Below are 72,089 nucleotides of genomic sequence, written 5' to 3'. Positions count from 1 at the left end.
GAATGGCATGTCATTTGATTTTTAATTGACTGATTTGACATTCGGTGTGCCATATGCTTCCCTTAAAATATGAAACTAATACCATCTGCCTGCTGCCATTTCATCAGAACATGCCACGAAGGTTTTAAAAGGATCTTAAGTCAGTTTAATATCTGGAAATGTTCGTCCACATCATATTAAATTTAATAAAGTCATGTGATGTTGCCGAGATAGCCGATATACCAACTGCACTCTATATGACTATTTCTTTGATAAACTTGAGCCCATTTGTGCGCTTGTGGACATTACACGAGTCATTTATATTGGAGATTGAATTTGCCCTGCTCTTTTGTTTCTTTAATTGCTGGAACGTGATTATAGGCCTGAATTTATCTTCTTCTAACTGTTTTGTTGATGTTGGGCCTTACTGCCCATTTTAATTAAGTTCTATATGTCATCAGTTCCGGCAGTGAGCTTTGTTTTGGGCTACCATTATTTATGTAATGATTTCCTTGTTCTTTCTTGTTCGGCTGCTGCCCTTTCTTTGTTCTTATGTCTGAAGTATAGGTATTACAAATCCTCATTGTACTAATCCTTTTTTTTTCTTTTGTTTTTATGCATGACCATCGCATACGAGTTCGAGGACTCGTCACCTCCCGCATTCGGTGTTGGGCTAAAGGCCCAACGTAACATTCCTCGAGTTAGCCCCCATATAGTAGCAGCCAATTCGCAGCCAAACAAGGGAAATAAAATCTGGGCCGAAGCCCAATAGGCGTGACAACAGCAGCAACAAATAAAAACTGTTACTGGGCCGAAGCCCAGCTGCAAATGGATCACAGCAATCCAAATGGGCCGATCCCATTTATATTATATCTATCCCTCTATTTTTCATTTTCTGTGTGCATTTAACATGTATTGTATGACTAACATTTATGCTTGTTAATTAAAATAAACTTTAGTAACATTAAGGGTTCTAGTTTAGTTATGGGTAGTTAATTCCACAAAATTACATTCACTTCTATTTATGTTCTAAACTATATATAGTATCTATAACATTTATTTGAGTAATTGATTTTCAAAATAGCATGATTACATCTTTTGGCTTAGGGAATAATAATCCATGCGTACTATTTTAGAAACTTAAAACATCGCAAATCTTACACTAATGTTAGCTTACTCTAAGGAACAAAAGGCAAACTAATTCAACGAACAACCCTTTCGCTTTTAGTTCTTTTTCAACACTTAGAAATACACACTGAAATACATATTTATCTAGAATAACTTTTAAAACTTTATTAAATAACTCTTTTAAATTTTAGTCATTTCCTCCACATATAAACATTACATGTCCCGCTTTCTTTTAGTTTATTTTTAACTAAACTCTTTTATGCAATTGCTATTTTCTACAAGTATTATTTTAAACAAAGCTATTATTACTTTCGTCTCAAAACCTTAACAACATTTATAAGTATTTCAAAATAGCATTAAAAGTACCCTTTTATACAAATTATTATTTTCTACAAGTTCTATTTTAAGTAGCATTCTTACATATCTATCTATAACTTTAAGCATACTTACAAAGCTACTTTCTTTTTTCTATAATACAATATTTGCACTTAGCCTAATTAATTATAAGTACGGTCGGTTAACCATTGTTAATGGGTCTTAAAGGATGCCTAATACCTTCCCTTTAGACTAATTGAACCCTTACCTAGAATCTTAAGTTTCGCAGATCTTAAACAGAGTTAACTTTAAACATAACTTTAATGAACTTTAGGTGTCCTAATTCACCATAAATAATTAGGTGGTGACTCCTTAAAACATAAACAAAAACAGGAATCTCCAATATGTTGTACTCTACTTTAGCCCGGTTAAAATGGGGTATAACAACATGAAGCTAACCAATCCATACCCATGATCACATCGAAGTCTACCATTTCTAATTCCGCTAAATCAGCTATGGTTCTGCGGTGGTAGACTAAAACTGGGCAACCCCTATACATATGTCTAACTGTGAGTGATTCCCCAACGGGGGTGGACACCTCAAAGGGTTCATACAATTTTTCAGGTTCAATACCAAATTTCTTAGCAACAAAAGGGGTTACATAAGATAGGGTGGATCCTGGGTCAATAAGGGCATATACGTCGAAAGTGAAAACTGTTAGAGTACCTGTAACAACATCTGCACGAGCTTCTGTATCCTGACGGCCTGTCAATGCATACAAACGGTTTCGCCCCCCGCTTGCGTTTCCAGATCTAGCTGCATTGTTCCCCTGCTGGGCCTGATTATTGCGAGGGACTGCTGAATTTATGGATTGCGTCACATTACCTCTAGTACCCTGTCTGGTGGATGGACAGTCTTTCTGAAAATGGCCCTTCTGACCACATCTAAAACAGGCATCAGTACCCACACGACAATCACCTAAGTGCCTCTTATTACACTTGCCGCACATCGGATAAGTATAAGTCGACTGACCCCCACTAGCCTGAGAGTACGAACTTGATGGTCTGAAATTCTGCTTCTTATCATTGCGGAACTTAGGATGTGGGGCACTTGCTGTGGACGAAGCAGGTACTGCTGACCTGTTCTTAAAGAATTTCCTGTTTCGGTTCCCGCTGAACTGTCCAGTAGACTTGACCCTCTTGTTGAACTCCTTGTCTTTCTCTTTCTGTAAGGCTTCTTCCTCCTTCAGCCTTGTCTCATTGCCCTGTACAAAAGCAACCATCTTGGAAATAGTCATTGTCCCATTCTGTGCAATAATATTGGCTCCATCATACAAATGGGAATCAAGACCTCCAACGAATCTTCTTACTCTTGCCCTCATATCGGGTAACATGTGTGGGGCATGCTTAGCCAGGCTAACGAACTCCAAATAGTAATCTTGAACTGGCCTGCCATTTTGTTTGAGCTTCAGGAATTGTTCAGCCTTAGCCTCTCTGACCTCTACTGGCATAAAGTGGTCTAGGAATGCACTAGCAAATTCATCCCATGTAGCATCAGGCGCATTCTCACCTCGGGACAATTCCCAAGATTCATACCACGTGTTAGCAATGCTCTGCAGCTGATGAGCTCCAAAAGTAGCTGCTTCGATTTCTGTAACTGTCATAATCCTGAAGATCTTTTGGAGATCATCAATGTAGTCCTGAGGGTCTTCATCTTTCTTTGTCCCTATAAAAACAAGGGGATTCATTCTGAGAAAATCCTTCGTCTTAGAAGACTCTTCATTACCTCCTGAACTTGACCCAGATTCCTGACGTTGGGCCTGAGCTGCTACCAGCTGGGTGAGCATGTTGATAGCACTCCTAACATCCCCGTCTGAAGCACTAGGAGGTGTAACTGTAGAGGCGGTTGGAGCTGTTGCCTGAATCGGAACAGTATCTTCGTGAGCTACTTCAGCGGCAGCCCTTTGGCTGGTGACTGTGTTTTTCTTCTTGTACGTTCTTTTGTAAGGCATTTTCTGAAAACTCGTACACGCACGAATTAGGAAGCCATCCTAAAAATATTGCTCTAACTGCACGATCTAGAATATGAAAGAAATGAGACAATCCTGAATGTCTTGGTGGTCAACTGTTTATATGTGTGGGGCCCTCACACGTATAAAAGAGACCCCACTGGACACGGTTTCATAGACTCCCTAAAGATCCTTGAACCTAGGCTTTGATACCAAGCTTTGTCACGCCCCGAACCATGGCCTGGACGTAACACGGCACTCGGTGCCTGACTGCATGTGACCGAGCGAACCACATGACTTGCTGAATCATCATGATGCATACATGAGCGGAAATATAACGTGAATGCATGATGAGCCTTTATAAAACATGGTAGGTCATAATACTTAATAAAATACTTGTTTAAACATGAGTGAACCAAAATGGCTATACAACTCCGAATGTCTGATATGACATAACTGACTTGTCTAGTCAATGAAACCTCTATCATGAGTCTGACTAGAAAACATACTTGCTGGGACAAGGCCCCCAGCATACCTTTAGATGCATAATTAATTAAAGAAATACAATGTCTAAACCCCGAATGAGATGGGGCTCACTAATACGCTGGTACGTACAAATCCTAATGATCAGAAGCGTCGTACTGTAAATCCGTACCTGCATCGTGAAATACAGGCCCCCGGGAAATAATAGGGGACGTCAGCACATTGAATGTACTGGTATGTAAAGCAACCGGAAGAACAACATGGAACATGAGATAACATGATAAGAACTGAAACTGAAAACTTGGACAGGAACATGAGCATGAGCATGAGTACATATATATATATATGACATGAGTAAAACATGATAAGTAGGGAGAGCATTTCATAAACCGACACATAATATCACCACGTGGATACGTGGAGTCTTAGCAGAATTATTTAATCAACATTGACGGGCAATAAGGAGTTACATATTGTAATGATTCCTCTATTAGAGGAATGTAGTTGGGTGATATTATGGCCACTCATTAACAACCTTGATTCTCTTCCTGTCATTTTTGTTAAAAAAGTTATCTTCACACCAACAATTGTGTTCCTAGTTTCTTTCCATATAAGTAATTTGATTTTGCCGTATATTATATTTATTATATTATACTATGTATAAAATACATCAGTATACATCTAAAAATGAATTATACCATGCATATTATATTTAATAGTATACGTTAATATCATAGTATATGTTAAATTATACTATGTATAAAATACATCAGTATACCTATAAAGACTAATTATACCATGTATATTATATCATACCTCAATAAAATTATCTTATAATTGAATCATACCATGTATATAAAGGGAGTGTATAAGTTAAATAGAGAGAGAGAAAAAAAAATGACAAACATGAAGAAAATATAACTGGATCTTGGAATACAATTTTTACATGTTCCAATTATCCGGTAGTTTTTTTTCTAATATTTTTAAAAAGGTAATAAAAACTGATATCTTTGACAAACTTTAACAGTTGTGCTAATTATGTTCAAACTCTTAAAAGGATAAAAAGTCACGTAATTTTCCCCTGTTTTTAAGCCAAAGCATGAGTTCTCAAAAACCATAAGCCCATCCAAACGGGCTCCTACTAGTGAGCCCAACCCCACCTCTTTGTTAAGAGTGATGTCATATTTCTTTTTATGTTATTTATTTGAAACTATCACGTATCTAAACGTTGAAAAGTCTGTGAACCAAATTTGTTTTGTTCCCATCTCAACGAAAAAGTTATGATTTGAGGTTGAAAAGGTCTTGAAAGGAAAATAAAAGACAAGAAGAATGTCCGGTTTAGCAGATATTTACGAGTGTGCCAAGTTACGCAATAAGGCTAAAGTTGTAGCTGCTGAACCCATTTTCTCAAATGGCTCAAATCAAGAACTATTTAGATAACAATTGCACATGATTTTGAAAGAAGTTGGAAATATCTGTCCAACTATTGCTGAATGAACTTTTTTTCAAAAATAGAAAGGTATGTGACATTAATTCAATCGTTAGCGGATGACAAATTATAGATGCAACAGGAGTATTAACTTGAGCATAAGGAATATACTAAATTTTCATTTGCTGGAACTAAGCCCGTCAACCGGTTCTGGTTAACTGGTTCAAACCGGTAACCGGATCGGTAAAACTGGAACCGGAACCGGAACAGGTGTAACCGGTCAACCGTTTAATATATACCGGTTCGGTTTCAATTTTTTTGGGGTCGGAACCGGACCCGTTAAACCGGTTAGAATTAAAAAAAAAATGTAGCCGTTGGACTGTGGGCTGGACCGTTGGCCAACGGTCCATTTGCAAAAATGGCCGTTGCCAAACGGTTCCAAACCCCCATTTTGGCCCCCCCAACCCCCTAAACTTTTTTTTAACACTTTAACTCATCCCCCACCCCTATATAAACCCCTCTCCATTTCCATTTTAATCCACACCAATTCACTCTTCTCTTTCTCTCAATCTGTCACGCCCCGAACCATGGCCTGGACGTAACACGGCACTCGGTGCCTGACTGCATGTGACCGAGCGAACCACATGACTTGCTGAATCATCATGATGCATACATGAGCGGAAATATAACGTGAATGCATGATGAGCCTTTATAAAACATGGTAGGTCATAATACTTAATAAAATACTTGTTTAAACATGAGTGAACCAAACTGGCTATACAACTCTGAATGTCTGACATGACATAACTGACTTGTCTAGTCTATGAAACCTCTATCATGAGTCTGACTGGAAAACATACTTGCTGGGACAAGGCCCCCAGCATACCTTTAGATGCATAATTAATTAAAGAAATACAATGTCTAAACCCCGAATGAGATGGGGCTCACCAATACGCTGGTACGTACAAATCCTAATGATCAGAAGCGTCGTCCTGTAAATCCGTACCTGCATCGTGAAATACAGGCCCCCGGGAAATAATAGGGGACTTCAGCACATTGAATGTACTGGTATGTAAAGCAACCGGAAGAACAACATGGAACATGAGATAACATGATAAGAACTGAAACTGAAAACTTGGACAGGAACATGAGCATGAGCATGAGTACATATATATATATATGACATGAGTAAAACATGATAAGTAGGGAGAGCATTTCATAAACCGACACATAATATCACCACGTGGATACGTGGAGTCTGGTACCTCGCCGGACCAGCAGAGCCCCTATACCTTGCCAGGGTATAAGGTAGTAACGTACCTGATGGAACCATTCAGTGTGAAATTAAGGTATCGTCCTAACTAGGCGGAGCGATCCTTGTCCTATGGTGGCTACATAGTTTCAGGCTATCTGAGCCTTCTCGGTAATTTGTGCAACTCCCAAAAACATTTAACATAATATAGTTGGCTAAGAAGCCCATGATTTTCTTGAATTAACTTGTACTTGTCTTGAAATCATGATTTCACGAAATAACTTGTAAACATGTTTTCATGGAATAACTTGTAAACATGTACTTGATCATCAGGAATACAATAGTTCATAATCATATATTTGTATTTGACTTGAAAACATGCTGGTGATTTGTAAAATAAAATCATACAATTTCATATGAACATAATGAGAACACATGAGGAAGAATTCATGATTCATGGATTAGGCTAGGATCCCTAATATCCGTAATGGAAGATTAGGAAATACAATAACGAACATAGATACGGAATTCATGTACATACATCCATAATTACGGGCTACCAATATGTTGGGTTTAAATCCCTAGGATTTGAACTTCATAGATTTTACGAAACGGATCATGGGGAAGAACGTAAAGATTCCCACATGTTGATGGAAGTTCTACATACCTTAACTTCCCGCTTTTGAGCGTATCACAATGTTCTTCAATCCCTTCAACTTCAATCTATAGCAATACAAGTCATAGGGATTCTATATTAGCAACAATATCCATGTTTCGTTCATCTAAGCATTTTATCAAACACTTAGTGGGCATGAAGCTCTATAACCCTCATTAATGGGGTTTTCTTCACCCAATCCCCATTCTGTTACTTCTAGCAAATTCTACAATCTTAATTAGATGTAATTAACATCATTCTTCATCCCCCATATGAATACAACAATCCCAAGTCAACAATCCAACAACTCTAGCATAGTTCATATAATTCTCTTCATCAAACCCAATTATTATTCTCCCAAGAATTCATCAATTCACAACTATAATGATTAGGGAGTAGAAACATTACCTTTTTGGGTAGTCACCACGAAATCAACACCCCCAAGTCCGATCTTTAGCTTAAAATGACGGCAACAGCTTGTACTACACTTTATCCTTCACGAGCTTCGGGATTCGGGGCCTTAAATTTGGTTGATTCTCTACTTTCTCTCTCTAGTTCTCCTCTCTCTCACTTTCTCTCTCTAAAAATCTGAAATTTGTGGGAATTGAGGGCTGCTAGGGTTAACATTTCCCTTATATACCAAGGGGAAATGGGTTTGACCCAACTTGAAAACGGGTTGGACTTTTCTGTCTTAAAACGTCCATATCTCCTTATCCTGATGTCACCTGTGAACCCACGACCTATGGTTGGAAAGGTATTTCAATTATCTACAACTTTCGTTCTTTGAGTTTTCCCAAATTCCCAAGTTATGATAGGGTTATGGCCTCCCGAAATCAGGTGACCCGAAACGTAATTGCGGACCAAGATACGCCCCATGTTACGGTCCCGTAACACAAAGGACGGACCGTAACTTGGTGTCGTACCTTGGTGAAAATTTCCAATAAGGTTCTGGAAATTTTCCCCGTGTTACGGTCCACTGTTACGGTCCGTAACACGAAGGACGGACCGTATCTTGGAGGAAATTTCCAGTGAGGTTCTGGAAATTTTCTCTGTGTTACGGCTCACTGTTACGGCCCGTAACACGAGTTACGGTCCGTAACGTCACCGTAACGCAGACGAATTTTCCAGCGAACAGGCTCCAGTCAAATGGGCATAACTCTTTGCACTGATGTCCGTTAATCCCCATAATATACCGTTGGAAAGCTATTTAATAGGGCTACAACTTTCATCAAGGAAGTTCTTCCAGATTCTAAACGGATCAAGGAGTTATCGCTGCCCGAAATAGGCCTATCAACCATTTTCGCAAACGCTCAAACCTTCAGTGTTTCCACTAGAACTCTAATGATATGAGCATAAACTGAGTTCCAGATGCGGGGTGTTACACAATCTCTCAAGTATAGTTACTTTGCAACAATTAGCCACTTTAAATTTCTCTCAATTAAATATTATAAAGTCTTATTATAGTTTCAATTATTAATTTTGCAATTATAATATTGTTGGTGGAGTTGGTGATTTTGCAACAATCCAAAGTAGCTTTGGTGGATTTGCAATTCTAGCCGCCTTCACTTTGTTGGAAATTAGTCCGGCAATGTGGTACCTTCGTTCCAACTCTATCTTTATTTTTCGCAACTTAATTTACGCAATTTAATTTGTTGTGATTTATTTGAGTGTGATTTAAATTAATTCTATTTAATAATGGCGAAGAGATTTAGACGTGGTGCCGGTAGTAGTGGTATTGTTAGGGGTGGCTTTAATGAGGAAACATTTGTGGAAGAAACACCTAATTTAGGTATTGATGTTGGTGGAAATAATCCACTTTTAGATCATGAGGCAATGCAACAACATTATACCGACACTTTTAATGAAATTGATGATGATGAAAAACAAGCCCCCCAAAATCCCATAGGAGATACAGGTCCTACACAATCACATACACAAGACAAACCGCCTAGAACTCGTAAGCCAACCGCTAAAATTTGGAAATTTATGACTAAGGATAAGGAAAACCAAACAACTAAATGTAACATATATGGACAAGTATTTGCTTTTAGGCAAGGAACTAGTAAGGATGGTGGAACGGGTACACTAAATAATCATATAAGAAATAAACATATGGATGTTTGGGGAGAGCAAACGGGTTCAAATGTGAGGGATATTCAAATGACGATAGACCCACGAACCGGTAAAAATTTTAAGTATGACAAGAAAAAAGAGTGTGTAGAAATAACTAAAATGGTAGCTTATGATTGTTTACCATTTTCCTATCCTTCGGGTTTGGGGTTTGTTGCTTACATTCAACGTTGTTATAATCTGGTATTTGAGGGTATTCCTAGAAGTACTTGTAGAGCAGATGTTATAGATTTGTATAAAAAATATAGATTTTATTTGCGGCATGTATTTAATTCTTTAAATTGTAATGTTTCTCTTACCGCCGATTTGGGTCTTAGTCTTAACAAGTTAGATTTTTTTGCTATTACATGTCATTGGGTTGATGATAATTGGGTTATGCAAAAAAGAATTATAGCTTTTTTATATGATGAAGGGAAAGGTCGTCACGATAGAAAATTTATAGCGGATTCAATGTCTACTATTATGAGATTTTTTAACATTTATAGAAAAACACTTTGTATTGCTTTAGATAATGTTTCTAATAATACAAAGGCGGTTGGCCTTTTAAAAAGGGAATTAAACCCTCCGCTAAAAAATATTTTTCATGTGAGATATAGTTGTCACATTTTAAACTTAATTGTTAAAGATGATCTTGAGTGTTTTGAAGATTCTATTCAAAAAGTTAGAAATGCGGTTGCCTTTCTTTTTTGTAATGCTAATATATATATATATATATATATATATTAACTGTTAGTCAGTAAATATATAAACTTTACTTATAAACTTATATAACATATGTAATTAAAAAAAATATATATGTAATTATACCTACAATATACTAGTAAATACTATAATATATATATATACTATATAAAAAAAAGTTTTGGACAGTTTCGAACCGGACCGGTCCAGTTTCCATTTTAAAACCGGTAAACTGGAAACCAGCCGGTTTATTAACCGGTTACCGGTCCGGTCCGGTTCAAACCGGTTGACGGGCTTAGCGGGAACTACAGTGCTAGAGCAATAATACATAAAACTTAGGGTGGGGGGGGGGGGGGGGGGGGGGCTGAGTGAAGAGAGAAATATATATAATGGAACTTGATGTATAACAAATGTTAATGATGTATAAATTATCATTCAAGCATAGAATTTTAAAAAATAGCAAACAATTTTTTGCGGAAAATTTTACAACACCAGATTTGCTATTCGTCATCGAGGAAAACGAATTTTTTTGGACAGCAAACACTACATTGAAGGCTACTTGAACATACCATGTATATATGATGTGAATTTACTATTTACTCTGTGTATATACATGATAAATTAAAGATACACAAAGTAGAACTGAGTTTACACTACTTATATACATTATACAGTTAGCCTACAGTGTATAATCTATATCTACATATCAACATAATGGCAGGACATGTGACGTGCCTCATTGATCATTTCAAACCCCTTGACCTTAATAACCCCGTTTCACTTCCTCACCCCCTGGGCTGACCACATCCAGTTCGATGCATCAACATGAAGAGCGATTCTCGTCTTGCAGGCCTTATCAAAATGGCAGCTCTGGTACTTTGCTCCTCCTTATTCTTCTTCCCTGGGCATTCTCCTCCGAGTGAGATCAGTTTGGTTTTGAAATTTGGATATGCCGTAGCGTTCGAAGTCTACTTTCTATAAATTCAAGCCGCTCGTCATTTGGACTGCTGTGTGCGTGTGCCGTCCGTCTATATATTTGTGGCCTTCAAAGTGAGCTGTTTTCCTTATGCAGTTGCTATCTAAGTCCGGGTAAGGGTCTATCTCACAGGAACATAAGTTTTTTTTTTTTTTTTTTTTTTTGGATGAGGCTTAATAATAAAATAACAAATGTGAAAGTTTGCTCTGGAAGTCAAACACATATACTAACTCTTACACTTGGTTCCAACTTACTTTGTTCTTTTTTGTTCTGGAAACCATTCAACTGGTAAAGGAAAAGAAAAGGAACTATGGCTCATTTTGTTGGAAAATGTAAACACTAGCTACTTCAAATGTCATATTTTCCAAGCTATTAACTTCATTTACATAGCTGACTAACAAACAATGTTTAGTTGAAATTTTGAGTTGAAAATTTATATGAACTATGAAGAATTAGTTGATGAGAATGCACATACACCTAAGTAACATTTACTTATATATTGCTTTACGCCTGTATAACAAACCTGTGTTCTCTGTATAGAACATCAAAAGCATTTTCTTGGAATGGCTAGTGAAGATTTAAAATTTCCCAGAAAAATGCTGAAATTTTTTTATTTTTTTTATTTTTTGGAATGGCTGAGTTGCATATCATTACCTGGAAACAGCAAGGTGATTCACCAATGAGATTATTATTGAAGGCTGAGCCAATTTTGACAGTGTGAAAAGACATTGATCAAAGCCAAAATGAATACTGTAATTAATTGATCTTTGGAATACACATGTTGACACCTGACATGTCAATTTAGCTCAAATTGTTACAAGAAATATTTCACACTAGCTATATTGCACGATTCTCACATATCACACTCAAATTGACTACGCATGGCTTTTATGTTGTTTCTAAATTTGTAGGAACCTTGAGATGACAAGTGCTACAGAATTGTCCACAATAACACTCCCCACTTGCTTACTATATTGATGATTTTATGCACTTGCTTTCCTAATTAGTTGTATATACATTCAATATATGTGGTTTGTGCTCAATTTTCATTTGTGTTCTATTCTGACTTTGAGATGTCTTTCACGGACTCATAGATTTTGAGATTAGTGTTTTAAAAGGCGGGGCGTGAGGCGGGGCGTTTTACTTAATACGGGGCGAGGCGTAAGCCTCATGGATCTTTAAAATTTTAATTTATAATGTAATAAAATAGTATAATAACACAAAAAATATAAAGAATATATTAATAATTTAAAAAAATTTAAAACACAATTAAAGAAACTCATAGAAAACAAAACTTCTAATATGATTGTACAAGTACAAATGATTTAAAAGTTATTACGAGATGCAAACCAACTCTAATCTCTTAACTTTCAAACAATAAATGAATCACAATTTCTTAAAGCATACTACTATCAGATATACTATGCATTTTACCTCCCTAAAAGAAAATAATCAATAAAATTTGTAATATTATAATTAAAACATCACTCCTTCATGAATAAAAATAAAATTACTTTCAAATAGAAAAATAATAAACAATGATAATTTTGAGACGTAGGACAAAAACGTGAAGACTAATGACAACTGAAGATGTAAAATCCGGCTATGTATTTTTAAAAGAAATGTTAAGCGATATCACCCTCACAGCATTCTCAAATAGTAAATTTGCAATATTACGGTTTGTTATTTGAGCTACTTTCAATTGTCTAATTTCTATAGATGAAGAAAACTACTGAGCATCATTCATTTAATAAAGAATTATGAGAGTCAATAATGTTAAGTAAGGAATTTGGTACATAATTTGCGTAACAACTCTTATGCGAGCCCCGAGTGTTGGGCGTTAGGCGTAATTAGGTCGTACAGTCAGACGCTTAGGGCATAAGCCTCACAGAACTAAACCCCACACGTAAGCCCCGAGGCGTTTTGCCAGTGCCCCGCCCGGGGTGAGCCCCGAGGCGAGTTTCAAAACTGTCTTTTAAAACCCTATTTGAGATTCATAGCTTCTCAAGTTACAATTTTCTACTAGCAAGAACAATGCCTTTGTTCTTCAAGATTTTCCTTTTCTACTTTTTCTTCTTTGTTAGTACATCATCATCCCTTGATTACAACCACCCGTTGGATTCTCTCACTCTAGCTGAACTCAATCAAGTAAAAATCATAGTAAAAAAGTCCTTTTTTTTTCCTCAATGTAACCTTTCATTATGTTGGCCTAAATGAACCAGAGAAACCAATGGTCCTTTCATGGCTATCAACAATAGTCCTTTCATGGCTATCAACCAATCAATATCCCACCAAGAATCCACCTCGTCAAGCTATTGTTATCGCACGAATTGATCAAAAAATATATGAAATCGTCGCAGATTTATCGATCGAGTGATTTGATTATATCAGATAAAATCTATAATGGACATGGCTATCCCATGCTTACCTTCCAAGAACAGAATGCCGAAGGCCCGAAGCGTTAATTACCATTTGCATATCCACCATTTATATCCTCCATTAAAAAGAGAGGCCTAAAGCTAAAAGAATTGGTGTGCCAAAGCTACGCTGCTGGATGGTTTGGAGAGAAAAAGAAGAATGATAGAATGGTTAAAGTCATGTGCTATTACTTAGATGGCACAGTTAATCTTTATATGAGACCTATTGAGGGAATTACAATGACTGTTGTTCTTGATCAAATGACAATCGTGAGTTACCTTGATCATTTGATGGTTCCGGTCCCCAAAGCTAATGGGACAGATTACATGGAACCAAAGCAGAGGCCTCACTCCAATTTGCAACTAGATGGAATTAAAATAGTGTAGCCTAATGGACCAACTTTTACTCTAGATGGAAACACACTGGTAAAGATTAGACTCATTAGAAGAAACGCCTTAATATCTTCCGTTTTTAAAGAAAAAAAAATGCTCAAAAACTTTTGATGATAAACCAAAGTATAGCTCATTGTTGAAGAAAGACATGTTTTTTCCTGAATTTAGGTGGGCTGACTGGAAGTTCCATGTAGATTATGATATGAGAGCAGGAATAGTTATATCACTAGAATCAATCTTTGATGCTGACAAGGAAGAATTTAGGAGTGTCTTGTACAGAGGATTTGTGTCAGAAGTATTTGTGCCATACATGGATTTTACTGAAGATTGGTACTATAGGACCTATATTGATGCAGGTGAATATGGATTTGGTCTTTGTGCTGTAGAGCTTCAACCATCGAAGGATTGTCCAGAAAATGCAAAGTATATTGATGGCTACTTCATCTATCAAGACGGTACTCCAGGAAAAATGCCTAATGTAATTTGTATATTCGAACGTTATGCTGGAGATATCATGTGGCGCCACACAGAGTTTGCGATTCCTGGAAAATTGGTAAGTTAGTATAGTATATAATGTCCTTTGCTTAAAATGCTTTGGGATTACTTCTTTATCATTCAAAATTTTGACCTGCAGATAAGAAAGCTTAAGCCAGAGGTGAGCGTGGTGGTGCGAATGGTGTCAACTGTGGCGAACTATGATTACATTACTGACGATGAATTCAAGCAAAGTGGCAGCATCAAAGTCAATGTAAGTGAACCAAGATCATGAGTAGGAGTAACTGTGATTTGTGAAGCAGCAAATTGTTACAATAGCTTACATTAAGTATCAACTTTTCGTGTACAAATAATGTTAAAGTACATTCAAATTTATTGTTACAGGTTGGCTTAACTGGTCTACTTGAAGTAAGGGGATCGAAATATACTCACAACGACTAGATAAAGGAAGTAGCCTATGGTACACTGATAGCAGAAAACACTTTAGGTGCACATCATGATCATTTCCTTACCTTTCACCTTGATTTAGACGTGGACTGTCATGAAAATTCCTTTGTCAAAAATAACTTAAAAAACTAAGCACGTCATCAACAAAAGTTCACCAAGAAAGAGTTATTGGACAGTTGTTAGTGAAACAGCTAAAACGGAGTAGGATGCAAGGATTCAGCTAGGTTCAGGAGCCCTTGAAATGGCAGTAGTGAACCCCAACAAGAAGACTAAGGTCTGTTCCCAGGATCTGCAACGGGTCCCTTGTTAAGTGACGATGATTACCCACAAATCCGTGCAGGTTTTACAGAGTACAATGCGTGGGTGACACCTTATAACAAGTCTGAGAAATGGGAAGGAGAATTATATACTAATCAAAGCCAAGGGGATGATACATTCAGAGGCGAATTTGTGTGTAAATTTTGGGTCACGTGAACACATGGTCACTCGACTAATCTCGATATATTATGTGTATAATTCTGAAAATATATCTAATATTAACTAAGTGAACGCATGGTCAAAATAGGCTGAGTGGAGCACTCGTCAAAGGTTCATGGGATCAATCCCTAAATCAGGCATCTTTTTAATTTTTGCTATTATTTTCTAAAGCTACCTTTTTACCTTCCTTTTTATATTATTACTCAAGTAAAAAAGTGTTTTTACTTTATATTGCATCATATACTTTTCTTTCCTTTAGTTCTAATTATACCAAGTCCCAAAAAGTTTTTTTTTTTTTTTTTTAAAAAAAACTCCATGGCTGCACTGCAACGATGAACTCGTGAGTCATGACAATCAAAAAACTTAGAAATCCATAGTTGATAGCTAAGCTGCAAGCCAGCAATGAATAATACCTTGTACTATGTATATATATGTTTTTTGCCCAAATAGAATAATTAACCCAATTAACAACCCATTATAGCAATAAACTTAAAATAACCCTATTCTTTTTGGGCAATTCGCATGAATGCCCTTATTTTGGGGTAGTCTTTAATTTTTTTTCCTATTTTTGCCCTTCGTTAGAATCCCTTGCTTTCGCAAGGCAAAGTTTTGCCTGCAAAACTCTGGCTCAGGCAAAATCTTGCTACCTTCAGGCAGAGTTTCAAACTCTGCGTTAAGGTAGAGTTTTGAGGCAAACTCTGCGCTAAGGTAGAGTTTTACTTTCAGGCATGCCAAAACTCTGCTTTTGCCTTATACCTGAATGCAAAATTCTACCTAAAGGCAGAGTTTTGCATGTGAGGTAGAATTTTGCAAACTCTGCCTGCAAATTGCATGAGAGTTTTGCATTCAAAATTCTGCCTGAAGTAGAATTTTGCATGCAAAACTCTGCCTTACGAATCTAAACCTTTGCCTTGCTATTTTTTTTTTTTTTACTGAGCTGGGGTTCGAACCCAGAACCTTGAAATATTAAGCGAAGGGCAAAAATTAAAGACCACCAATTTAAGGGGTAAAAATTAAAGACCAGTGCTTTTGAAGGGGGAATCCGCACAAATAAAATGATTCTTTTTTACTTACAAATAATAGCCTGTCGGGCCTCTTTCATTTAATTTATCAGCCCAAACCTAACACCCCCTTTTCTTATCTCCACAAAATCCCCTTTTTGGCTCCCTCTTCACCACCTCCAACGGCTCTATGACAGCCAAAAAAACAAACAAAAGTTGTTTTTCTTCTCCCTCTCCATCGTCGACCCTCTCTCCCTCTCCGCTCTCTCTCTCTCTCTCTTTTCATGGTGTGATGGTGGTTGTATGGTGTTTTGTAAGCCCATCTCAGAGGAAAATGAGACTTTCAAATCTAGAATCGAAATAAAAAAGCTTTCAATATTGTGATTGAGGTGTTGAATTTGAAGTGTAATGGTTGTTGGTATGTAATGGCAGATGTGTATAACAGTTGTATCTGTATTGTATAACAGTGTTATGCATGTTGTTACACACCTTGTATAGTACTGTATAATAAGGCTAGGACTTTAAATGGTGATTTAGAAGAGTTCATAGATGTATAACATCTATATAAACATTCTATAACAGTGTATAAATACCTTTATACGTTGTATAAACAGTGTATAAATATCTTTATACACTGTTTATATAGTGTGTATTTAATTATACACTTAAATGGCGATGTGAATGTAATGGGTGCTAAATGACACTGATGTATTTTCTTTTTCTTTTGGTGAATTTCAAAGAGAAAAATGAAAATAAGATCCAAATGTTGCACCCTATTTTTACCAAGGCTAAACAAAGTACAACTTCGGGGGCTCTAAAAGAATTAATTATGTGGAGAGTCGCCACCTAGCATTTAAGGTATATTGGGGTACCTACAAATTATTAATATATGCAGCTTAAAAATGGCCTACGAAAATAAGTGAGATTCTAGGTAAGGGTTCAAATTATTCCGAAGGAAAGGTGTTAAGCATCCTTCAGAATCCACAAATGTACTTAGGGAAGGTGTTAAGCATCCTTTAAAATCCACAAATGTACTTCCCGCTGACCTAATTTTAACTATATAAGGGATGTACAAAAAGCGTTTGACCATTAATTACAAAGAATGTTAAAGGATATGAATAAAAGAACCACTAACATGAATATTTTTGTGCAATAAAAATGTGAAGATTTGTACATATATATATATATATAAAAATAGACATCATAAAATAAAAAAATATGGAAAATGATATGTTTGTGAACAAGTGTGTAAAGGATACACATTAATTACTAAAATTAAAAGAGACCCAATTCTTAAAGAGACAAAAGAATTTTACTTTATGATTAACAAAGTATGCAGAGAAACAGTTTGTTTAAAATGATCTAAAAAATAATAATTTTGACATATATATAATTTACAAAAGAATGAAGTAAAGGATAATTTTTCTTTTTAAAAAAAAAACAATTATTTTCCAATAAATAGTAACTTTTGTTTAAAAGAATTCTTTTGATGAATATGAAAGTATTTTTGGTGATGGATGAATGAACATAATGGTTTGGTTTTATAGGACAGAACGAGATCAAAGAATGTGTATGGTATCTAATTGATCAAAAATTATCTATAACTTAATTAGCTCAAATGTATAACAGGGAATAAATGTACGAAGAGTATAACCTACACATGAAATTTACTACGTCTGATTATATTCAACTTAAAGTGAGTTAATTTATTTAATTAGCTAACATTTTACACCTAATTAATTAACTAATTATGAGATCACACTCTAAAATTTAAATATCGAGGTAAACTATCCTAATTATTTACTAAAGTGTGCTAAGTAATTAAATCAAAACTCTAGCTAAACATGGTAACTATAAAAATTCACCGACGACAAGTGAATAAATTATATCCACTTACATCCCCAAAAGTAAAGTTTTTTACTATATGTGTTACGATTTATACAATTTTAAGAACGTAAAAGTAAGTATAAACAGAGAATTCGAGAAGATCTTTGAACTTCTTTCAAACGTATTCTTTGGGAAGTAACTCTGAACTTAATAAAATGTTAGTAGTGGATAAATATTTTTCAAAACGAATTATGAAATGATAATAAATATATGTTGCAATTAAAAAAAAATCCGTCTTATGCGCACGGAAGACCTCGAAAATCAACGAAAATTTCTTCATCGGCCACAAAAGTATAATTTATTCAATATTCGTAAACCAGCAAAAAGAAATCAGCTCCTCCCCCCAATCTCCCCTTTTTTTAGAAAAAAAAATTGAAAAACATGTCAAGAATAAAAACACTAGTAAATAAAAATGTCAAATATGCAGTAAAAGAGATCTAAAATGTAGAGCAAAACAGTAGAGAACCCAATTAAAAAAAAAAAGATTTGTTCATAGAGTGTGTGAGTGTAAAGAAAGAGATGAGAATTAGGAATTTTCTCTTTGTAGAAAATGAGAGATGGAATCTTTGTTTTTTGGGAGATGAATATGAGAGAGAGCTTTCAATGGATGAGGAGTTTTTTTTTTTCATTTCTTAGGGGAGAGAGATGTATGAGTGGGGAGAAAAATGAGGGGGAGGTGAGATTAAATGGAAAAGAAGAGTTGAAAAGAAAGAGAGAGAATTGACATAGAAAAATAGTGAGTTTGAAAAAAGTAGAGAGAGAGTTGAAAAAAATAAAGAAAGGGAAGAAGTTGAAAAGAGAGAGAATTGGACGGGTGATTGTAAGAAAAAAATGAGAGATGGAGAGTGAATATAGGAAAAAAGTCAAAAAGGAGATAACAGGTGGGGCCATATTTGAAAAAAGAAGAAAAAGAAGGGAAAAGAAATCTGATGGATGTGCCTCAATAAAAGAAATACCCGTCAAATTAAATTTGGCATGCGCGGATGAAGTTGTGTGGATTTCTTTCATCTGGATTGGTGATTTCACAAGATTGACTACACAGTATTGTTTGGATCATTTGACACAGTCTGATCCGTATTTAAAATAATTATTTTCGATTCCTGTAATAATAGACTGTATTAAAATATAACTAATATACATATAATAACAAAGATGTAAGTATTATTATGCAATTAAAAAAAATGTGATAGATACTTGAAAAATGTACTGTGCTATAAAGAATAAAAAAAAAAACAATTACTTACTGAAATAAAATTGCAGTTTCGTGCTGTGTATGTGCAGATGTCTGTGAAAAGTAATGATTATTGAAATTATTTAAATGACAATAAATTGATAAAAATCCTAATATTTGCAGAAATAAGGATGATTATCAATAAATCATGTTAAAATTGAAAAAACGTGTATTTTGTGTTATCTAACTATCAGGGAGCCTTGAGCCGTTAAATTTCAAGAACGATGAAACAAAATTGGGTGGAAAGAAAGATGTGAGAAGTGGAAGATTTATTCTTCTTTTTTAATGTTATAAAATCAAGGAGGGAGAAAATGATGAAAAGCAGGTATGGTGTTAAGGTCAGAGGAAATGGAGGTAAATTTTGTGAAGACGTGGGTTACTTTGTCCACCTAAATTGAAGATGTGGTTAAGCGGTAGTAAAGAACAAAATAAACGGTGCTTTTATCGGGCTAGAAAAGTGTAAGGTTATTAGAATGAGAGTTGGTGAGAAAGAAACACTAATGGGCGGTTAATTGTGTTTTTTTCCCTAGATTATACTTCTGAAGTGCAGCATTTTTTTATTTTATTTTTTTGTGAATGGATCAGATTGATTAAATAAGTTACAATTTTCTCTTATGATGCAGGGATAGGGAAAATGAGAACAATGATATTGTAATATGGTACACATTGGGTGTTCATCATGTACCTAAGCAGGAAGATTTTCAAGTTATGCCAACATTAGGTACTGGTTTTGAGCTCAAGCCTGCTAATTTCTTTCAGCATAATCACTTCTTTGATAAATCTGCTAAAGTCAAGTGGACAAACTTGTATCACGTGGATAATGTCATCATTTACGAAAAAGCTTCTACTTATTTTTATTAAAGAAAAGAATGTCAGCTCTTGGTTGATTCTCGTAGCAATAGTATTTGCTTAGTAAGGTTTATTAAAAAGCTTTAAGCCATATGTTATAGTGGATCGATCGTACAGATTAATGAAGTTGCAATTTCTTTTATGATGCAGTGGTAGGGAAATCGACAAGAAGGAATTTGTACTATAATTTAACTTCTATACACTAACACTATAAAATGAATTTACACTATCAGGTCACTTAAAAGATAAGTTACAGGTAATTATTAAACTAATAACCTGACAAGTAACCTTTTATAATAGATTAAAGTGCACTGATAATGTAAAAAGTAATATTTTACTGTCAGTGGATATAAGTTAAATCCAGTGTATCACACATTGGGTGGTCATCGTGTACCTAAGGAGAAAGAATTCCCAGTTATGTCAACATGTGTGTGTGGATAATGTCTTGCGTCTAAGAATTTCTAATGATATTATTGGTGGTTGTGGAGAATCCTTTTTCAAGCTTATTTAGTTAAAGAAAGTCAGCCCTTGTTAAAGTTGAATTTTCGCAGCAATAGTATTTGTCTATATGTGTATATTAAAAAAAGATGACTTTAAAGAGTTTACTACTCAATAAAGGAATTGGTACTATAATTTAACTTCTATACACCGACACTATAAAAAGAATTTACACTATCAGGTCACTTAAAAGATAAATTACAGGTAATTATTAAACTAATAACTCGACAAGTAACCTTTTATAATAGATTAAAGTGCACTGTTAATGTAAAAAATAATATTTTACTGTCAGTGGATATAAGTTAAATCCAGTGTATCATGATACACATTGGGCGGTCATCGTGTACCTAAGCAGAATGAATTTCTAGTTATGCCAACATGTGTATGTGGATAATGTCTTGCGTTTAAGAAATTTCTAATGATATTATTGGTGGTTGTGGAGAATCCTTTTCTCCAGCTTATTTAGTTAAAGAAAGTCAGCCCTCGTTAAAGTTGAATTTTGCAGCAATAGTATTTGTTTATATGTGGCTATTAAAAAAAGATGACTTTAAAGACTTTACTACTCAATAAAGGGTCTTTATGTATTTGCTGCATTGTCTCTAGTTTTATGGATGGTAGACGGAACATATGATCTTGATATACAAGTGTGTTCTCTTCTTATGTAACCAATCAACTACTAGTTGGGGTTAATTATATCAATCTTAATATGCTATGTGAGTTTTGAATAGCCGATGTCAAGTCAGGATAAAGGCGAAGGGTTTGTCGTGGACAGTGGTGGAGCCAAGATTTTAACAAAGGGGGTGTAAAAATATAAAGAACCAGACAAAACGAAGAAGTCAAGGGGGTTTAACGTCTACTATATATACATAAAAAATAATTTTCACCTTGTATATGTAGTGTAATTTTTTGCCAAAACAAATCATATTATGATTCTCTTTACGTAATCATTAGAAAGAAGCAGAGTAATCAATCATTTTCAGCTCCTAATGCAAGCAACAAGATGATGAACTGATCCACCACTTGTATTAAATGCAATAGGTTATTTTTGTTGACTTCTCAATAAGATAATATTGCCACGAGGGTGCAAATATAATTTGTTAAAAGCATTTTTCATGATCGCGCAAACCTTATATAACCACTACAAGTCTACAACTTGAAAAGAGAAGAGAAAGAAAAAGATAAAATAGATGTCAAATACTATATAGGTGGAAGCAGTGTCTGAATTGAGAGCACCACTTCATCATAAAAGTATTACACATGTCTGTTTCTCTCCCTGTGCTACTTTTCTTCTTGTTCTTTTCTATCAATTGTCAATGTCATCCTTTAGACCCTCTTAATCCTGATGAAATCAACCAAATTAGAATCATTATCCAAAAGTCCCACCTTGGTTCCCTCTCCAATGTAACATTTCATTTTGTAGACCTTGAAGAACCAGAAAAGAATGATGTCCTTCATTGGTTGTCCTTGCATAAATCAAACAATGCCTCTTTTCCTTATCGCCGAGCTAGGGTAGTAGTTCGCGCTAGTGGCAAGTCACATGAATTCACACTAGACTTGGCTACTAACTCTATCATATCACAAAAACTGTACTCTGGCCATGGCTTTCCTCCTTTTACTCTCAATGAACTTATACAGCCCATCACGCTGACATTGAGTAGTCCTAAATTTCAAGATTCAATATCAAGAAGGGGATTGAATATATCTGAAGTCAGCTGCATACCACTATCAGTTGGATGGTTTGGTCAGAAAAAAACCAGAAGAGTTCTTAGTGTTCCATGTTTTTACCGCGGAGGGACTACTAACTTTTGGGCCAGGCCTATTGAAGGAATAACTACACTAGTAGATGTTGAGTCAATGAAGATTATTAAGTATGTGGATAGACTCCGAGCTCCCTTGCCTGAAGCAAAGGATGCTAATTTCAATTCGTCGAGTCAGGGATCAGTCACTTGCAATGGCACAGAAGTACCCTCCAGGATAAACATTCAAGGCCATGAAGTTAAATGGACTAATTGGATATTTCATGTTGGATTCAACACTAGAGCAGGAATGATCATATCTACAGCTTCCATATTTGATGCTGCAAGAAATGAATATCGACGTGTGCTCTATAGAGGTCATGTCTCTGAGATATTCGTGCCTTACATGGATCCTACATTTGAATGGTACTATAGGACATTCATGGATGTTGGCGAATTTGGTTTTGGGAGATCGGCTAGCACCCTTGTCCCGTCGCTGGACTGTCCAAACAATGCAGTGTATATGGATGGTTACATGGCTGATTCAGAAGGCCAAGTAGTGCAAGTTCCTCGAGCTATTTGCATTTTTGAACGATATGCTGGCGATGCTGCATGGAGGCATACCGAAATAGGAGTACCTGGCAATTTAGTAAGCCTCTAAATTAAAGATTTCTGTACTGAACTGTGCTCACTTATTGACACAATCAACTCTGTGAATTTGTAGAACACCAAGGGACAGCAAGAAGTTAATTTGGTGATCAGAATAGTGACAACAGTTGGAAATTATGACTATATACTTGATTGGGAGTTCAAACAAAGTGGATCCATTAAAGTTGGAGTAAGACTTAAGATACTATTCAATCATTTTCACTTCAATCTTTTAATGTTTGTCTTACTTGTTTCCTTACATTGGTGAAGGCAAGTCTAACAGGGATTATGGAGATGAAGGCTGTGAAATACACGAACGACAATCAAATTACAGAAGATGTTTATGGGACCCTTGTGGCAGAAAACACAATTGCAGTGAACCATGATCATTTCCTCACCTACCGCATTGATCTTGATGTTGATGGTAGTAAAAATTCATTCTTGAAAGCCAAACTGAAAACTGCAAGAGCGAAGGACCCGAAAATATCACCAAGGAAGAGTTATTGGACTGTTGTTAAAGAAACTATGAAAACAGAATCTGAAGCTAGGACTCAATTTGGAATTGAACCAGCTGAACTGTGGTTTGTTAATGCTAAAAAAAAGACTAAGGTTGGAAACGATGTAGCTTATAAGCTAATTCCTGGTAGACCATCAATGTCTTTGCTATCAGATGATGATTACCCTCAAATTAGAGCAGCCTATACCAAGTATCAACTGTGGGTGACTCCTTATAACAAATCAGAAAGATGGGCTGCAGGATTTTATGCTGATAGAAGCCATGGTGATGACAATTTAGCAATCTGGAGTGGGAGGTAAAATCATCTTGTCACTCACTAGATATTACACTCCATATTAGACATTCCTTTGATATGTCACAGAATATGAAATAACTACATGTAACCGTTCATAAAAAAAAAATAGTAACCTGGAAAATAAGATAAGGTACATGCATGCGACACTAAAAAAAAATATACACTATCAATATATACCGATTCAATTCATTTACTAGTTTCAGATTTGATGAATGCTTTTAGTACTTGTGGTTGATCAGTTTAATTATATGAATTGATCTTGTGTTTGTAATTTGCAGGAATAGATCAATTGAAAACAAGGATATTGTGCTTTGGTACACACTTGGATTCCATCATATACCTTGCCAGGAAGATTATCCTATAATGCCAACTATCTATGATGCTTTTGAGCTGCGGCCAACAAATTTCTTTGAAAGAAACCCATTGCTGGAACAATGATATTGTCTTGTATAAGTATTTGATCAGTTTGAATAAATGCAAAACCCAAGATTCTTGTCTTGTTAATTAACAGTGCTTTGACGATTAGTGCTTTCTCTGATTATTTTCTGCTTCTATTACGTACTAATCTTTATTCCCTTTTATGTTTTAGAGATGCTTAATCCTATCAAACAGTTGATAATCAATTTGATTTATTTTAAAATTGTGCTGATCCTCCTACCGGATTCTCTTTACATTGTTATATTTAAAAAGTGGATCACTTTTGTCTAAATCCTAAAATTTCGTTTAAAGAATGCCGTTAAACTTAACTCCAAAATAGAAAAAGGTTCTCCCACCTTAACAAATACTATTGCTACAAGCATTCAACTATGCCAAGAGCTGACATTCTTCAACAATAATAATAGTAGATTTTTTTCCACAAATGATGTCATTATCCACATGATACAAATTCGCCACTTGACTGATTTAGTAGACTTACTAAAGAACTGGATTATGTTGAAAGAAATTAGCAGGCCTGAGCTCAAATCCAGTGCTTAATGTTGGCATAACTGGAAAATCTTCCTGCTTAGGTACATGATGAACACCCAATGTGTACCATAATACAATATCCTTGTTCTCAATTTCCATATCCCTGCATCATAAAAGAAAATTGTAACTTCTTTAATCAATCTGATCCATTTACCCCAAAAAGAAAATGTCGGAAGTATAATCTATTCCATTACCTGAGGCTCCACATGGCTAATGTATCATCCCCTTGGCTTTGATCAGTATATAATACTCCTGCCCATTTCTCAGACTTGTTATAAGGTGTCACCCACACATTGTACTTTGTAAAACCTGCATGGATTTGTGGGTAATCATCGTCACTTAACAAGGGACCCGTTGCAGATCCTGGGATCAGAGAGTAGGCTATTTTATTCCCAACCTTAGTCTTCTTGTTGGGGTTCACGACTACCATTTCAAGGGCTCCTGAGCCTAGCTGAATCCTTGCATCCGACTCCGTTTTAGCTGTTTCACTAACAACTGTCCAATAACTCTTTCTTGGTGAACTTTTGTTGATCATGCGCCTAGTTTTTAAGTTATTTTTTACAAAGGAATTTTCATGACCGTCCACATCTAAATCAAGGTGAAAGGTAAAAAAAAAATGATCATGATATGCGCCTGAAGTGTTTTCTGCTATTAGAGTACCGTAGGCTTCTTCCTTTATCTGGTCGTTGTGAGTGTATATCGATCCCCTTGCTTCAAGTAGACCAGTTAAGCCAACCTGTGACAATGAATTTTGGTGTACTTATTCATTATTTCTACAAAAAAAAGTCAACATTGCTGCTTCGATTACTCCAACTCTTGATCTTGGTCCACTTACATTGACTTTGATGCTTCCACTTTGCTGGAATTCATAGTCAGTAATGTAATCATAGTTCCCTACAGTTGACACCATTCTCACCACCAGGCTCACTTCTGGTCTAACCTTTCTTATCTGCAACTCAAAATTTTGAAATAAAATAAAAGGAATCCCAAAAGCATTTTAAGCAAGAACATTATATACTCTACTTATTAACTTACCACTTTTCCGGGAATAGCAAGCTCTGTATGGCGCCACATGATATCTCCAGCATAATGTTTGAATATACAAATTACAATAGGCATTTTTCCTGGAGTACCATCTTGATAGATGAAGTAGCCATCTATAAACTTTGCATTTTCTGGGCAATCCTTTTATGCTTGAGGCTCTACAGCACAAAGACCAAATCCATATTCACCTGCATCGAAATATGTCCTATAGTACCATTCTTCAGTCAGATCCATGTATGGCACAAATGTTTCTGACATAAATCCTCTATACAAGACACTCCTAAATTCTCCCTTGTCAACATCAAAGATTGATGCTAGTGATATGACCATTCCTGCTCTCATATCATAAGCTACATGGAACTTCCAGTCAGCCCACCTAAATTCAGGAAAAACATGTCATTCTTGAACAATGAACTATATTTTGATATATCAAAAGCTATTGAACTTCTTTTTCTATTACCTCACTGTGTTTCCATCTAGAGTAAAACTGGGTCCATCAGGCTGTACTATTTTTATGCCATCTAGTTGCAATTTGGAATGAGGCTTCTGCTTTGGTTCCATGTAATCTGTCCCATTAGCTTTAGGGACCGAAACCATCAAACGATCAACGTACCTCACGATTTTCATTTGATCAACAACAACAATTATTGTAATCCCCTCAATAGGTCTCATCCAAAGATTAACAGTGCCATCTAAGTAATGGCACATGAGTTTAACCATTCTGTTACTCTTCATTTTCTCTCCATACCATCCAACAGCGAGGCTTTGACACGCCACTTCTTTTAGCTTTAGCCTTCTCTTCTTTATGGAGGATATAAATGGTGGATAAGCAAATGGTAACTTATCGGCAGCTTTCTCTTCTTGAAAGGTAAGCATGGGGCCATGTCCATCATAGATTTTATCTGTTAAAATTGAATCACTCGATAAGTCTACGATGATTTCATGTGTTTTTTGATCAATTCGCGCGATAACAATAGCTTGGCGAGGTCGAGTCTTGGTGGGATGAGTGGCTGATAGCCATGAAAGGACTAATGGTTTCTCTGGTTCATTTAGGCCAACATAATGGAATGTTACATTGACGAAAATATAGGACTTTCTGACTATGGTTTTCACTTGAGTCAGTTCAGATAGGGTGAGAGAGTCCAATGGGTGGTTGTAATCAAGGGATGATGATGTACTAACAAAGAAGAAAAACAAGAAAAGGGAAATCTTGAAGAAAAAAGGCTATTAGAAAAAGGTAACTTGAAAATCTATGAATCTCAGTCACATGATTCCTAAAGTTGACATGGTTTATGAGTGTTCTGATGATTCTTTCTGAGCCCAAAATCAGTAAGGACCACCAAATGAAAATTCAGCTCAACCACATTACTACTATATATTATTACTAGATGGCCCGTGCCCGTGCATAGCACGGGCGTCTGCCCGGTATAGCTGTGTGCATTATTTGTGCAATTACAAGATCACTAAAAACAGCTAGATGATTTCCAAGTGGATCAGCCAAATCAGAGAATCCAGTAAGCAAAAGGTCTCCATCGTCATTATAGACCTGCATAGAGCAACAATTCATCAAATCTAGAGTAATCTTAATATAAAATGAGTCTCTTTTCTAACCAAAAGCATCAATAATAAATTCCTCTGTTCTTTTGAGATTGTATTGTAGAATAGTTTTATGGAGATACAAGAAACAAATCAGAAGTAGAAAGAGTTAGAAAATTATGGAGAAACAACAATAATTCAACGATTGTGGAGAAACAAAATTGACTGTCCTTATATTATAATATTGCGTAAATTTGAAAGCTACTGTTGAAATGTCAGCCTGTTTAGTCAAAAATCATTACTCGCGAAAGGGAACCAGCCCCCCAAAAAAGAGAGAGAAGGCACACATACATTGAGATGTCTCAACAACGCAAAATTGCAGCACCCCTATTTACTTTCTAAAGCAAGAAACAACAAAGACACCGCACTCTTCAGTCAATTTCTAAACTTTAGAATTTCAGTGCACTTTTATCAACTATTGATGCCGAATATGCAAAATCGCTCAAACCAGTAAAAGTAAGAGGTTCTTATTCCCATCTACTCCAAATACTGTCTTCCTTAATATTTTTCAATCCTTCAATTTTTTTATACCAAGAACAAGTATCACTCTAGATTTGTGTGAAACAAAAAATTCCTGAGTATTCACCCTACAAATTAAAGCAGGAAAGTAAGTCTAACTCTTTTCCCAATCAAGTAGTCCAATCAGTCACTCTCCCTTCGGTACCTCATCCTTTTTCTTCAGAAAGTGCAATAGCCAAAACACAGTGACAAATAAGGGAGTAAAATCTCCTCTTCCATTGTAGTAGTAGGCAAATAGAGTAAGAGAATCGATACATATGAGGTTTGAAAATGAAATTTCACACAGATACCCTACACTCTGGAATTCCTTTGACATTCTAAAGATGCCAAGTGAATGTGCAAATTTGAAAGTTCAAAAAGATGCATATCCACTCTTCGTTCCAAGTTTGCTGATCCTCTTGGTGTTCCAGATGTAGTTTCAGCTAAGCACCGCGCACTTTCGTTGCCGCACCCGTGTCGGATACTCCAAAAATGCACTAATTTTGGAGTGTATGACACGCACCCGTCAATATTTCTAAAGAGTCCGGGCAACATAGAGTTTTAGTATGCCTAGACTCAACGCTCCGCTTCCTTAGGGGGCAGGATATATATATAGCTAGATAAAAACTCATAAAACTGCTTGCAACTACAACTATGAATTACTTCAACCTTCAAGAGTAACCATTGATAGCTCTAAATTTACCTCATTGTGTGCCTCCACAACTTTAGAAGACCAAAGCAGGACAAATGTTTATATGAAATATGAGATTTAACATAAATAGAGAAGTCTAAATGGGTATGGAAAGGGGGCTACGAAGCAAAGAACTCATAGATACAGATAGACATAAAAGTGGTGTAGAGTTCTCAGTTAATTTTTTTTCATCAAGTACTCCAAGTCATAACGCCTATGATTCTTTACTCAAGATTAATATCACTTTAGTCTATCATACAAGGTCATAGAAGATATGCAAAAGAATGTTGCCGAACTTGATATTACCGCCTAAAAGCATAACCAATGATTACATTACATAGATACAGAATGGTGAAGGGAGAGGCATATTATAAATGAAGTTGTTCAAGTACCTTATTTAACATAGTCATTGTCCTTGATATTATCCTTCTCCCAATCTTCTTCCTTGCACTCTGAAGCTGATTTTAAACAGGAAGTCTGGATACTGTTGTTAAACAGAATCAGCACATGTGAAATATTAATACGCATGTTGTATTATCCACTTCAGAACCGTCAGAAAACTATTCAGACGGAAAATTCTTCAAACTAATATAGTGGCCACTAAGTTATTAAATTAAATGAACTGTATCTATATCTGTTCTCGAACCTTCATATTCAACTTTTCATCTGTCTTCAGTTTGAACTCCATCGGGAAACATGAAGAATCATTGGAATCCCCAATCTTTTTCATTGGAGAAATTCTTCTTTTTTTGCCTTGATCTCTTGGTTCTGCTGATGGTATTTTTTTCCACATGATACTCCATAAAAGAACCATCCTCGGTTGCTGAACTGTCGGTAATCTGTTATTTGATGAAATGAAGGAAAAGAAGCTGGAATATACCAGCAAAGGAATACATTACATAATGCACTCAACTTCCCCTTGACCATTTCCCATGTATATATAATATATATTTACATCTACAGTCAGCAGTTTTGCATATTTTGATTTGTAAGGTAAAATATGAATATTATTTGTAATGTGATAACCAGATAACCAATTACTGTATATTAGCGATTGTTTGCTTCATCAAATAACATTTTGTTGCAAGTACAACATCATATGATGTATCTGTTGTGCTACTACCTTACTCTCTCACCATCTTCATTTTACTTCTAAAGACTTTAGATAATACCAGTCATAAAATCGGAAGGTGTTAAATAAAGTGTCAATGGAATAATGAGCACCGAAAGAAGAAAAGAGAATATAACAAGCCAGAGAAATTAAACTTGATCTCCACTTGCTTAAACTTGAAGCCCCAGGTGGATCAGAGGGGTGAAAGAAGAGAAGAATTATGCAGGAAAAATAAAAAGAAGAAGAAAAGCTCAAATTTGAAAACACTTTGTAAATAATTTTGTTGGATGCAAGTGCTTAAAGTTTTGCAATGGTTTCTTGTGCAAAGAACCATTAACAAAGGAACAAATGTAAACAACATAGAGAGAAGTAGAAGAAAAAGAGCTCACAGCCACTGTGCAAAAAATTCAAAGCAACCAAGAATAGCAAATTAAAACTGCAGATGAACTTAGAAGAAAAAATTAGGCATAGAATGAGAGAGCAATGAACTGAAGGAGAACAAAATGAATTGGCTGCAATCTGAACAGTAATAGTAAAAAGACAACACGTGTTTAAAATAATCAGTGGGTGGAGAAAGTTGAAGTAAAAAGGCAATACCCAAATGACTTTCAGCAACAATAGTATTATAAGATTGCCCTTCGTCGTACCACCATTCTTTCACTTATTAATAGTTTAAATTAAATTTAAATATATATATCACACATACCTTAGTTCAAACCCCAGGAATAGATGTCTTATATCAAAATTTACATATACCTTATAAAGTGAGGCATACAGTTATACACACCTGGTGGATATCAAAATACAATAATCTAACAGTAAATATAGATTTATATTGTGAAACACTTCCAATCTCAAGAATTAATGGAGAAGAACAAAGGCAAAACATCATCGGCCACACATGGAACAAAATACCTAAAAGTTTATTTATCTCGACTTAAGTCTCAAAAATCAATGATCTTAGGAAATGTGTTCAGTGCTCCAAAATATTATACTTAGCCGATGAAATTGATTTTGTATTGATTGCTTTTTTCACTTACCTCGTAGTACTGTTATACTAATGGTAAACTCTAGCTTATGTCCATCCAAAAACCAAACTTCATATGTTTTATATTATAAAGTAATCCCTTTAACTTATACTTTCATTTGGCTAGTTTATACCATGATATAAGAAAAATAAGACATACAGTAAAGTTGTAAACATAAGCAAGCAGCTGTCGCAAGATATTTATCCCTGTTGTATGAATGTATTGCTTGAGTCAACTAAACGCCATGTCTTCTCCCTGGAAATCCTTCTATTCCTCCCCAATCAACATTCACAATATACATGTCCATTAAACTTTTTCTCTAGATAATCATACTTTATGTTTCAATAGGGAAAGCGGTGAAGGGATCACAATACTACCATATTTAATTTGAGATGATATATTCTTGTACGGTCTAATTAGAAATAATGAAGCAGGTCAGCAGATTGAGAAATCAATTTACTAAGATATAACCAACCAACCGACGTACACTGGGGTCCGGGGAGGGTAAAGTGTACGCAGACCTTACCCCTACAATTTACTAAGATATAGAATGAGTATATATACCTGTCTGCAATTCATCACCATATTGGTCTTTTCTGGAAACCATCTTCAAAATTCGAGGTTGTGAACTCCTAATGCAGCTTTCAGCAACATAATTCTTTAGTCATTGTTGTACTTCCCTATAATTGAATAATTCATTATGGCCGATAGAATTACCAGTTCAATAATTTCATTTCCCATTCTCTATAATTCAAGTTGTCCTCTTCTGCACCATTCAAAGAAACCATAACTTAGTAATGTAGCACAAAACAATCATTTAGGTTGATTGGTAAAGAAATTTTTTCTCTTACTATCAGGACTATGCTCAACATTTGTTACAAACAAGGCCATCACAAAAATTCACCCTCAAAATGTTAGCTTAGCTCACAAAGTCACAAGAATATACTCGGACCAAGCCCCTAGATATATATATATCTGAGCATGCATGTCTATAGCAGGTGCAGATACTAAGATGCATGTAATAAAATCCAGCCAAAAAAAAGGATGTAAAGAATAGAAAAGCTAAGCACTATTGGTGTCTATTCATGGGTTTACAGTTTACTAACCAAAATGAATAAATAAATAAATAAGTAATTTCAATTTCCCCTTGATGCTTTGTATGAGCTGAATTCACAAGAAATGGAAATGGGTGTCCGCCACACATGACGATTTGTAATGTTTAGGCTCATTCGGTGTTCCTCTGTAGTGAAGAAATTGAAATAGCAGAGTAAACACAAAGAAGCTATCCATTTCACTAATTCTTTATAGCGAAAAACTGAAAAGCCATCGATGAAACCCAAAAAGAACACCACAGGTAAATAACACAAATAAAAAGAAACAAGAAGAAAACAGTGAGCAAAAAGGAATAAGAAGAGAAGAACTTACTAGAGCAAGCGAAAGGCGCAAGAAGAAGTAAAGAAAGAGAGTTTCTTTTTTCCACAAAAAAAATAAGCCGGAGTTTAGGTGGGTTTGTCCACAAAGTAACACGTGGAGATGTAGGAAGGTTAGAAAGAAACTTTGCCCTCATTTTTGCTATTATTTACGGAAATAGCATATGGACGACGAAAAGCTTCACTTATTAATAGTAGAAGAAAAAAAAGGGAGAATATCAATTTTTTGTAGCCTTCACATGGATTTTTTTTCTCTTTTTACCTCTAATTAAAGTTTTTATTACTTTGTGAAATTTTACAAAATTTGAGAACCTTAAGGACTTTTTTTATGCCACTAAAGATGATGATGTCATGAAAAAGATTACTGGTTCCCACAACACATGTTTATACATATTTGAGCCTTTTATGAGAAATATATTAAATTTGTTTAAAATTAGATATTTCCTTAAGAATTTATTATAGACATTTAAAGAATATAATTATCATGTCAATCAAATTCTATAATATAGGCTTAATTATTGAATTAAAATATTATTTTTATAATACTAATTATTATTTGTTGATGTTAATTACCAATTATCATTTGCTATTTAAAAATTTCTTCATCCGGTTATAGATAAAAAAATATATATTTTCTCCTGTATTTTTGTGTCGTACATGCTGGCAAAAATAAGTAATTAACAAAGATTTCACTTAAGGTAAGATTAGTTTTCAAATCAAAAGAATAAATACAAATACACTATTATTGTTAAATATACTTAAAAATGAATCGAAATTGTAAATTATAGTCCAAAGTACGTTAGTTAGTTATGCAAATTTTACGTGCACACGCTTTCATAATAAAACTTATCTAATAAATTACTATATTGAAAGAGGAACTATAAAATATTATAGTTATAAAAACACTATAGTTAAAGAAACCAAATAGCAATAATACTAAAAAATTGCAAAAAGTGGAGTATATTTTTTACCTTTTTAATATTAAACTATTTTGCAAAATACCGTGTGAGCAAATACAAAATAGTTAAATTCAACATGAAAAAGTTATTACAATGTGAAATTCATAAAATGATTATTAAATTAAGAAAAAGAAAAAGATGTTATTTTTAACATGCATCTTTTGGAAGGAAAATGAAAGCTTAAAGTAAGAACAATTTAATTTTATGGATTTTTCAATATTTTTTTCGTGTTGTTAATTTGAGAAAACATCTACAAAATATCTTGTAATATCAATGGTCTTAATTATTTATATTTATTTATAAGTTAACTTTATTGATTTCATCATACAACAATATTTTTTCACAGTAAAATATTTTGACATTAATTAAATATTGTAATATTTTTTGGTAAAAAATAAGCAAGTTTAATTCAAAAAACAAATGAAATTAATTTAACATATGAAAAGTCGAATTTCAACCATCGGAGATATAGTGACAGTACAAAAAAAAAAAAAAACTTTTACACTATGAAGTCACCTAAAGATAACTACATGTACCTAGTAACCTGAAAAAATAAGACAAATTACTTACTACAACATGTTAAAGTAAACTAATAGTATGAAATTTTATACACTGTCCGTATATATCAATTCAATTCATTTACTAGTTTCAGATTTGATGAATGCTTTTAGTACTTGTGGTTGATCAGTTTAATTATACGGATTGATCTTGCGTAGTAATTTTCAGGAATAGATTAATTGAGAACAAGGATATTGTGCTTTGGTACACACTTGGATTCCATCATATTCCTTGCCAAGAAGATTATCCTATAATGCCAACTATCTATGATGCTTTTGAGCTCCGGCCAGCAAATTTCTTTGAAAGAAACCCACTGCTGGAACAATGATGTTGTGATATTGTCTTGTATAAGTACTTGATCAGATTGAATAAATGCAAAACCGAAGATTATTGTATTTTTATCGAATAAATTGAATTAATTAACAGTGCTTTGATGATTATTACTTTCTCTGATTATTTTCTTCTTCTATTACATACTCTCTCCGTCCCAAAAAGATTGTCTTACTTTCCTTATTAGTTTGTGCCAAACAGATTGACACATTTCTATATTTAGAAACAATTTAACTTTATGAGATAATTTACAGCCATATGAATATCTAAGACTTGTTTTAGACCACACGTTTCAAAAGTCTTCCTTTATTTCTTAAACTCCGTGCCAAGTCAAACTAAGACAATCTTTTTGGCACAAACTGATTTTCTTTAACAACAATAATAGCAGAATTTTTTTTCATAAAGGATGACATTATCCACATGATACAGATTTGTCTACTTGACTTTAGGAGACTTAATAAAGAACAGGATTACGCTTAAAGAAATTAGCAGGCCTGAGCTCAAATCCAGTGCTTAATGTTGGCATAACTGGAAAATCTTCTTGCTTAGGTACATGATGAACACCCAATGTGTACCATAGTACAATATCATTGTTCTCAATTTCCCTATCCCTGCATCATAAGAGAAAATTGTAACTTCTTTAATCAATCTGATCCATTCACCCAAAAAAAATGCTGCACTTCAGAAGTATAATCTATTGCATTACCTGAGGCTCCACATGGCTAATGTATCATCCCCTTGGCTTTGATCAGTATATAATCCTCCAGCCCATTTCTCAGACTTGTTATAAGGTGTCACCCACACATTGTACTTTGTAAAACCTGCGCGGATTTGTGGGTAATCATCGTCACTTAACAAGGGACCCGTTGCAGATCCTGGGATCAGAGAGTAGCCTATTTTATTCCCAACCTTAGTCTCCTTGTTGGGGTTCACTACTGCCATTTCAAGGGCTCCTGAACCTAGCTGAATCCTTGCATCCGATTCCGTTTTAGCTGTTTCACTAACAACTGTCCAATAACTCTTTCTTGGTAAACTTTTGTTCATCATGCGCCTAGTTTTTAAGTTATTTTTTACAAAGGAATTTTCATGACCGTCCACGTCTAAATCAAGGTGAAAGGTAAAGAAATGATCATGATATGCGCCTAAAGTGTTTTCTGCTATTAGAGTACCGTAGGCTTCTTCCTTTATCTGGTCGTTGTGAGTGTATATCGATCCCCTTGCTTCAAGTAGACCAGTTAAGCCAACCTGTGACAATGAATTTTGATGTACTTATTCATTATTTCTACAAAAAAAAGTCAATATTGTTGCTTCGGTTACTCCAACTCTTGATCTTGGTCCACTTACATTGACTTTGATGCTTCCACTTTGCTTGAATTCATAGTCAGTAATGTAATCATAGTTCCCTACAGTTGACACCATTCTCACCACCAGGCTGACTTCTGGTCTAACCTTTCTTATCTGCAACTCAAAATTTTGAAATAAAATAAAAAGGAATCCCAAAAGCATTTTAAGCAAGCACATTATATACTCTACTATATTAACTTACCACTTTTCCGGGAATCGCAAGCTCTGTATGGCGCCACATGATATCTCCAGCATAACGTTCGAATATACAAATTACATTAGGCATTTTTCCTGGAGTACCATCTTGATAGATGAAGTAGCCATCAATAAACTTTGCATTTTCTGGGCAATCCTTTGATGGTTGAAGCTCTACAGCACAAAGACCAAATCCATATTCACCTGCATCGAAATATGTCCTATAATACCATTCTTCAGTCAGATCCATGTATGGTACAAAAGTTTCTGACATAAATCCTCTGTACAAAACACTCCTAAATTCTCCCTTGTCAACATCAAAGATTGATGCTAGTGATATGACTATTCCTGCTCTCATATCATAAGCTACATGGAACTTCCAGTCAGCCCACCTAAATTCAGGAAAAAACATGTCATTCAACAATTAACTATACTTTGGTTTATCGAAAGCTACTAAACTTCTTGTTCTTTTACCTCACTGTGTTTCCATCTAGAGTAAAACTTGGTCCATCAGGCCGTACTATTTTTATGCCATCTAGTTGCAATTTGGAATGAGGCTTCTGCTTTGGTTCCATGTAATCTGTCCCATTAGCTTTAGGGACCGGAACCATCAAACGATCAACGTACCTCGCGATTTTCATTTGATCAAGAACAACAATTATTGTAATCCCCTCAATAGGTCTCATCCAAAGATTAACAGTGCCATCTAAGTAATGGCACATGAGTTTAACCATTCTGTTACTCTTCATTTTCTCTCCATACCATCCAACAGGGAGGCTTTGGCACTCCACTTCTTTTAGCTTTAGCCTTCTCTTCTTTATGGAGGATATAAATGGTGGATAAGCAAATGGTAACTTATCGGCAGCTTTCTCTTCTTGAAAGGTAAGCATGGGGTAACCATGTCCATCATAGATTTTATCTGATAACATCGAATCACTCGATAAGTCTACGATGATTTCATGTGTTTTTTGATCAATTCGCGCAATAACAATAGCTTGGCGGGGTGGAGTCTTGGTGGGATGATTGGCTGATAGACATGAAAGGACTAATGGTTTCTCGGGTTCATTTAGGCCAACATAATGAAAGGTTACATTGAGGGAAACATAGGACTTTTTGACTATTGTTTTCACTTGACTGAGTTCAGATAGAGTGAGAGAATCCAACGGGTGGTTGTAATCAAGGGATGATGCTGTACTAACAAAGAAGAAAAACAAGAAAAGGAAAATCTTGAAGAACAAAGGCATTGTTCTTGCTATTAGAAAAATGTAACTTGAAAATCTATGAATCTCAGAGTCACATGATTCCTAAAGTTGACACGGTTTATGAGTGTTCTGATGATTCATTCTGAGCCCAAAATCAGTAAGGACCACCAAATGAAAATTCAGCTCAACCACATGTACTAAATATATATCCGCAACAAGTTAGAAACATAAGAGTTAAGTGTAGCTCTAAGCTAGAGTGTTTACTTAGTAATATATATATATATTAGTTATGTGAGGCCGTGCTAAGCCCGGGACCAAACTCAAGATATAAAAGTAGATATTTTAACTAAAGAAATATAATTTGTGTTAGTATAAGTGTACAACAACAACAACCATATACCCATTGTAGTCCCACAAGTGGGTAGTTATATGAAAGCAAAATTTTCATTCCACTCCTTTAATATTTTAACTTCCATTTTGATGAAATTATTTACTTCAAATCAAATGTGGAGCCAGAATTTGACATTTATAACTTATGTATCCTAATTTTCTGAAGTTATTTAGTTTTAAATAAATAATCTATACATAGTTAATGAACTTTTAAGACAAATACATAATTTAACTTATGCAGCGGATGGAGTTGCTCCTCTCTTAATTAGGGATTAGGGGTTCGAACATAGATATGGAAAAAATCTTTGGAGGAAGCGCTCCCCCCGAATAGGCGCAATACAGTGCGAATTATCTGGATTAATTGGGCTCAAATGCAGATATCGAGCACCAACCAGAAAACCAAAGAACATGAAAAATGAGGTAGGAGGTTCGATAGCTTTTCAAAAATAGACCTTAAAAACAAAAAACAAAAAAAATGACTTACATAAATAAGATTAGGACCTAAAAGTAATTAATTAAAAAAATATAAAAAAAATAGAAATTATTGTGAGGACTACAAAAGTCCCCTGGTTCGATAGCTTTTGAAAAAGTAGACCTTAAAAACGAAAAACAAAAAAATTAACTTAAATAAATAAGATTAGGACCTAAAAGTAATTAATTAAAAAGTTTTAAAAAAATTGGGAAATTATTGTGAGGACTACAAAAGTCCCCACATTTGCTCTTATATATAATAGTAATATATATATAATTTTTTTTTATTTTTTTTGTGGGGGTAGGAGTTTACTTAAGTGAATTTGACGTGTAGTATGTGAGAATCGTGCAATAAAGTCTTAATAATGTAAGGGGTCGTTTGGTGCATGGTATAAGTTGGGATATTCCAGCACTAATTTTTTGTACCATGTTTGGTAGAAGGTATGATAAATTTATACCTTGTACCAAACAAGATATAAAATGTGTCTCATCCCAAGAGATAGGATATCCCTTCTTATCCCACTTATACTGGGATTATTTTATACAATATTTTAGATGGTATAAAATAATCCCAATAGATGGGATAAATTAGTCCCGAAATTATAATCCCGGGATAATTTTGACTACATACCAAACGACCCCTAAGTGCTATATATATTTGGAGTAAATTCACTATATTACTTTGGGTCTTCACAATCATAAAAGTCATTCATAATTTGATTGGAATTATCTTCACTTTAGAGTACAGGGCCAGAGTAATGTACCCTTCTAATAATTTAAATCCCAGCTAGATATTAGTCCATAGTTGGGTTTTTTTTTTTTTGGTAAAGAGTCCATAGTTGTTACATGCAAGGACAAACACATTAAAATGATTCTCACCGTACTAGGTTGTTTGTAACCTTGTGTTTTTTTTATACACAAAAAATGTCCTACTAGGTAATTTTTCCTCTTTCAATATATCCAACAAAACATATTAAACATTCATTGAGTCTTTTATTTACGGCTAAGAGCATGATAAATAAATTAAAGTAATTTTTACTTGGCATAGCTTATTATGTTACATATTTATGGAACATAACTATACTTTTTAATAATTAAGTTTAGTAGCTATAATATTATATTTTTACAACTTATAGCTACCCACTTTTTTACCAATTAACTTATCACTCCCCACACCCCTATTTTTTAACTGCACACTTTCTCTCTCCCCCCCCCCCCCCCCCCCTTTTTCCTAAATATACACGTTTTTAACTCCCCATCTCCCCTAATTTCGTGCTTTTCAGATCAGTTTCTGATTTCTTTCACTTCCTTTTTTTACTCTGCATTAACTGCTCATTAATTTCAACCTTTTACCCCCAAAATTCAACTCTATTTCCTAAAATATGTAAGATTCTCTGTTATTTTTGTGTTTTAAACGACGAATATATATTTGAATTCATCTGTTGAAATATCGAATTCAAGTTGAGTTCATAATTGAGGTAACAACGTTTTCACTGCAACTTTTTTATTTTTTTTATTTTTCTGAAATTTTGAAAAATATAGTCAAAATATATGAAAAATATATCTGAAATATAGTCAACAGAAACCAGAATAAGTAATATTGAACATATTAATCAAAATATAATTAAAAAATATAGTCATAATTGAGGTAGCAACGTTTTCAGTGCAACTTTTTTTTTCTGAAATTTTTCTAAATATAGTCAAAATATATGAAGAATATATCTTAAATATAGTCAACAGAAACCAGAATAAGTAATATTGAACATAATAATCAAAATACAATTAAAAATATATATGAAAAACAACTAAAAAGTTCAGAAAAATATAAAAAATAAAAAAGTTGCAATTACACGGTGAAACGTGTAATTCAGTTGATGAACAAATTAAGCTTTGCATGATTTATGGAACATTAAAAAGAGATTTTCTTTAGTTATATTTGGGGAAAAAATATGAAGAGAGTTTTTGAATTCAAATTTATGTGAATGATTAGATGTTGAATGAGATATGTGATTAGATATGGAAGAGAATAAGATTTGCGTGATTTATGGAGCATTAAAAATAGATTTCTGTTTAGTTTGAAAAAGATTTTTTTTCCTTAAATAGAGGCATTATTTGCTCAACAGTTCCGTGTATTTTGACTATATTTATGCGACGCGTCCAGGACCTAATTATAGGAAAAACTAGCTACGAATTGTAAATAATGAACTTGTAGTTATACCTTGTTAGAAACAGTTAAAAGGTAGCTATTTGTGAAAATTTTACTAAATTAAAATAATTCTAATTATAGAAGTGTTACTTACAATTTTCAATAGACAAACATTTATAGGCGTTTGGCCATAGATTTCAAATAGGGAAAAGGGTTGATAATGCTCCTCTACTTTGGGAAAAGGGCTAAAAATATTTTTCATTATAAATTTGGGTCAAAAATACCCCTCCAGTCATTAAAGTTTTCAAATATATCCCTACCTTAATGAAAATTGTCAACATAACCCGATTTCATTTTTAAACCTGTTCCATTTAAACCCGATCCAACTAAATAAAAAAGGCATATGTGTGACCCGCTCCTGTGCCTAGTGGCTCTAGATGTAGGACTCGGGAACAAGTTGGTCGCATATGGGTTTTTTATATAGTTGGGTCGGGCTTAAATGGAGCGGGTTTAAAACTGAAATCGGGTTATTTTGGGGGATTTGAGAATTTCCATTAAGATAAGGGTATATTTGAAAACTTTAATAACGGGAGGAGTATTTTTTACCCAAATTTATAACAGAGGATATTTTTAGCCCTTTTCCCAAAGTAGAGGGGCATTTTTGACCCTTTTCCCTTTCAAATATTTTTCACTTTAATGTAACGGAAAAGGGTCAAAATGTTAAACTATGTGTCATGAACAAAAATGGACTCAGTTCATAGTTTTGTCCAAGAATGCCCTTAAACTATACGAAATTGAACAAAAATACCCCTATTGTTACTTAATTAGGTCAAAAATGCCCTTTTCCTAATAAACATATTGTTTCTTTTCTTTTTAAACACATCATTTTAAAGAAGCCTTTTCTTGTTTCTTTTCTTTTAAAATCTCTTTACCTAATAAAAAAGTGGGAGATTATTTTTTTTCTTCTTAATCTCATTTTATCAATTAAACTAAAATTAGCCTATGTACTTTTTAACTGGTAATATATATCATACATATAAGATCATAGTAACCACATCATTAATTTTCATTTGGATAACCATAAAATTCTTTTACCAAATAAAATAGAAAATATTTTTATTTTTTAATCTTTTCCGAATTGAAGTAGGATAAACATTAGCTTATGTAATCCTTAGTTTTAGAGTTAAAAACAACAATCATAATGCCATAAAACAAGAAAATATATTACATTGCTTCAAATCACAAAATATCTTTAAGTTATCGTCGATGGAGTTATTGTTGACCCTTATTATTTTAACTTTAAAACCAAGGATTACATTATCAAATGCTTATCCTACTTCAATTCGAAAAAGATTAAAAAAAAAAATCTATTTTATTAGGTAAACGAATTTTATCGTTATCTAAATGAAAAATAATGATGTCGTTACTATGATCTTATATATATGATATATATTATCAGTTTAAAAAGTACATGGGGCAATTTTATTTTAATTGATAAATTGAGATTAAGAATAAAAATAATTATCTCCCATTTTTTTATTAGGTAAAGAGATTTTAAAAGAAAAGAAACAAGAAAATGTTTCTTTAAAATAATATTTTTATAAAAATAATGTGTTTAAAAAGAAAAGAAACAATATGTTTATTAGGAAAAGGGCATTTTTGACCCAATTAAGAAACAATAGGGACATTTTTTGTTCAATTTTGTATAGTTTAAGGGCATTCTTAGACCAAAATATGAACGGAGGTCATTTTTGTTCATTTCGCATAGTTTAAGGGCATTTTTTTTACCCTTTTCCGCTTATAGAATTGGAGTGGAAGATGGAGTTGTGTTTGGTTATAATCTTTGTAAAGAATATTAGGAATAATATTCGCGTTTGAATGTACTATAATACAACTTCAAAAGTGCAAAGTGAGTTGAATAGTAGGTTATAAGTTGTTTTTCAAATTTGAAATACAACTTCAAGTTGAATTTGAAATTTTCAAATAAAACGAAAAATTATTATTTATTGTTTAAAGAAAAAAAAACTAACAATTTTTATGGCCAAACGGGTTTACAAACTATTGAGAAATTAAAATTCAAATTGAGATGAAAATTAGATGATTTGACCTAAAATGGTTTGGCTCGCTATGCCTCCCTCTTGCGAGAACTAGTGAGCTTTTGAATAATTTCAGAGCTCCGCCTTTATCTCTTATTCCTTTCTCGCTTATTTCCACCCTTTTTTTAGAGCCAGCGACACTGAAGAAAGAAAGCTGCTTCGGTAGGGTCGAAGAAGACGTGTAAGACATCGAGGGGCTACTTCAACCAAAAAAAGGGTTACCCCCTATTCAAACCAAAAGAAGTACCTAGCATTTTCGTTTGACCCAATTTTTTTTCTCTCCTTATCACTCTGAAAAGACAAAAAAAATTCAGGATAGCAAACATTATTTATCAAATTCTGATATTATTGACCGATTTGGGCGTATATGTAGAAATCTTTTTCATTATTATAGCGGATCTTCCAAAAAAAAGGAGAGAGTACGATACATCGGTGTAAAAAGATTTTCTTTTTTCTGTGAGCTTGGTTTACTTGACCGAAGGGTGCAGTAGAACTTGAAGGTTTTTTAGACTAGTCCCACTAAGGTGGCGTACTTCAAACTTCATCATTCCTTTAGAACAGAGGAAATAAATAAAAATCTATCATAATTTGTGATATGTATTTTTTGGAGAGATTTGCGCAAGTGAAAGATCATTTAATTTTGTTGATTTATAAGAACCAAGGGTGGAGGGAGGAAGGGCCGAACCCCCTTCGGCGGAAAATTACACTATTTATATATTGTTAAAATTATTTTTTATGTATATATAGTAGACGTTGAACTCTCTTTAGTTTCTTTGTGTGTTTACTTTTTTGTATTTTGAACCCCGTTAGTAAAAATTATGACTCCACCAAATATTTAAGAATAACTTTGAAAATGGATGGTCTTAAACTTTTGGCCTCCACTTGCTCTATGGATAAACTTTCAAGGTCAAACTTGAAATTTTAGCCATAAGCCACCCTAGGTCAAAAATTCAAGACTATCCAATTTCAAGGCCGTATTCGTAAATCACCCATTGTTGGTAACAAACCTTTTTTTGCGCGGATTATCCTTCATTTGGGATGGTCTTTAATTTTTGTCCTTCAAATTGGTGGTCTTAATCCAAATTGTATGGCTAGAATTTGCAAAACTCTGTCTTCCGATTTTTTTTAAAAAGAAAATTACTGAGCGAAGGTTCGAAACCGAATCAAATTGTTTTTAGGAAAGGCCAAAAGTTAAAGACCTCCAATTTGAGGGACAAAAATTAAAGACCAGCCTCGCGAAGGCCAATCCTGCAAATTGCCCGGTAATGAATCCATAACTTCAGCCTTTGGGCCCAAACCCACATGTCAACTAACAAACGGGGCAGGACGACCCAAATTACAAGCACCGCCTTGAGGCCTCTGGGAAGGTCTAGAACATGTTGGCACTTAGGCGTTACACTCGGTTTACTTCTTCGTAGAACTTTCTGGCTTTCTCTCTCATTTTGATCACCACTTCTCTATAATATATAACTCTATATAAATAAAAAAATCTTCTCTTTTTTCTCCACTTACTCTTTAATTCTCATATACCAATATTCTGCTCGCTCTAAGTAAGTCTCCATGAGCTCTTCTAGTTTGTGTGCTAAAACTGTCATTTCATTCTGCATTTTCTTGATTTTAATACATACCCTTTTAGTTTAAAACTCATCACAAGCTAAGAAAGTTTTTTTTTTTGGGTTGCTGAATTGATTAATCTTGGTTCCTCTAACGCAAGTTTCAGTTTTAGCTCATGTGGGGTTGATTGTAGTATCTTTATTATTCCATTACCATCAACTTGTTGTGCTCTTTAAATTTACCACAAGAAAGAATGGCTTAACAGTGAGCTCTTCTTGTTTGTGTGGTAATACTGTGATGTCATTTTGCATTTTCTTGATTTTAATAATTACCCTTTTAGTTTAAAACCTCATCACAAGTTAAGAAAGATTTGTTTTTTCTTTGTTTGGTTGCTTTATTGATCAATCTTGGTTCGTCTAATGCAAGTTTTATTTTTTACTCATGTGGGGCTGATATATATTATAACTTACCACAAGAAAGAACTGTTTTTTGTGAATGAATATGTATAGCTTTTTTGGTTTGATTGTTTGATTCATCAATGTTGGTTCTACTCAATCACATGTTTGATTATAGCATCTTTATTATTCCACCTCCTTAATCTACTTAGTCACAAGTGAAGTTGGTTGCTTTGGCAGTATTTTATTTTTTTGGATGTTGCTTGAGTTTCTTTCTTTCTTTCTTCTTCTTCTTCTTATTATTTTTTTTTTTCTGGATGAAGATGTTGCTTGAGTTTCTGTATTTGATTTATTTCCTATCCCTTATTTACTGATCAGTTGTCCTTAAAAATGGGTAATTAAATAAGAACATTTATATATATGGTGATCGGCATACAAGCTGCAGAAAAAAAGATCATACATCCATGGATGGAAAGTAATAAAATTGGATTTTTGTCACGAGAAGTTATTTTTGCTGTTTATACTATGAAAAATGTCGAAATAAAAGTAATTGAGTGGTTGCTTCCGGTGGTTCTGGATGCAAAGTCGTCCAATTCTTGAAAGTATATCAGCCAATTTATTTTGTGCATATTCTTCTAAATTTTAAAGTGAGAGTATACTATCTTAAAAATGTGTTTATTTTAGACTGCAAGTCTAGGTCAAAAGTTCTTAATCAAACATGATAAACTGTGAAGCAATAGAGGCAATTGTGTTATATCAGACAACTTTCAGTTATTAAGAAGCAGTACAAGCTTATCGTGCTAATACGATAGATGTTATGTGGTTTATTTATCTTTTCTTGCTTTTTTTGTCTGTTTATGTGTGAGGGACAGATACTTTCAGGGATCTCTCACTAACATGATAGATATGTGATTATCTTCTATAAAGGATATGGAGTGGATGGAATGTGATGTTTCTTTTCAATCAATTGAAACAGCAAATAAGTATATACTTTTAATGCAGGAGTTCTTTAATCAGTATTCATGGCTGAACAAGCATACACTGTGGTGTCCGACAGTGAAACAACCGGGGAGGAAAAAACTTCACCTGCTTTCCCTGAGACAGCAATTGGAATTGACATTGGTACATCTCAATGTAGTGTGGCAGTTTGGAATGGATCTCAGGTGGAGCTCATCAGAAACACGAGAAATCGGAAATTGATGAGATCATATGTTACCTTCAAAGATGAGGTCCCTGCTGGTGGTGTTAGCGATGAACTGGCTCACGAATATGACATGTTATCTGGAGCTGCAATCTTCAACATGAAACGTCTGATTGGTAGAGTCGATACAGATCCTGTGGTTCATGCCAGCAAAAGCCTCCCCTTTTTGGTTGAAACTTTAGATATCGGTGTTAGGCCATTTATTGCTGCCCTAGTGAACAATATGTGGAGGTCCACTACTCCTGAAGAAGTTCTTGCTATCTTTCTAATTGAACTAAGAGCTATGGCTGAAGCTAAACTAAGACGTCCTGTTAGGAATGTGGTTTTGACAATCCCGGTGTCATTTAGCCGATTCCAGTTGACCCGAATAGAACGAGCCTGTGCCATGGCCGGGCTTCATGTTCTAAGATTGATGCCTGAACCAACTGCAGTTGCTCTGTTATATGCTCAGCAGAAACAACAGTCTGCACATGAAAATATGGGTAGCGGGAGTGAAAAGATAGCCCTTATATTCAATATGGGTGCTGGTTATTGTGATGTAGCTATAACAGCTACAGCAGGTGGTGTTTCGCAGATCAAGGCCTTAGCTGGCAGCACGGTTGGAGGTGAGGACCTACTTCAAAATCTGATGCATCAAATCTTACCAAACATGGATGATTTATTCTCAAGCCATGGAATCGAAGATATAAAGAGAATGGGGTTGCTTCGTGTTGCCACCCAGGACGCCATCCACAAACTCTCATCCGATACAAGTGTCCCAGTTGATGTCGACTTGGGAAACGGAACAAAAATATCTGAGGTTCTCCAACGGGCGGAGTTTGAAGAGGTCAACAAAGAAGTATTCGAGAAATGTGAGGCTTTGATAAAACGTTGCTTGCAAGCTGCTAAACTAGAAGCGGAAGACGTGCACGATGTCATAATTGTTGGTGGGTGTTCTTACATTCCAAAGGTTCGTAACATTGTAATGAGTATGTGCAAAAGAGAAGAGTTCTATTCTGGAATGAACCCGATGGAGGCAGCTGTACGTGGTGCAGCATTGGAAGGAGCAGTAGCTTCAGGAATTAGTGATCCGTTTGGGAATTTGGACTTGTTAACCATCCAAGCAACTCCTTTAAGCATTGGCATTCAAGCTGATGGAAGCAACTTTATACCAATTATTCATCAACACACCACAACACCAGTAAGGAAAGAACAGATTTTCACTACTGTCCACGACAACCAAACCGAAGCATTGATCCTAGTTTACGAAGGCGATGAGAAAACCGAGGAAGAGAACCATCTGTTAGGCTATTTTAAGATCAGAGGAATACCTCCATTACCAAAAGGTGTTCCACAGATTAATGTGTGCATGGACATTGATGCTTCTAATGTCCTGAGAGTGTTTGCTGGTGTAATGATGCCCGGGGAGAAGCATTCACCCACCCCTTTCATGGAAGTTAGGATGCCTACAGTTGATGATGGACAAGGATGGTCTGCTAAAGCTCTGCATAAAACATATGGCTCTACTTTGGATTTGGTCACTGTGCAAAAGAAAGGACGGCATTGAGATTGCTGGATAGATGATAAAGCAATGAGACTTACAAGGTGTTTTTAGTAGTGAAAAATGTGGTAACTGTTTCTTGTAAATATATGTGTGAGTTTTACATCTGCTGGAGAATAATCTTGGTTGTGTGTCTTGAGAACAATTGTTACACGGACTGTTGTAACTTTGTCTCAGAGAATTTAGAATTTCATATTTTACATATATCCTACTCTTTCAAAATCATAAATCTGTTATTTGGACTTCTAAATAATCTACTAGTCGTGTGAAAAAGTATTTCCACTATGAGGGGACCAGTTATACTCTTTCTGTTAAGTGGCTTTTGGTCAACTGAGTTTTACGTTGTTTCAGTTTGTTCCTTTACTTTGGAAGAATCGACGACTCCTAATTTGTTTATATAGGATGTAGAGCCTGTTTGGATGGGCTTAAAAGAAGTAGTTTATAAGCTGCTTTAGATAAGTTAAGTTAAACGGGATCAATTAATTTTTTTGGGCTTATTTTAAGCATAAAATGGCTTTAAGCTGGTCAGTTAAACATAAAAAAAACTGAAAACAGCTTATAATTACCGATCCAAACGGGCTCATAAACAGTTAGTATAGGAACTAAATTGATTGAAATAAAATAGAATGGACATAAAGAACTAGTAAGAGTGACACCAGATTGTGGATTGAGATTCTTTTTTGTGTGAGTCGAGCGTGTTTAATATATTATAGCATATTTCCTTGGCAACAGGTGCAGGTAAGTTTTTACGTTGGCGTCCCACATATTTGACCAACTCCAATAGTTTGAAATTGAACAACTTTGATTAATTGGTTGATTTAGATGGAAAGCATGAGCATAAATGCTGATAGCTTTTTCTTATTTGAATGGTGCAAATGCAGAAATCTTTCATGTAAAGTTGGCTGACCACAGCACTTCTACTGAGACAACACAAAGAAGTGCAACTTTTAATAAGTGGAGGTGCAAAGATTTAATAAAAGTCCAAGAAAGTCATCCTCCAGGTATTATTGGATGACTGTGCTAACTTAAAAAGACAGCAAAAGAGAATGAGAAAATCAAAATGCAGCTGCTCAAATGTTCAGAACTGAATTTGCTGCTGAGGCCATTGGGAAATCCTTTAAAGGCCTGAAACAAGCAAAAATCAGTTGGGGAGACAAGATCACCAGATTCTCAGGAAAGTAAAACTATAGAACTTTATGAATTACATATACTTGATGGCTGAATGTTTGGAGTAGAAATGATCAAGATTCAACATTCCTCACCATTTTGTTTCTCATACTGAAAAGGGGTAATACAGAAAGAAAAGATGTCTTAGATAAACAGCCTTAGATCTTCAAGAATGTTATTACTGGCAGACGACAATACCAAATGTTTGGTGACAAATTATCTCTACCGAAAGGATTGAAATTAATAAAACTAAGGAATGAATGGCGAATGTGTTCACCAACACAAGATTGCATAGTAATTGCAAATGTCCAGCATATCCTTCAAGAAGTGTATGCAACTATTCAAGCGTGCACTTCAGTGGAAATCACCAGCTTTCATTTACACAACCATCAGATTTATGTTTATGGATAACATTCCATTTCAGTGGTACTTCAAAGGAGTATACCTTCGAATCTCTGAACTTAGCGGACAAAAGCAGATATCATTTCTTTTACCTGTAGATCTAATAGCAGACCAACTCAACTCAAAAGTGTTGGAAGTATGCAATGTCCCTATTTTTCATGTTCATAATCTCACAGCAAGTTACAGTAAAAAGTTCAAAATCAATGACGGAGTAATTTATCATAAAAGTTATCAGTTTCCGTGGGGATGATCCAATCCATGTCACAAACTTTTCGAGTCTGGGGCTCCACAGGACTTGCTTACCGGTGTTTTATCCAGTATTCTGGAGTCATTTCACATCTTACCATGCAAAGTTTGAACCTTTACTAATAATAATAACTCTAGCATGTTACTGTAATTAGTTGCATATCTAATACCCCTCTATAGAAAAGTTCAACCGCGATTTATTTCCTTTTTTATTTTCACTTAGAAGCTGGTTAACAATTTAAAGACCCTATGTCCTTCAACTTCATGATTTACTAAGCCGCTAAACATAACAACCTATAAAGGTGCAATCAATATAAGCACAGATCCACAGAATTTTCTTTAAAAAGAAGAGAAACACACACACACACGCGCACCAAGAAATAGTATGGTTTCCTAGATATATTAAAAGCTGAAAAAAAAATTCTAGGTCAGGTATCTGAAACTTTTCTACAGCAAGCAAGTCAGCAATCCCATCTCTACCTCAACAATAAACTAGAACAAGTCAAGGTGCCAATAACAATTACAAATTCTTTTATTTAGGTTACTTACTAATTTTGGCTTATACAAAGTTATGATGTTAGATACTACCGTCCATCATGATGAGCTTGATTGACTAAAATTACTGAGTCTCTAATGATGTAGATTGGCTTGCATAAATACTTAAAGGAAACACTATAAATCCTCCTAAATGGGGAAAAAAAAAGAAAAAGAAAAAAAAAAACTTAAAGGAAAGTTCCACTTTATGGACACAATTATTATTCATAATTGTAGATAACTACCAGTAATCAAAAGAAATTGACTCTGGGAGGAATAAAATGAAACTTCAGATTCAAGTAATAATCATAGCACATGAAAAGAAAAGAAAAAAGTATATTCATTAGAAATAACTCAAATCCAGTTCACAAACAAGATCTTAAAAAATTAAATCTTTGTTGGGAATTACTAGAAGAACACTCAACTACTCATTCTTCCAAACATACAAAACCAAAGAAAAACCCAAACCAGGTGATTTGGAATTGCTCAAACTCTCTGTACAAGGCCAAGGCATCACTGAAAGATCAGATAAGGTGTGTGTAGTCCACAACTTCTCAGCTGATAAACAAGTTTGAAACATGAACACTGCATTTCCAAAATTGCTACTAAACAACCAATTATGAACATCCCAAAACACTTCAACAGGTAGTCCATCAATTAAAACAGTGTAATTACCGCGAAACTTCCATCTCAAATGCTTCACTTGCATTACAGTTTTTGAATCGATACGAACCAAAAGGCAAGGATCGTCAATGCCATTAGAGTCACACTCAATTGTAACTTCATGAACTGGACCTGTATAACAAAACTGAGCCTTAGTGCAGAACACCCTTTTTCCAAATATGTGTTCCCTTTTGGAAATAAACATTGCATTTGAACTTGGAGGATTTGCATTAGTTTTCTTGAATGCTTCTTTTCTTAGATCCCCAATAGCCAAAACCATTTGTCCTTTGCATACTATAGCCAAATAGTAACCTTCAGTAGGTTCAGGCCCAGATCCAAATTTGGCCATAGAAAAGTCCCAACAGATGTCAATTTTAAAAGACTTAACTTCTAAAGACCTTGACCCTTTCCTTTTTGAGAACAATGAAGGCTTTACATCAACTTTACAAAGACATTGATGAGACATATCATCAATTTCAACACTAAGACATTGCCCCATTAAACTCTTGGTCCAAACAACCGTAATAAGACAAGATTTGCCTAGTAATTTACACTGATAAACACAGGTTACTAAATTCTGTGGAGCTTTAGTTACTCCAACAACACTTGAACAAGAAGCATCAGCAACTTGAACCCCATTTTCACCAAAACAAGATGGGAAATCCCTCATTTTCTCAGCAACAGTCAAGAAAACACACAAAAGATTGTATCTTTAAACAACACACTTAATCTAAAAAAGCACACATTTTTTCCCTTCAAAATTCAAACTTCATGGTACTGAAACAACTGAAATATGAAAGGAAAATGATGGAGAAAAAACAAGAAATCAAAAAGGGTAAACTAAGTACCTTAAAAAGCAATGAACTTTGTGTAAGTTGTTGTTCAGAGCTTGAAGCAAAGAGGTTATAAGGGGTTGTTAAAAAATGGGGTATGCTTTAAAGAGTTGAAAGGGAAATGGGTGCATTGTTTATAAAGTATTTCCCGCTCCGTCTCTCAATTTATGTGATACAATTTAATTAGTTATAAAATTTAAAAAAAAAAAAAAATATTTTTTAAACTTATGATCTAAAATAAGTATGTATAGCATTTCGTTAAGAATAAAAAGATAAATTTAAAATTAAATTAATTTTAAATAAAAAATATATTTTTTTTTTTAAATAGATTAAAATAAAAAGTGTATGACATGAATCTAGACAAGTTATGCTTTAGAGAATTCATTTTTTAAAGAAAGGCCAAGTTATGCTTTAGATTAGAGCCAAAATTTGCGGTGGTAAAAAAGTGAAAAGATCAGGATTTGTGGGGAGCAAAAGTTTGAAAAGAATATTTGAGTAAATAAAAAGGGAAAACGTCATCAGATTTTTTATATTTATAGCGACATAGCCTATAAAGCTTTTTTAGGCAAATGAAACATGCATTGACCTCTATATTGTTTGTGTTCCAGTAAATAAAGGAAATAGAGAGATTTATATACCATATATACAAAAATAATATTCCATCTATCCCAATTTATGTGTATTTCAAAAAAAAAAAAAAACTATTTTTAATAGTAATAATTTAACTTCAAAATTTTTATTTTACATTTAATGGGATGATTTAAACCCACACAAACATATGTGATTTAATCTAGATGACGAGTTTCAATTTTTTTCTTTCTTAAACTTCTTGCTCAGTCAAATACCTTACATAAATTGGAACGGAAGGAGTATCAAGAATACCAGCTTGGTCAAATTAAAACTTTTTTTAAAAAAAAAGTTATGGTATGCTCAATTAATATTTTTCTTAACTATAGGTATTTTTTAATTTGTTCCACTTAGATTAAGATAAAGCTAAAAGGTGTGATCAATATAAACTAATGTGTGAAAATATAAAATCCCTACTATCAGTAGTTTATTGAGATATTTCTTAAACAAGAAATAAGAATGAATAAGCATGGGAAATAATATACTCATATTGGCACGAGTATATTTTAAATAAACTCGCCAGTTTTGGTTACATCACATGCTTTTGATACTTTTAGATTGATAAAATGTCTTAATTTGATCATCAGAGAGTATGGAATAGAAAAACAAATACAGTAATTTTCTTTCCATTTCATTTCAGAAATAAGGGGGTGGGGGGTGACTGAAAGGACTGACAGTGGATATTTTGTCATTTTGCTGCAATTGTGAAATAACATTTCACAGGGAAATTTCTTTTTTCAACTTTTTAGACATGAATCTTAAAAAAGCATATTTGGTACAGAAGGAAGCAAAAACAAAAACTAGAGAGCCTATCACGTGCTGAGGAAACTGTACATATTGGAATATGAACACTTCAAAAATATGTCCATATTTTGAGGATAAGGAGGGGTTAATTTAAGTTTAATGACAATATCATTCTGTTGACTGTTATAGTGATCACAAAGATGCAAATTCAAATCGCAATGTTTACGTGTTGGACCTTTCTTACTTTTTAGCTAACTATGTTTGAAATAATTCCCATAATTGACTCTAATCTAGTTTTATTTACTTTTCTTTTGGAGTGAAACAAGAAAAATATAAGTGGCTACCAAAGGAAAGAGAATAACAAAAACTGACCCTTTATGTTTGGAGGTAGGTTTAAAGTAGTCCCTTAAATATGCTCCTCAATAGTTTTGGTCCTTAAGTTTGTCTTCAATTTTGGCTTCCGTCAAATATTCAACGAGCTATTTCGGTTCGATTTGAGGGGATTTGCTGGGAAGAAAAGTTAACCAAAAAGCCAGAAAAGTCCCATCAAATACTAAAAATCGCAATACAAAAAACTACAGTATACATCAAATATAGCAGAGTTGCACATAAAAAATGCACCAAACTCTGGAAAATATATTTTAAAAAATATCATAATATACAAAAGTTGAACTTCGAAATGCGATTTTTGCTAAAAAAAATTCTTCACAATTTACATAGAATTAACAAATAAAATTTATTAAACATTTTACGGAGACCAAAATTGCTGACTTTGGCAAACCTAAAGTAACCAAAATTGCTCAAGAATATTTTTATAAAAAATAACTTTGAACCTACTCCCCAGCATAAGGAGTCTTCTCTATTATTTTCTCACCAAAGTATATTAACTTTTAATGAATTAATGTATTTGAGGCTTTGCTTGTTATTTTATTTTCTTGGTGAAGGCCGATTAAATCAAGTGACCTTAACCCAATTTTGCGTAAAACTTGAATTCGCAATTTTAACAAGTACTTAATATTCTTTTAGTCAAGATAAATTCTTTTTTACTTGGATTAAATCCCAATTTTTGTGAAAAAACATGTAGATGATACTTAGTGAATGATAATTAAGGATAGAAGGACAGATTAGTCTTTGTATAAATATCAAGGTAGTTAAAGACTTGAAAGCTTCTAGAAGATAGAGTTCACATAGTTAGTTATAACTAACTCTAAGCTTGTGACTAGTTATAAATATGATGCATTGTATTCATGATTTCTTTATCACATTCTAATGATAATTACTTCTTCTTTCATCATCTCTTAACCTTCACACGATTACTTTCATTTTTACAGTTTCTAGTTTTCTCAGTTTGTGATCATTGATACACTGTATATTCAGTGTATATTCTGTGTATATTCACACATTATAACATGGATTGAATTTGCAAGATCAAGTAAGGGCATCACAATGCCTCAAAGGAAGTATGCATTGGAGGTCATATCAAAGGTAGGACTTGCAGGTGCCAAACCAGCTGGCACACCCATTGACACTAATGTCAAGCTCACTTCAAAAGAATATGATGAAGGAATACAGGCCAAAGCTAGAGGTGAAGAGGTACAGATCAATGCCACATCTGAGGAAGATACTCTAGCTGATCAAGCTGCCTATCAAAGACTCATAGGAAAGTTACTTTATTTGACTGTAACAAGACCTGATATATCATTTGCTGTTCAGAGTTTAAGTCAATTTCTACAACATCCTAAGGAGTCACACATGGAGGCTGCACTAAGGATAGTGAGATATGTTAAACATCAGCCTGGACAAGGCTTGTTGCTCTCAAGCAGTTGCAATCATACAGTAACTGCATACTGTGATGCAGACTGGGCTTCATGCCCCATAACTAGAAGATCAGTGACAGGGTTCATGATTAAGCTTGGAGATTCACTTGTGTCATGGAAATCAAAAAAGCAAACAGTAGTGTCAAGGAGTTCTGCTGAAGCAGAATATAGGAGTTTGGCCACTACAACAACTGAGCTGATCTGGCTACTGGGATTACTAAAGGAATTAAATCTGAGCATTGTTCAACCTATTGCTATACACACAGACAGCAAGGCAACTATACAAATTGCACACAATCCAGTGTTCCATGAGAGAACAAAACATATAGAAATAGACTGTCATTTTATTAGGGAGAAAATTCAGAAAGGATTCATCACAACTCAGTATATCAACACTAAGGAACAGCCAGCTGATATCTTTACAAAGGGGCTAACTAGAGTGCAACATGAGTACTTGAAATTCAAGCTAGGGGTTCTCAACATTTTTACACCACCTAGCTTGAGGGGAAGTGTAGATGATACTTAGTGAATGATAATTAAGGATAGAAGGACAGATTAGTCTTTGTATAAATATCAAGGTAGTTAAAGACTTGAAAGCTTCTAGAAGATAGAGTTCACAGAGTTAGTTATAACTAACTCTAAGCTTGTGAGTAGTTATAAATATGATGCATTGTATTCATGATTTCTTTATCACATTCTAATGATAATTACTTCTTCTTTCATCATCTCTTAACCTTCACACGATTACTTTCATTTTTACAGTTTCTAGTTTTCTCAGTTTGTGATCATTGATGCACTGTATATTCAGTGTATATTCACATATTATAACAAAACATCAGGGGAAAAAATAAAGATAGATGGAAAATAATGGTACATAAAAAACTTAAGCAGCTAAATGGAATGAAATATTGCGAAAATGGAATTGCATGGGAAGATAGCTTAAGTAGCAAAAATAAATGAGCCCAACGAGAATTCTGGAATACGAAAATGAAGGCCATGTGCAGCAAAAAAAAAAAACATAAATGGAACAGACGTGGGGCTTGGTATTTATTACTCTGTCATTTCACTTTTACTTATCCACTGCAAATTTTACATTTTTTAAAGAAAAATAATAATAAATGAATTAGTAGTTAATGTTAAGGGTAAAAAAGGAAAGAAAGATTATCTTTTTCATGATATGCTAAAATGGACAAGTAAAAATAACAATTTTTTTTTCTTTAGTATAATGGACAAGTAAAAATGAGCGAGAAAGTATTTACTGGTACATATATATGTTACTGTGGAAAAAATGATTTTACTAGGAGTGAATGTGATTCACACTTAAGTACGGGGTTGGGAAACTTTATTGGAAATTGATTTGTATATCCCCAAAATATAGCTAAATAAATCAAGTCTTAGAATCTAAATTATAACCTCCTTTAATTATGAATCTGTGTTGGTTAGACTCGGTCTAGAACGACTCATTTCATGTTCTTAAGTATTATGTCAGATTTTTACGTACAATATTGTTCCAAATGTACATTTTGAGATGATACAGGTACTCTTTCTGTATTATGAAAGCATGATAAATAGTTGGGAGTATAAAATTTGTTTTGGCAACAAATAAAATACGTGATTCTTCTATGATTAATGTAACCTATATTATGAATCTTTTGTTTGACATGAATCTTACAAATTTATTTAGCGTGGTTTTTGAATATTAACGTTCTAATTTGGTTGAACTTTTGAAAATTAATTTTATTAATATTATAAAATCAACTTATATTTGACCGAATTCTTAAAAAGTAATTAAGTGTCAGAATACATAGGAAAAGAAACATATAAACATTCACTTAACAGTAGAATTATTCAGTACATTTTGAAAGACAAAGAAACGCTCGAGTTACTTTATATTTTCGATTTTTGGGTTGTAGTCCGGAGCCTAAAGGGTATTAAAATACACGGTATAAACCAAAAGGGGATGACTAAAAATTTATATACCAAAAGAGGTATAACGTGGACTGATCCACGTTATACCCCAAAAAAAATTTCACCTGTCAGACGAAACACCGAAAAATTAAAAAAAATAAAAATTAAATGTATAACGTGGATCAGTCAACTTTATAACAATATATATTTGTAAAGTGTACTGTCCAAGCCTCTCACATTTGTTGCCCTAAAATTTTCAGCTAAAGCCTCCGCCTCTTCCTCCATTAAAAACTTACAGAACCTCTCCATCCATCTCCTTCTCCTTTTCCTTCTCCTCCATTTTTTTTTAAACCTTGCATTACAGTCTAATTTTTGGAGCAACTTCTTTATCTTTATCTGTTGTTGCTATTTAAATTAAGGTATTTTTTCTAACTCATATAATATTGTATATTTATAGTAGATGTAGATATGTGTTTGTCTTATATATCTTAATTGTTATTTTTTATTTGTGTTATTTTAATACGTATAAGATATATGTTTGTGTTATTTGTGTTATTTTAATTTGAACTTAAGATATGATTGTTAGAAGCATTATTATATAAAATGTCTGATTTGTTTAGTAGCACTTTTGAAGAAATTTGTTGTTATGTTACTGTTATTTTTGTGGATTGTTATATAAAAGATCTGAATAACTAATTGTTTTTCATTGTACCTTTAATGTGATAATTATATAGCCAGAAAAGTGAAACTTAATTGATGCCTTAATAGCCCAAAAAAAATATACTTAAAATGTCATGATAATGCTTTATTATATGGGACCTAAGTCTAAGTGGGTGGACAATTATTTTGTCTATACCTTATAGGTATTAATGTGGTCCACTGTCAGTGGTTTCTAACTAAGGCGTATGGAAGTTAGCTTTATCTAATCAGTGCATATTTGTTCTGCTAAAATTGGAATAATATATATTTTTTTAATAGTAAGTTACTCCAAATAGCTTGATCTGGACTTCATTTTTTTTTTATCTAAAGTATGGAGTTTCCACGGGTATGCGTACATCCGGGGCCAGAAGTGTACGATGTGTTAACACTCCAGGAGAAGCATCGATCACAGGCTGTGTGGGATGGTGCCTTGAGAGGACCGACCGGATGCCTGTTTCCTCGCCGCGTGGATACCGAATTTTGGAAGCACGTGAGGCATCATCCTTTTCATCCTCGCATCCTTGACTACTTTGGCCTGTGTGGATTTAGGGGAGTAGTAGAGGTAGGATGTGTATCATATGATTGGGCAGTCATCACTGCACTTATAGAGAGATGGCGTCCTGGACGCACACCTTTCATATGCGTACAGGTGAGGCGACCATCACATTATAAGATATTGAGGTCATGTTTGGCTTGGTTGTTGATGGTAATCCCTTGAATGATCTTAATGCTAGAAATATAGGTATTGTTGAGTGGCAACAATTGATCCATGAGCTTACTGGTTGGGCACCCGGTCTGGATTGTTTTAATGGTGTTAATAGGTTAGAAGTACATAAATTAATTGAATATATTAGAGGCTTAGATGACATTACAGATCAGACCCCAGAAATTAATGTGCAACAGCGGGTTAGGTTGTACTTGTTATGGCTTTGTGGCGGCACGATATTTCCGGATAAGTCCGGTGACTTACTTAATTTAGACTATTTGCTTGACATGCGTGACCTTAGAGCAATGAGTAGACAAGCTTGGGGAGCGGCTGCATTGTCATATTTGTATACTTATTTATGCCGCGCTTCGTTGAGGAAAGCCAAGGATGTGTGTGGATTCATTTCCTTATTGCAGGTACGTGACCTTTAAAATTATATAATTTTATTTGGTTGTCCTATTTGATAGTTATAAGGTTTTTATGTATTTATTTTAAATTTTAATATAGGTTTGGGCTTGGGAGTGAATTATACCGATGCGGCCACCACCCAGGGCCTTTCAGCCACACACGGCTCTTGCACGAAAGCAGACTCATCGTAAAGCTCGCGGAAATGAGGCACGTGTTGTGCTATCCATATGTAGGGATGTATTGGACAACCTAACAGATGGTCAGGTATTTTATCATAATTATGGTTGTTAATGGCGTTTTGATATAATAGTTACGCTTATGTGTAATTTATTTATTTTATTATCATGTAACATTATGTTCTTTTTATCGTAGTTTGTGTGGCAGCCTTATTCAGAAGCCATCATTAATGGACTCCCTGAGTGGTGTCGGCGTGGCCGAGTTATTTGGATAGCGCAGGTTCCCTTTATTTGTGGGATCTACCGAGAGTGACACATGGTAGACCGCGTTCTCAGACAGTTCGGTAGGAAGCAACATATTCCGGGACCATGTGCTGAGATTGATCCTTTTCATTACAAACGTGACAAGCGGTATGCTATAACAGTGAAGGATCAATAAAATTTTACACAAACGGACTTTTTGTGGGAAAATCGTCGAGAAAGGGTAATTCTGGCCGAGTATGAAACTCAAGACCCAGAGTCATTATCAGACTATTTTTGTTGGTATCGACGTCACTCGCGCACTTTCATAGGAAATCCTGTGCATAAAGTGGATAGAGGATACAAACACATGGCAAGCAGGACGTGGTTCATTGTGTTGTTGTGGATACATATTTTTCGTGAGAGACAAGGAATTGGACTTATTTCTGACCGTCATCAGGGCATCTTGCAATGTGTCCAAACACATGATTGGTTACAACCACCATCCACACACCATAGGTTTTGCGTTCGGCATTTGAAAAGCAGCTTCAATAAAAAGTTCCTCAGTAGTGACCTTGAGAAGCTAATGTGGTTGGCGGCTACAGAGCACCAGAAGAAGAAGTATAAAATGAGGATAGAACAAATCAAAACAATGTCACCTCCAACTCATCTGTGGTTAAAAGCTCTTCCGGAGGAGAAATGGACATTGCATAAGGACAACGGTCATAAGGTGGGGGCTATGACAACGAATGTCTTCGAGTCTTACAACGATTTATTGAAGAAACTCGTGGATTGCCCGTTACTGTCATGGTCCGTTATACGTTTAAAAATCTTGTTGATCGGTTTGTTGAGAGAAGCACCCTTGCTGATTTGTTGATTGCGGATAAAAAGTTTTGGTCGCGCGCTGTTGAAAAGAAGTTTGATGAATACTAGGAGAGGTCCCTAAAGCATGCTGACATGCAGCAATACAATGCAACTGAAGGGATCTTTGAGATTCTGACATTTGCACACGAAGGTAAGGGCGGAAATATCCATAAAGTCTCTGCCGAAGGGAAAAAGTGTTCGTGTGGAAAGTGGAGAAACTACCATATGCCATGTTCACATGCAATTAAATTTTGTGATATCCGCGGAATTCAACCAAAGACCAATGTTAGTAAGTACTACAGTTGCAGGTTTTACAAGCAAACGTACAGTGAAAATTTTTCACCATTGGGTGATGAGGCATATTGGCCACCTTCTCCCTTCAGTTTAATTGCAAACACTGAATACGAGCAAACTTCAGGAGCGCGGACTACAACTAGAAGGAGGAATGAAATGGATATAGCTCCTGCTCGCATGGCTAGAAAGTGTAGTACGTGCAAGCAAACAGGTCATAACAAGAATCGCTGCCCCGACAGAAATCAGTAGTTGTTGTTGCTTGTTGGTTTTTATGTTTTTTCTTAAGTTGTACGATTGTTGTTTCCTTATGTAATCTTCCAAGAATATATAATATGTCTTGTGCCGTTTAATAGTTAGTATGTAATTTAATATTTACTACTCAGTTAATGTATGACGTTTATTTAACTTATATTTTATTTTTTATTTGTGTTCGCATATATAACACATTTAATTATTGCATGTGTTAAAATATTTATTTGAGTTAATCACTGAAATTAACTATATGCTTTAAAAATTAAAAAAATCAATAATTTTTTTTTATTAAAAACACAACCGAATATGATTTAAATAGAGGCAACGTCTTACCAAGTATTTGTAAAACGGGGGAAAAAATACAATATATATTGTTATAACGTGTACTAATCCACGTTATACTTGTATAACGTGGACTGATCCACGTTATACAAAATATATTGTATAACGTGGATCGGTCCACGTTATACATTTAATTTATTTTTTTTAATTTTTCGGTGTTTCGTCTGACAGGTGAAAAAAAAATTGGGGTATAACGTGGATCAGTCCACGTTATACCCCTTTTGATATATGAATTTTTTATCATCCCCTTTTGATTTATACCGTGTATTTTTATACTCTTTAGGCTCCGGATTCTTTTGCTTTCCCTGGTTCTGTGGTAGACACGACACAAACTAACGTAAGAAAGAAACAAAAAATCTTTGGAAGATGATGTTTGCTTGAAAATGAAAAGGGGACATTCAGTTGATAAAACCTTTGCTATTCATTCACGTGACCCTCATGAAATCATGAGTAAGCAAAGGACACCAATAAAGAATTATTTAGAACAGATAAAGATAGACATATAAATACATACTATTAACAATCTACGTTACAACGTTAAGGAACTTATGCATTGTTACTACGGGCACTTTTTCTGGTTGTAATTTGTTGTCTTTATAAGGTATTATCCCAGTTACCAATTTTGTTATCCGTAAAACTTTTGGTCTAATTTAGCCTATTGTTTAAGAAAATGTCTCACTTTTACCCTTGAGCTCTAGAACAGCACAAACATGAGAGTAATTTTAAAACATAGTTGAAAGGTAAATATTGACCTTTTTCTCTCGAATAATTTGGAAGTCTGCAGTCTAGTACTCATTACTAACTGGAGCTTTGTTTATGATGATCAGAGTAAATGCGAGATAATTTGCCAACGGACGGAGATGAATGCATGGACCAAATATTTCACGTAGAAAAAATTTGAGCAAATTTAGACATTTTCCCTTCTTAAAACTGTCAACATGTATAAAACTAAATTTGTGAAGAAATAGATTATTGAGATAAATCAATTTTCTAAAAGTAGAGAGAGAATAGAAATTCAAGAAAGAGAGATTTTGATGATATAGAGAAGCGTATGGGTAACACACAAGCATGGAAAGATGAAGAAGGCAATGCGTGCTCGCAACAAAATTATGTGCAATATTTGCCCATTCCATATTCGTAATAATCTTCTCAAAAAAAAAAAAAAAAGAATTAAACATTTAAAGAATAGAATCCAAAGAAGATTGATTTTTACTAAAAGTCTAGTGCATATTATCATCAAGCTAGCCCTATTTTTTATAATTCCACACTCAAATGATGTCAAAACCACTTTTTCTTGTTTTCTGTTTTATTTGTTCATAGCCTAAACTAATCAAAATAGGGGAAGCCCTACGTAACAGCTGGACGTGATACAATACGTATGGACTTACCCCTTTATATACTTCTTGTTTTCTATCATTATGGAATTAAATAATTATAAAGAAAAGTCTCATTAGAATAATTATAAATGATCATTTCCTTGTAGTTAATAATGTAGTCATTTTGCTTATACTATGTATTTTGGCATCATCCAATCAGTGGTGGAGTTAAAAATTTAACTAATGAGAATTAAAATCTAAAGAAGTGAATATGCATAGTGTCAAGAGCATTCAACATACTATATATATATAGTGTACTTTCCTAGAACAACAGTAGCATACTAGCATCGTCCATAGGCGTTCAATTATAAAAGATGGATCAAGACTATAAGCAGTTAATTTGTATGGTACGTATACTTAACTTATTGTATGCAGTGCTGAAGCCACACAGGCTCAAGGCCCTTAAGTTAAACACCATTTTTTGAAAAATTATGGTGTATATATATATCAAATATTAATATATAATATGACATATTTTTAAAATTAAGCTTTTAAATAAGATGAAATAACCGAGTCTCAAAAAAGTATTTAAACTTTTAGAGTACATAATCACACGTTTCACATGCATGATAGTCCCTATTGATGGGAAATATAATGAAGTTTCTAATGGCTGAGGTTTGTAGTGTGGCCCTATATTTGCTGGCCTTGAAATTGCTTCAAAAAATCATGTCAGCACTTCAGTTAACTGAATAATTGTATATGTTATTAGTATATATACTATATATGATGGAAAAATTAAAGACCTCTAGAAAGATAGACTTTTAACTTTTAATCATTGGAGACATCTTGTAATCTATTGAAGTAGTAGCTTATGTTTCAAGTAATGCCCATAATTAGTTGTCCAACATTATTCAATGAACAAATATTAAGAAAGAAGCTTGTTTTGCTTTCCCATACACAAAATAAAGAAAAGCAGAAGCTTCTTTTGCAATTCAGTAGTTAATCCATTGGGGAAAAAAATAGGAATATTGAAAATGGATTCTGATAGAGAATGTGATTATTTAATGGGGCGGAAACACAAGTTGGATTTAAAAATTAAAAAAAAGAAAAGGAAAGAGAGAGAGAGAAGAGAGCAAAGTTTAAACAAGCCAAGGTGTCACTTACTTTTCCTTCTCTTATTCCTTTTTTCCTTTTTCTCAAGACTCAATAATTAGAGTTGCGGTGGAGTACCAATAAGGATCGTGGTAGCGTAGTAAATACTCATTTGTTGTTAATTAACTAGAGATCTCAGTAGTGGCGGAGTCAGGACTTTCACTAAAGGGGTTCAAAATATAAAATAGTAAACATACGAAGAAGCCAAAGGGGGTTCAACATTTATTATATATACATAAAAAATATTTTAACCATGTATAAATAGTATATATTTTTTTTGCCGAAGGGGGTTCGGTACCCCCTCGGCCCTATGTTGCTCCGCCCCTAGGTCTCAGGTTTGAGTCTCTTGGGTATGGAGTCGTCTTTGTTAGGGAGCATTTTACCCCTCAAGGTGGGACTTCCCGACGCGAATCTAAATTTAATCGGACTTCAACGCGGGTACTGAACACCGAGTGAAAAAAAAAAAACTTGCAGTTAAGTGATTATAACTTCATTCTACATGATTTAGGTGCAGAATTTTAATCTCACATAAAAAACTCCTGTACCATTATTTAGCCAGTTAGAGGTAGATCTAAAATTTGAAGTTTATAAGTTCTTAGAACGTATTCAACCAAATTAATATGTAATAATAGCTGAGTTTATAGTTAAAATATTTATAAGTTGGTAGATTTTCTAATACATGTAGGGGTGGCAAAATCAACCCATGAAAACATGACCTCCGCAACCCGTTCAAGTTTGAGCTGATATTGACCCGCCCAATTATCAGCTCAGCTCATTTCAACCCAACTCATTTTAGTTCATATAAAGTTGGGCACGTATACACCCCAATCTTGTCAAAATATTTTAGAAAATACAGCTTTTTATTTCATATGTTATACTAGTTATAATAAAGAAAGAAAATAGTTTGATTTGATACTAAAATATTATAAAAGAACAAACAAAGAAATTAAAACTTTGTACAAGGACGGATTGAGTTATGACCCGCTTTTTAGTCCAGCTCATTTCTATCCATGTCATTTACTAACTCAGCCCATCGTAACCCCCTAATTCAGCCCAACCCGCCATTTGACGTTCCTAAATACATATATAGGAGGTACAGATTCGCATAAATCCCGCAGGTAAGACTCTAGATCAACCATGCTGTCCGCCAATACAATAACTAAATAATAATTAAAACTAGAAACAAAGAGAAGAAGAAAAAAAGAATATCTTTACCCACTCTGCCTCTTTTCTTTCGAACTATCAGAAATGACTCATTTATGCCACTCGTTGAAAGTTTGGCTCAAATATGCCACTGCCGTTACCTTTTTGGCTCATCCATGCCATTATTCACTAACGGTGGTTTTAAAATACCAGATATGCCACGTGGCAAAAATTTATTGGTCCACGTCACTTAAATGAAAACCAGCCAAAATAAATCCTAACTATACAACGAGTGGCATATTTGAGCCAAACTTTCAACGAGTGGCATAAATGAGCCATTTCTGATCGTTCGATGGCATATTTGAGCCTTTTATGCTCCAAAGCTGAAGTTAATTATCCAGAATCCAGATTACTCACTATTAAGCTTGGATATACTTATCCGGAGACGTTAAGTATTTGAAATTATTCAACAAGCACATTTCTAATCAAGGAATAAACTTTTCATTTGCAAAGACAAGTATATAGAGGAAAAAGTGTCCTATTTGATTTTCAACCCCCCAACTTTGCTTTAAAAATCAAAATCCCCCCTCAATTATGAATAATAGACGTTCTCCCCCCTTTATCCTAAACAATGTCTATTTTACCCTTGACATTTTCAATCCTCCATCTATGTAATACCTTTTTATATTATAGAAAATTTATTTTTTAACCTATTTATACATTTTTATCTAAATTCATACTTTAAGTAGAATAATCCATTTATGAATTTATCACAAAATCAAATATTACTTTTATGATTGATATTTTAATACTAGATGCATTAAGTATATATATACACATGCGCCCACACACACATACAAATACATATTACTGTTTATTTTTACATATATTTGTATGTGTGTGTGCGCGTGGGCGTCTCTCTCTCTCTCTCTCTCTCTCTATATATATATATATATATATATATATATATATATATATATATATATAATTCATATAAAATATAAATAGCTAATTTTTTAGGAATTTGTTATAGAATATACCCCTATTTTTATTAATTATTAATCATTTTATATTTTATATTAACTTCATTGAAATATATTTACGGAAAAGGCTCAAATATGCCATCGAACTATCAGAAATGGCTCTTTTATGCCACTCGTTGAAAGTTTGGCTCAAATATGCCACTAGTTGTATAGTTAGGATTTATTTTGGCTGGTTTTCATTTAAGTGACGTGGACCAATAAATTTTTGCCACGTGGCATATCTGGTATTTTAAAACCACCGTTAGTGAATAATGGCATGGATGAGCCAAAAAGGTAACAGCAGTGGCATATTTGAGCCAAACTTTCAACGAGTGGCATAAATGAGCCATTTTTGATAGTTCGATGGCATATTTAAGCCTTTTCCGTTTCTTTTTTAATCATCTTCACCACTCTACCTCAACCTCTCTCGTTAAAGTAGGAGAAAAAAAAAAGGTAAAAGAAAAAGAAAAAAAGGAATTTTTATTTACCCTTTATTCAGTGGTAATGAATCACTTTGTGGCATACTTCATAATGAAAAATTGACCATATGAAAATCCCCAGCCCTCACGCATGAGCATGAAAACTGACAAATTAAATGCTACGAGAAAAGAAAATCTGAAAGTTAGAAACAATATTCCCAGTTCCTGCACATTCTGAAAAATGTCCCTGTGCAGTAAGTCAAATATATATCAATATATCATACACAAAATAATCATTATTATTTCGTTTGGACATGTGAAATATTTGAATTTTTTAAAGAGGATTTCAAAAACGAAACTTCAAAGCCGCAAACGTTTTTTCCTTCATATAAGTTTTATTCCCTCCGCATCAATTTATATGTTTTAGTTTATCCAAGAACGAAGATTAAGAAAAAAAAATGATGATATTAAATTAAAAATGTATATAATATATTAAAATACCAGTAGAATCTAGTGTCTTAAATATGTCATATAATCCGCCACTGCATCTAAGGGGTGTCACTGATACCCCTTCGTTGGAAAATAACGCTATAGATACAGTGGCGGATTCAGGATTTTCATTCAGGGTGTTCGGAAAAATAATTGAACCTACATATACACTGTAATATATGTTCAGGGTGTTCAAAAGTTAATATATGTACATAAACACATAAAATTTACCCTAAATATACACTGTAATTTTTTATCACCCTGGGCTCTTGGTACATCCGCCCCTGTATAGATACGTAAAGAAGATTCTTTTTATGTATGTATACTATGTAGTGAATCCCCTTTACTTCTTCGTATCTTTACTTTTTTATATTTTGACGCCCTTAATAAAAATTCTAATTCCGCCATTGCATATAAGGCGTTGGACTTGAAGAGTTCATATAGAAATAACTCTTTTTATAAATAGCCTAATTAAAAAGAAAAATAAGAAACATAAATTGAAAGGAAGTAATTAATTCAAGACTTATCCATCTAGAATTATGATGATGATATTGTAATTCCTCAATTACATAGAGCACAAAATTCAACCATAATTTCTTTTTTGTTACCCAAAGGCCAAAAGTGGGGGTGGTATGAGACAAAACATGCCCAGAAAAATGGAATTTTCCTTGGATTATTATAACAACTCTCAAAGTCTCATCATTATTCGTCTTCTTTATTTTATGTATATGCTATTGCCAACCAAAAAAAGTTCAAAATCAAAGCTGTTTAGCATTTAAAGCAACCACCTTTATAAGCCCTTTTTCCTTTGCATCCATCTTTGTTTCTCTCTTTCTATTTGCATCAGAGAATATATTTTCTGTATTTCTATCATTGTGTTCTCTTTTCCTCCACTACCAGCGACTTGTCATGTAAGAGCAAATCCTTTGTAAGGGCAAGAGTAGATGTCACTTAACTACAATTTTGAACACCTAGATCACTTGAGTTAACTTTTTGCATTTGTTCAGGGTATTCAAAAGTTAATTAACATAGAAAATCTACCCCTATATATACACTTTGCCGAGGGTGTTTCCGCACCCTCTAAATCCGCCCCTGATTAATGGAGGGTAAATTTGAATCATTTTGCATAGTTCAAAGATAAATTTAAACCTTTGCTGGTAATTATATATGACACTCTATTAATAGTTGAGATTGAAGCATTTCGATGAATTTATTGATTCAGATTTCAGAGTGTTTGGCCAGCTAATATTTGCCGAAACTTTATGAAGCGGTTGAATTTTTCTATGTATTGTGATAGTTCAGGAAAAATGTTGCATTCGTCGAGCCTCTATGTTGGAATTCCTAAAAATATTGATTCGTTTCAACTAATCTAAACTTAATTAATTAACTATGCGTTAATGGTTGATCGTTAGTAAACAAGGCAAATCCATTCCATTTTTATAACCATAAGGGTATATCTGACCTCAACTATTAACGCATGTCAAATTGAGACCATTTCATAGGCAATTTTGAATACTTTCCCTAAATAACATAATTAAATTGCTCTCCTCGTGATAACTTTCAGTAATGTTCAGTGTCTATATTAAATTTATATATATTGCATGAAAAAAATCTTTTAAACAAGTGTTTTTTTTCCCAGTAATCCACTAAAAGAGATACTCTTATGACAAGTTGATTTTATGCCAAGTCCAGTACTACATAGCACAATGTGATCCACAGTCTCATTCAAGGTCCTTCTAAACCAAGTTATGTACCACAGTAAAACACACTCCTACGAACAAAGAGTTAAATATATGAATATTCAGAGAAATAACTGTCACGATCCTAATTACTGATCGTGCGGGCACCTACCTTATTATCATTAGTAGGCGAACTCTTACTCATTAACCCATTAATCATTAGTCAATTTCAACTTCTTTAATCATTTATTAACGGTCAATAGATAATGAATAAATAAATAAAACAAGTCCTAATTAATAGATAATATAAGTGCGGAAGTCTAACTATTACACCCCCAAAATCTTAAAGTCATCGTACAAGGACTCTAAGCAACAATGTCTAAAGAATGAAGTATATCTCAAATACAATAACAAATAATGTCTGGAATGAAAGTAGACATCTGAGAAGAGAGATCTTCAGGTGGCATGGCATGGATAGAAGTTCACCTTCGGATCCGATCAAGCTAACTAGCTTCAAGCTAGAGATGTGGTCTGGATGAAATCTCTGAAACACAATCTGCACTCAAAAAGGGTGCAGCAAGGTAGTATTAGTACAAACACTATGTACCGGTAAGTATCATAGGCCGACTAAGATTAGTTCACCCATATAAGTATAAAATCAACAAGATAAACAGATAGACACTTAATACTATAATTCAAGTCATAGAATATTCCATAACAGAGTCACAGCCTAAGATGAAGCTTTTAAACTACAAGTCTGTCAAGTTTCAATAATCTCACTTGATAATCACAAGTCCAAGTTCCGTCCCTAGGTAGAGTCACTAATCCACAATTTAACTCAGTCAATGGTCATATTTATATCACAATAGGCATTCAACATCCATACCAAAATCAGAACCAAACGAGCATATCATAATGCAGAATAAAATGTAATGATGTACAATGCAAAATATGATGAAGTGCATGCAATGCACTAGCCAAATACACACTGTACACACATGCTCACTGGTGTCATTGCCCAGAAGTCATGACCTGCAGGGGACCCATGGTGTCCATGTACCACTCATTCCGGATCCACTCCTCGGACCCGAGCTCACAACTAGGCCACATCCTCACTCGTTCCGGAACGAACCTTAGACCACGAGCTCACAACTAGGCCACATCCTCACCCCCGGTCAAATATGCCTTTTCATTTGTATAGTAACACTGTCACATCACTCTCAATGATCAATTTATCAAGTACCATGTATCAAATAGTATCACAAGGTCAACAAGATATTATATTAACTTCTTCACTAATTCCACATCACACTGTATATCTCAACGTATTCCAGTTCATTAGTATGTATGGACTTTGAACAATAGCAATATCAATGTCAAAGACACGGCATCATGCCACAAATCTTTCATGAATCGTTACCGAACCATTTCCATCATGTATGAGTGTATGAATGCATAAATGAGTGTAAACATGGTAAATCAATGCAAAAACATGGTAAATCAATGCAAACCAATAAAGCAACAATGAAGGTACAAGTCACAAGCCACAAGTCATAGTAAGACTTCGACCAACTCAATCATGAAATGGATCATAGAAGCCGTCTCACTCAACATAATAGTCTATGTACCTCTTTACTTCCACATATAGCAAGTACGCCTCACAACGAAGTCTTGTATCACTAAGATACTCCATTTTTCTATATATTTCATCAACAATAAATCATACATCAAGTTTCATCTACGTACTGTCATAAGTTTATATCACAATTCAAGTATAAACTCATTATCCTTCCTTTCTCCGATGATATGTGTCACAATAAGATAGGATTGAGTACAGCACGACAATTTCGGTAACAAGTCTAATCACAATAACAGGGCAACAAGCCACCATCAACATCAATCAACCTTTATAGAAATCCATCCCAAATCACCACAGTATGAATACAACTACACCTCATATTTCAATACATAATGTAATGGCGACGAGCCCACAAAATTAGAAGTCATACCAACCTAGAAAATATCCAACCAAAACGCCATGTCCGAAGACTTAATCATGCTTTTTCGGGTCAATTATACACAATACATACCTTTCGCTAATCAAAGTCTAACTAAAGTAAGCTGTAACCTACCTCGAATGCAGAACAAGAGCCACGAACTACTCCACACTAGCCTTCAATTTCCGAAGCGCCTCAGAACGGTCAAAGTCTAACAATATGATGCTAAGTAAGCAACAAACCATGTCTTTAAACAAGAACAACAATTTGGGGAAGAAGACCCACTTACTTCTACCCTTTTCGATGGATGAAACCATCCTTTAATGGTGGATTTATGATAACTTCTATCTCTACAATCATTAACCTTCAATTCATAGGTTTCTAATCAATTTTACCCTTTCAAACAGATTTTAGGACAAAGTTCCCATTTTTATTAGAACCCTAAGTCTCAACATGCAATTTCAACCATAAGAAATCAAATTCCCTTCCTAGAAAGTGATAATCTATACTCCTCGATGATTAATCAACAACAAAATCAACAACCCATCAATTATTTAAGGGTTTACTAATTCTAGGGTTCTAGGATTTTCACCCATCATTGATGGACCTTAAACTAATCATTGAACTTGATGGAGAAAGGAAAAGGAACGAATAAAGGTGGGGACTTACCCTCCAAAATGCTTTCACCAATGAATGGAATGAAATTTGCCTTTTCTCTCTTGAAAACTAACTTTGGGGTCTTGTGGGTAATGGTCCGGAGTTGGGATATAAAAATAGGGTGTTCTGCCCCCGTCGGTCATTGCAGTAGTCACCATATCCGCTGCGGCGATCCCGCTAAAGCGGACCTGCTGGAACAGTCCGTACTAAAATGGTCATAACTCCCTCATACGGAGGCGAAACGCGACGATTCTTTTTGCCATAACTTCGTAATTTTGATACAGATCTAATGGTTCAACCCTCACACGAAAAAAAGTCGTTTAGTCAATGTGGAGCCCTTTCTAGCCAAAGACCTACGGCGAAAACATCGAATAGGAGCGCGACAAAACCCAAACCCATCTAGAACTCTTCGAAACCTCACCAAAACTTGTGGACAAGTTCAAAACCATCATATTTACTTGTTGGAACTCCCAAAACATTGACACGGGGTCTTCCTAACCCGACTTTGACCGTGGTCAACTCTAACTCGTTAACTTAATTAGCTTCCCCATCGATGATTCAATTTACACTCGAACCTTGCGGGAACCAACCCAATGACTTCATTAAGTCATAAATCATACTAACAGGACTCAGGAAAGGGTTAATAAGGTTAAATGGATCAAAATACTATAACGACTAAACGGGTCATTACAATAACAAATTTAGTTATAAGTTCCATTGATGATTTGATTCACTTATTTTTAGCTGAATAACTATATTTGGATAGTTGTTGAAGGAGTCAGCTGTCAACAGTGTACTAACACATAAAAATTCGTGTCATAATGAAACGTGGAGTATATTCATAATTTCTCATAGTAAATCCACAAAGACAACTTAAAAAATTGTTTCCCCATAATGTCAACTTCAGTAGTTATTGAAAATGGCACACCAAAAATGACCCACCATCCTTGTGCTAGTTAAAGCTCACATGCCATAAACCGCAAGCAATGCTATTTAGTTGAACGATCATTTTCTCAATGAAATTGCCTTAATGTTTTCATGCCATATACTCATCAATCCTGCCATCGATAACATATCAAGTACTTTGAACGGTTTAAATGAGCGAGTTAATGTCAAATTTAACCGTACGGCTTAAATTGCGTCGTATTTGAGTTAATAAACAAACTTGTTCAAAGTTTGCTTGGATCAAGATTCATTTGACGTCTGCTTATAGTCTAATCTTTAAATTTCAAATAGCTATATCCGTTGAATGGCTAGTTTAGATTATTTGACACACCTAATTATAGGTCATTGGTCCTATTTAGACTTCCAAGTGAAAAAAAAAAAATCTAGTATAATGTATTATGTATACACTTTATGTTTATACATTTACTTGAACTGCAAAATTACAACGGAAGTTTGTAACAACTAACAAGTAGAATAACATATCTTTCGGCACGAAATAAATGTCACTTTATGAAACGAAGAAAGCATTAATTTTTAATTTTTTTTCAAATCTATATAATTGACTCCAACTGATTGGGGATTAAGGCGTTGAAGTTGTTGGACTCTTGCTCCAATAAATGATCTAAAGAATCTTGCGAGAGATCATAAAGGTTAACTTGAGCTATGAAGGATAATTCAGATAAATTATTTTATTATGATTAATGCTATTAAATAATTTTCTTAATTGGTGTTCCCAAACCTTAAAAGACAATTATTTTGGACTGTAGGCTGTAAAGGATAAAAAGAGAAAAACAAAGCATATTGAGGAGGCATCAAATTTATAATTTTCTAGTATATATAGTGACATAGGAATACATTAGATCTTCTTTTCATATTATCAAGCTTTTATTTCAATTTTTTTTTTTTTTTTAAAAAAAAGGAGGAGGCATCAATGCAATTTAGTATCTGCTTTATCTCTTATAGTTTATGATTCTAATTCATAATGAGAAATTCCCTATACCTTTGCCAGCAATAAAAGCAGAACTTATTTATGTTGGCAGGTAATGAATGTATCAATGAGTAAGATGTAGTGTACAGATCACTTCTGAACCAGCTATATATGAAGCTATAAATGTTGTACTCTGGTGTATGGTTAGTTAGTTATATTAATTATTAAGCTAGAACATGTTGGTCCACGCATGCCTTAAATTGTTTACTGTCATATCCCATTATATATTATGGTCTTAATCTAAAGATTTATCATGCTGATCATGTTGTGATGTCAGTCACCTGATCAAGTTTATGCTTCGAATTCTACAAAAAAAAAACAGATTCAGGAGAAGAAATGATGTTCCTGCAAGTTATGGTAGAATTATGCACATGTTTTTAAATTTCTTCCTATGTTTTGAGTTTAAGTTATATACACGAGAACGCAATTTTCGTATACGATTAGCATAGTTTAACTTATTATACCAGGTTAGTTATCATTTTTTTCAGGCTAGCAATAAATGCTTATCATAGATAGTTATTTATAATTACTTTATAAGTACTGAACTAATTATATAAATATTGTTTACTACCGCGAGTAAATAAAACGAGTTAAAAAGCTCTTTGGAGTTAACCATTGTACATGTAACTAAAAAGAATTAAATATCAAGAATCTTCACCACGTTTCTTCTGTAGATGAGGATTTAAC

The 72,089-nt window shown here is 34.2% G+C and overlaps 4 protein-coding genes and 2 pseudogenes across 5 annotated transcripts; 3 read left to right on the top strand and 3 right to left on the bottom strand.

The window, feature by feature from the left end:
• The first annotated feature begins 12,992 nt into the window (after nt 1-12,992).
• Nucleotides 12,993-15,263, top strand: LOC132611682 (amine oxidase [copper-containing] alpha 3, peroxisomal-like; annotated as a pseudogene).
• Nucleotides 15,264-21,862: 6,599 nt separating this feature from the next.
• On the top strand, nt 21,863-34,252 carry LOC132611043 (primary amine oxidase 1-like). Of its 2 annotated transcripts, none has more exons than XM_060325458.1 (4): nt 21,863-23,117; nt 23,193-23,306; nt 23,387-23,928; nt 33,978-34,252. In XM_060325458.1, the coding sequence occupies exons 1-4, from the start codon at nt 21,990-21,992 to the stop codon at nt 34,135-34,137; spliced, it is 1,944 nt and encodes a 647-aa protein (XP_060181441.1). In that variant the 5' UTR covers nt 21,863-21,989; the 3' UTR covers nt 34,138-34,252. The 2 variants fall into 2 exon arrangements, with proteins under 2 accessions (XP_060181441.1, XP_060181442.1); XM_060325459.1 differs by lacking the exon at nt 33,978-34,252 and adding an exon at nt 24,207-24,366 and having other exon boundaries at nt 21,864-23,117.
• On the bottom strand, nt 24,683-31,961 carry LOC132611044 (amine oxidase [copper-containing] alpha 3, peroxisomal-like; annotated as a pseudogene).
• Nucleotides 34,253-34,412: 160 nt separating the features above from the next.
• On the bottom strand, nt 34,413-37,108 carry LOC132611042 (amine oxidase [copper-containing] alpha 3, peroxisomal-like). The gene is made up of 5 exons (XM_060325457.1): nt 36,153-37,108; nt 35,686-36,070; nt 35,484-35,597; nt 34,846-35,384; nt 34,413-34,750 (listed from the first exon to the last, which is right to left on the bottom strand). Exons 1-5 carry the CDS (start codon nt 36,920-36,922, stop codon nt 34,594-34,596), a joined length of 1,965 nt encoding a protein of 654 aa, XP_060181440.1. The 5' UTR covers nt 36,923-37,108; the 3' UTR covers nt 34,413-34,593.
• Nucleotides 37,109-43,376: 6,268 nt separating this feature from the next.
• Nucleotides 43,377-46,909, top strand: LOC132609515 (heat shock 70 kDa protein 8). The gene is made up of 2 exons (XM_060323530.1): nt 43,377-43,533; nt 44,935-46,909. The coding sequence occupies exon 2, from the start codon at nt 44,955-44,957 to the stop codon at nt 46,677-46,679; it is 1,725 nt and encodes a 574-aa protein (XP_060179513.1). The 5' UTR covers nt 43,377-43,533; nt 44,935-44,954; the 3' UTR covers nt 46,680-46,909.
• Nucleotides 46,910-49,338: 2,429 nt separating this feature from the next.
• On the bottom strand, nt 49,339-50,627 carry LOC132609724 (uncharacterized). The gene has a single exon (XM_060323851.1). The coding sequence runs from the start codon at nt 50,353-50,355 to the stop codon at nt 49,447-49,449; it is 909 nt and encodes a 302-aa protein (XP_060179834.1). The 5' UTR covers nt 50,356-50,627; the 3' UTR covers nt 49,339-49,446.
• Between the last annotated feature and the right edge of the window lie 21,462 nt (nt 50,628-72,089).

Source organism: Lycium barbarum, chromosome 9 (assembly GCF_019175385.1).
Source record: "Lycium barbarum isolate Lr01 chromosome 9, ASM1917538v2, whole genome shotgun sequence".
Taxonomy (NCBI): Eukaryota; Viridiplantae; Streptophyta; class Magnoliopsida; order Solanales; family Solanaceae; genus Lycium; species Lycium barbarum.
This window is presented reverse-complemented; position numbering and strand designations above follow the sequence as displayed.

Excerpts from the sequence above, each read along its gene's own strand:
- LOC132609724 (XM_060323851.1), bottom strand. The coding sequence starts at position 50,355 with ATGAGGGATTTCCCATCTTGTTTTGGTGAAAATGGGGTTCAAGTTGCT.
- LOC132609515 (XM_060323530.1), top strand. The coding sequence starts at position 44,955 with ATGGCTGAACAAGCATACACTGTGGTGTCCGACAGTGAAACAACCGGG.
- LOC132611043 (XM_060325458.1), top strand. The coding sequence starts at position 21,990 with ATGTCTGTTTCTCTCCCTGTGCTACTTTTCTTCTTGTTCTTTTCTATC. Across the intron at positions 23,307-23,386 it reads GTGGATCCATTAAAGTTGGA|GCAAGTCTAACAGGGATTAT; the intron begins GTAAGACTTAAG and ends ACATTGGTGAAG. Across the intron at positions 23,929-33,977 it reads TTAGCAATCTGGAGTGGGAG|GAATAGATTAATTGAGAACA; the intron begins GTAAAATCATCT and ends AGTAATTTTCAG.
- LOC132611042 (XM_060325457.1), bottom strand. The coding sequence starts at position 36,922 with ATGCCTTTGTTCTTCAAGATTTTCCTTTTCTTGTTTTTCTTCTTTGTT. Across the intron at positions 35,598-35,685 it reads TTGCGATTCCCGGAAAAGTG|ATAAGAAAGGTTAGACCAGA; the intron begins GTAAGTTAATAT and ends TTTGAGTTGCAG. Across the intron at positions 34,751-34,845 it reads TTAGCCATGTGGAGCCTCAG|GGATAGGGAAATTGAGAACA; the intron begins GTAATGCAATAG and ends CTTATGATGCAG.